Source organism: Oncorhynchus tshawytscha, linkage group LG21 (genome assembly GCF_018296145.1).
Source record: "Oncorhynchus tshawytscha isolate Ot180627B linkage group LG21, Otsh_v2.0, whole genome shotgun sequence".
Classification (NCBI taxonomy): domain Eukaryota; kingdom Metazoa; phylum Chordata; class Actinopteri; order Salmoniformes; family Salmonidae; genus Oncorhynchus; species Oncorhynchus tshawytscha.
This window is the reverse complement of record NC_056449.1, coordinates 30,201,790-30,273,878: the sequence shown is the minus strand read 5'-3', so window position 1 is coordinate 30,273,878 and position 72,089 is coordinate 30,201,790. Positions and strand designations below refer to the sequence as shown.

The 72,089-nt window shown below is 46.1% G+C and overlaps 1 protein-coding gene and 1 long non-coding RNA gene across 2 annotated transcripts in view; one reads left to right on the top strand and one right to left on the bottom strand.

Moving 5' to 3' along the window:
* The window catches only part of LOC121840377, a 6,119-nt gene extending 1,533 nt beyond the window's left edge, over positions 1 to 4,586 (top strand). The window contains exons 2-3 of the long non-coding RNA XR_006079580.1: positions 4,031 to 4,271; positions 4,517 to 4,586. This is a non-coding gene — a long non-coding RNA (uncharacterized LOC121840377). The remainder of the gene's footprint in view (positions 1 to 4,030; positions 4,272 to 4,516) is intronic.
* A 12,821-nt stretch (positions 4,587 to 17,407) lies between these two features.
* LOC112264204 (teneurin-2) lies at positions 17,408 to 63,018 on the bottom strand. The gene is made up of 22 exons (XM_042303007.1): positions 62,807 to 63,018; positions 62,332 to 62,451; positions 58,372 to 58,633; positions 56,652 to 56,919; positions 54,808 to 54,951; positions 54,078 to 54,327; positions 50,645 to 50,665; positions 50,224 to 50,453; positions 45,255 to 45,409; positions 43,313 to 43,414; positions 42,139 to 42,312; positions 41,254 to 41,894; positions 40,509 to 40,684; positions 31,178 to 31,413; positions 30,622 to 30,918; positions 28,447 to 29,004; positions 26,656 to 26,925; positions 25,266 to 25,676; positions 20,617 to 20,727; positions 20,091 to 20,358; positions 19,639 to 19,769; positions 17,408 to 19,326 (listed from the first exon to the last, which is right to left on the bottom strand). Exons 1-22 carry the CDS (start codon positions 63,004 to 63,006, stop codon positions 18,589 to 18,591), a joined length of 5,763 nt encoding a protein of 1,920 aa, XP_042158941.1. The 5' UTR covers positions 63,007 to 63,018; the 3' UTR covers positions 17,408 to 18,588.
* Between the last annotated feature and the right edge of the window lie 9,071 nt (positions 63,019 to 72,089).

Sequence of the window (72,089 nt, the reverse complement as noted above, 5' to 3'; positions counted from 1 at the left end):
TTGCACAACAATCAGTATCCATCGTGATATTTTAAACAGTCCATAAAGCACTCAGGACGGCCCTGACAGAGAGAGGGCCGTAGTAGGGTGCTTCCATATCGGGCATTAATATGAGAATGACCCTTAAATGCATTTAGGACCATATTTTAATTTTTGGGTTCCCAGGTGCACCCACTTGTTTTGGGTTACCAGTTGCACAACAATCAGTATCCAAATCGTAATTTTTAAAAAGTCCATTAAAAATAGGACTTGACAGAGAGGGGCTAGAGGTCCCAAATCGGGCTCGTCTCATAAATGGGCAACAAGTAGAGCATGTAAAAAACAAATTGCCCTGACAGGCACCTATGTTTCCAGTAACATGCATTTTTTCCAAAATTTAAAACACGATTTCCCATTAAACGTTTTATACAAAAACCAGTTTTAATGAAATGACAATATCTTAAACGTCTATGAGTGCCCTATCGTTTAAAAAATGACCCCATAAAGATTGGATATTTACTTTTTGATTTAGGTCACGTTTTGGTCACCAGTTGCACGGTATCCATATAGTCCAAGATGGCGGCCCTGACAGAGAGAGGGCCAGTAGTATACCGGCATTAATAACTGAGAATGACCCTTAAATGCATTTAGGACCATATTTTTTTTGGGTTCCCAGGTGCACGTTTTCAATCACCAGGTGCACGGATGTATAGGGTCCCCCATGGATAAAAGGTCCGTATTAGGGTGCTCCCATAGCGGGCATGACTTTTTGGAACACCGCTCATGTAATTTTAGGTTCCCAGGTGCACGTTTTCAATCACCAGTTGCACGAAAAAAATAAAATATTAAACCTTCCATAAATCACTCAGGGCGGGCCCCCATTGATAGAGGGCCGTAGTAGGGTGCTTCCATAGCGGGCATGGGTATCTGGAACACCGTTAAGTCATTTAGAACCGTATTTTAACTTTTGGGTTACCAGGTGCCTATTTTCAATCACCAGGTGCACGGCTGTGAAAAGTGGGGACTCTGTCATTTTTTCGACCGATTTCTGAAATTTTCAAAAAATGATTAAAAATACTTCCCGAAGGGCCAGAGGTCCCAAATTTCGTGTCATACCCTCTCTCGTGATGGGCAACAATTCCAGCATATAAAAAAGATTTCGCATCCACAGGCACCTATGTTTCTGGTAGAATTCACTTTTTCCCAAAAACGTAAATCACGATTTTCTATTAAAATGTTTTATACAAAAACGTTTTTAATTAAATGGAAATGCTCGTCTATTTGTGCCCTTTCGTGCAAAAAACGCCCCAGATTGGAGGTGTACTTTTTGATTTATTCACGTTTTGGCAAAAACGGAATTTGACCCCCAATGGCTGGGCGCACATAAACCCTATGCGGTTCCGGGATTATATCGATAAATTGGCCTGCTCGTCAATGACACACTCAGGGGCGGGTCGACCAGACAGGTACCGGCGCGAAATCAGAAACCTGGTTTTTGACAACAAGACTTCCATGTCCTAGAGAGACGGGGGTGGTGTCAAACTGATCAGCCCGAATAGAAAATGAGTACTGGGTACTTTTGAGGGATGTGAGCCCCTCGGAACCATGGTACTTTGGACATTTACCGCCAGTGTCCGATTTGTCCTAACTTTTGATCCACGTTTCCCAGCTTGGTGATGGGAGGATATTGAGCTCTGTCCTGGGCAGTGGCTCTATCCCAGCTATTACCTTGTGGGTTTGGTTCATTAATGACCATGGTTCTGGTCCAATGAAGGTGCCCGTCCCTTCTGCGACCGTTGCTTAGTCCCGGTGAGGGCTAGCTCTCCAGTCCAGTCCCATACTTGTTTCACGGTACGTCTCCATGGTTCTCCTCTGTTGTCCAGCCAATTTAATTTCCTCTGACTGATTTGCATTCGTCTTCCACCTGGGAGGGACTCTATCGGCCGGTCTTTGGCTGGTGTTCTGATGGATGTTCCCTCCCGACCCAAGTGGATTTGCCTCTATCGGGGAGCCCCTTTCGGAAACGTTTGAAGGATATATGAATGAGTGATGGTACAGAGCAGCATAGGCAAGATACAGTAGATGATATCGAGTACAGTATATACATATGAGATAAGTATGTAAACCAAGTGGCATAGTTAAAGTGGCTAGTGATACATGTATTACATAAGGATGCAGTCGATGATATAGAGTACAGTATCAACGTATGCATATGAGATGAACAATGTAGGGTAAGTAACATTATATAAGGTAGCATTGTTTAAAGTGGCTAGTGATATATTTACATCATTTCCCATCAATTCCCATGATTAAAGTGGCTGGAGTAGAGTCAGTGTCATTGACAGTGTGTTGGCAGTAGCCACTCAATGTTAGTGGTGGCTGTTTAACAGTCTGATGGCCTTGAGATAGAAGCTGTTTTTCAGTCTCTCGGTCCCAGCTTTGATGCACCTGTACTGACCTCGCCTTCTGGATGGCAGCGGGGTGAACAGGCAGTGGCTCGGGTGGTTGATGTCCTTGATGATCTTTATGGCCTTCCTGTAGCATCGGGTGGTGTAGGTGTCCTGGAGGGCAGGTAGTTTGCCCCCGGTGATGCGTTGTGCAGACCTCACTACCCTCTGGAGAGCCTTACGGTTGAGGGCGGTGCAGTTGCCATACCAGGCGGTGATACAGCCCGCCAGGATGCTCTCGATTGTGCATCTGTAGAAGTTTGTGAGTGCTTTTGGTGACAAGCCGAATTTCTTCAGCCTCCTGAGGTTGAAGAGGCGCTGCTGCGCCTTCCTCACGATGCTGTCTGTGTGAGTGGACCAATTCAGTTTGTCTGTGATGTGTATGCCGAGGAACTTAAAACTTGCTACCCTCTCCACTACTGTTCCATCGATGTGGATGGGGGTGTTCCCTCTGCTGTTTCCTGAAGTCCACAATCATCTCCTTAGTTTTGTTGACGTTGAGTGTGAGGTTATTTTCCTGACACCACACTCCGAGGGCCCTCACCTCCTCCCTGTAGGCCGTCTCGTCGTTGTTGGTAATCAAGCCTACCACTGTTGTGTCGTCCGCAAACTTGATGATTGAGTTGGAGGCGTGCATGGCCACGCAGTCGTGGGTGAACAGGGAGTACAGGAGAGGGCTCAGAACGCACCCTTGTGGGGCCCCAGTGTTGAGGATCAGCGGGGAGGAGATGTTGTTGCCTACCCTCCATTGGTGGCCCTCCATTGGTGTTCCGGTGCGGGGAGTGGCACACTCAGGCTGCGAAGCATGTGGTGATGGTCATCCCGTAACGCATCGGCGCCAGAAACACGTATTCTCAAACCCTGTCTTTAAACGTGGACCTACCCGGTTGACCCAAGCGGTCTGTCTGAGGTTGTGGTTCCTTTTGCCCAGTTGATGGCGTTCCGAATAGGCGCTCCAGCTAGACAAGAGACCTCTCGAGCGGCGCCCCGGCACCTGTGGCTCCGGCCATGGGCAGTTCAGGGCCTCCCGCTGGGCGCTTGGTGGATAGCGCCAGGGCCTCCTCCCCTGACGGGATAGGATCGGTCCCTGGTTGTTGTTTGCTTCGAGCGCCCAGGTACAAACATCTAAGTTGTGAGTGGCTACCTGGTTGATCCTGCCAGTAGCATATGCTTGTCTCAAAGATTAAGCCATGCAAGTCTAAGTACACACGGCCGGTACAGTGAAACTGCGAATGGCTCATTAAATCAGTTATGGTTCTTTTGATCGCTCAAACGTCACTTGAATCAGGGTTCGATTCCGGAGAGGGAGACTGAGAAACGGCTACCACATCCAAGGAAGGCAGCAGGCGTGCAAATTTACCCACTCCCGACTTGGTGAGGTAGTGACGAACAATACAGGACTCTTTCGAGGCCCTGTAATTGGAATGAGTACTCTTTAAATCCTTTAACGAGGATCCATTGTAGGGCAAGTCTGGTGTTGAATAAATGGGAGGTCCCGGCCGCCGTGGTGCTTCGGTTGGCCCGGGACGGCCTGCCTCTTTTGGCTGGTTTTCATGGAACGGGATAGGTCTCCTCCACGAGAGTGGGCAATCGGACTAAGGAAGGTGGGTACCAGGTAGAAAAGTACCATCGGTACCTGGTAACCCAAAGACCCAAGAGAGAGTGGGTAACTCAGAGTCCGATAGCCCAAAAAGAGAGTGGGCAATCGGACTAAGGAAGGTGGGTACCAGGTAGAAAAGTACCATCGGTACCTGGTAACCCAAAGACCCAAGAGAGAGTGGGTAACTCAGAGTCCGATAGCCCAAAAAGAGAGAGGGCAATCGGACTAAGGAAGGTGGGTACCAGGTAGAAAAGTACCATCGGTACCTGGTAACCCAAAGACCCAAGAGAGAGTGGGTAGAAAAGTACCATCGGTAGAGTCCGATCAGAGTCCGAAAAAAGAGAGGGCAATCGGACTAAGGAAGGTGGGTACCAGGTAGAAAAGTACCATCGGTACCTGGTAACCCAAAGACCCAAGAGAGAGTGGGTAACTCAGAGTCCGATAGCCCAAAAAGAGAGTGGGCAATCGGACTAAGGAAGGTGGGTACCAGGTAGAAAAGTACCACCGGAAACCCAGTGTGGACTTAGGTACTGGGTGGAAAGCGGCCGGGTGACCAGGTGCACATGGGCCTTTTTTGGGCCTTTTTTGGGTCACCAGGTGCACAAGATCCATTTTGGGTTCCCAGGTGCACAACGTTCATTTTGGGTCACCAGGTGCACATTGACCTTTTTAGGTCACCAGGTGCACGACGTCCTTTTTGGGTCACCAGGTGCACGCGGTTCGTAAGAGCGCGGCTATCTGCTTTATAGCCCGAGGAAGGGTGCTTAAGTGTGGGTGCCCTGGTTCACCTGGTGTGCGAGGTTGTGGAGGTGGGGGGGTCCCCTGCTGGAATCATCCCCGGAAATAGAGTGGTGTTACCCGGGTGGTGAGTGAGGGCCTAACTGCCTGAAGGTCCATATTTCCACTGTCCTTAAGGGGGGCAGAGCAGTCAGCCTCTGGTGAGCTGCTCTGTCCCCCTTTTTTTAGGCCCATTTCCCCAATCACCAGGCCCAGAGTTGGACATAGTGCAATTTCTGTGATTTATTTACCATACATTTTGGGTTACCAGTTGCACGTTTTCAATCACCAGTTGCACAACAATCAGTATCCATCGTGATATTTTAAACAGTCCATAAAGCACTCAGGACGGCCCTGACAGAGAGAGGGCCGTAGTAGGGTGCTTCCATATCGGGCATTAATATGAGAATGACCCTTAAATGCATTTAGGACCATATTTTAATTTTTGGGTTCCCAGGTGCACGTTTTCAATCACCAGTTGCACAACAATGAGTATCCATCAGAACATGTTAAAGTGTCCATAAATCCCTCAGGACGGCCCCTATGGAAAGAGGGCCGTAGTAGGGTACTCCTATAACAGGGCATTAATATCAGAATGACCGGTAAATGCATTTTGGAGCTTATTTTAATTTTTGGGTTCCCAGGTGCACATTTCAAATCACCAGTTGCACAACAATGAGTATCCATCAGAACATGTTAAAGTTCCATAAATCCCTCAGGACGGCCCCTATGGAAAGGGGCCGTAGTAGGGTACTCCTATAACAGGGCATTAATATCAGAATGACCGGTAAATGCATTTTGGAGCTTATTTTAATTTTTGGGTTCCCAGGTGCACATTTCAGATCACCAGTTGCACAACAATGAGTATCCATCAGAACATGTTAAAGTGTCCATAAAAGAGGGCCGTCAGGACGGCCCCTATGGAAAGAGGGCCGCATTTAGGAGTAGGGTTCCATTAATATCAGAATGACCCCCAACCTGGAGTCTATATGGGTTATGAATGCCGTATGAACCTGTCTTCGGTAACAGTCCATCAGGCCACTATGAGGTCTACCTCTGTTGATTCTAAGCTTCCTAGACCAACCGGAAGTGGTTCAAATCCCCTAAAAGTGTATATCCATACCCTGCCTGCAGTTTGATAGACATAGTGCATTCAACCCTGTGTAAATCAGTCAATTCTTAACGTAAAGACTTAAAACTCAGGATTCTGTAACAGCATACCCCAATGAGGATATGTGTTGACTTATAGCTTCCTGTGCCAACCGGAAGTGTCATAATTGGTGTCTCAGGGGCTGTTTCGAGGGGTTAAAAAAGTCAGATCTTTCCAAAACTTCATATATGTGATTAGGCAACCCCCATGAACTGTAAATCAGTCATTTTTCCCATAAAATTTCAAAGGAAAAATAAATCACACTAAAACACAACTTGGAAGGAGGGACATATTGGGGTGCGTAGAGACAGACAGTGACTGCAATAGTTAGCTTTGTTCGAGCTAAAAAAGAACCGTCAGACCTAGAGTTCCGAAACTTTAGAAACCTGTTCTAGACCTCAGGTCGATGGTGCGTGGTGAGTTAGGTGGCTCTAGAAGGTTCTCGGACCGAGAAACAGCCTCATACATTTGCAATGATTTCAATTCATTTTGACCATTACGAAAATGACGACATTTAGAAAAGTCTCAGAGACGCAAGGCTAGGTGCATTGAAACCGGCTCGGCCCATAGAGACAGACCCCAACGTTTCTGTCCGATAGCTCATTCAAGGACCCCGTAGCAAGGCATGGAAAAAAGTGGATTTTCAGCACCAATTAGGGTTTTACTCGGGCACCGAAGGACCTATCGAGCCGAAACTCGGGATTCGGGTCGCCTCACATAGGCCTTCACATAATGTCCGACCTGGACCCGCAGCTAGAACGTAACTATGTGTTTTACGTTTTTATTATGTTTTAAACCGAAGGCGCTGTGAATTATGGGCCTGCTCTGACATATGTGATAGTTGGCTTCTAAATGAGTAGGAAAAAGTGGGTTTGGTGTTAATTGATATCAGTTTGGTGTCATAATGACATCTAATTGACTGATGGACACTGACTTGCTAGTTGACTTTTGTACATTTGCAATGTGTTTAAACGGAGAGGGACCATCACCAAAATGGCATTCTGAAATCAACACAAAAATGGCATAACCATAGTCTCCAGACTGTGCCGAGTTCAACGAGACGCCCGCTTGAACGTAGCTCGTTCTGAGTGCAGCGACCTTGAAAAAAAGAAGGCCCAAAATGAAGCCTGCCCCACAATGTCATTTGATTTTGGGTGGCAGTGAGAGAACCGTTAGGGTGAGAAGCACAATTCGACCTCAGGTACGTTCCTAAGGTCCTCCCGATCCGTGCAAGCCTAACCTTGACCCTGTGGCATTAACCCTTAACAGTTAAAAGAAGGTGTTTACATCAAAAGTTTGCATTGACTTCTCTCCCATAGGAATACATTGCCTGCACTCCTAAATTCAACCTGAAGCCTATGTGGGTTATGAATGCCTTATGAACCTGTCTTCAGTAACAGTCCATCAGACCACTATGAGGTCTACCTGTGTCGATTCTAAGCTTCCTGGAGCAAACGGAAGTGGTTAAATTGACCCAAAAGGTGTTTTGATGTACATCACCTTCAGAGGTGAAAATGACCCCATTCAACACTGTGTATATCGTAGATAGGTCAATTCTTAACTTAAAGACTTAAAACTCAGGATTCTGTAGGTTTCTATGTCAGTCAAGACATGTGTTGACTTATAGCTTCCTGTGCCAACCGGAAGTGCCTTTAATTGGGTCACACTGTCTGTTTTGAAGGGTTAGAAAAGTCACATCTCTCCAAAACGTCATATGTGTGACTAGGTAACCCTCCTAAACTGTAAATCAGTCATTTCCCCCAGGAGATGTCAAAGAAAAGCTCTCATACACACACACAGCAAGGATGGAGTGACAAAGTGCGGTGCTTAAAGACACAGAGAGCAGGCAATGGCATTACCATAATCCCTAGGCCGTGCCGAGTTCAACGAGATATCCCGCTTGACCGTAGCTCGCTTGCATTTTACAACCATATTTTTATTTTTGGGTTACCAGGTGCCTATTTTAAACAGTCCATAAAGCACTCAGGGCGGCCCCCATGGATAGAGGGTCGTAGTAGGGTACTCCCATAGCGGGCATGGACAATAGGAGTCCCGGTAAATGCATTTACAACCATATTTTTATTTTTGGGTTACCAGTTGCACAACAACGCACGTGCATTTGCAATATGATTCTATAGTGAAAAACACCACCAAATGGACATGATGAAATCAACACAACGAGTGATGGAAAGGAACAACTATCACTGCTCGGCCATCCTGTGTTCATCAGGCCAGTCAATTTTGCATTTTTGAGCATGTCAAATTTCATATGGTAAATGCCCATTGAACCATATTGCAAATGCACGTGCACTTGCAATATGATTGTATGTGAAAAGACATCACAAAATGGACAGGATGAAGTCAACACAACGAGCGATGGAAAGGAGCAACTATCACTGCCAGGCCATCCCGAGTTCATCTGGCCAGTCAATTTTGCATTTCTGCAGGATTTTTGAGCATGTCAAATTTCATATGGTAAATGCCCATTGAACCATATTGCAAATGCACGTGCACTTGCAATATGATTGTATGTGAAAAGACATCACCAAATGGACATGATGAAATCAACACAACGAGTGATGGAAAGGAACAACTATCACTGCTCGGCCATCCTGTGTTCATCAGGCCAGTCAATTTTGCATTTTTGAGCATGTCAAATTTCATATGGTAGAATACAACTAAAGTATGTTGATACAGTTCTTATACGTGTGTAATTGACACAAAATTACAAAAAACGGTCCAGAAAGCACTGTGTGACTGTGTGCACTGTGTGAAGTTTTTTACAAAATTTTGACATTTTTGACTTTTGACTTTTGACTTCCTATGAAATCATATTGAAAATGGACAAAACATATTACTTATGCCCATGTAAAAAAAAAAAAAATATATGATGATAAAATTGGACAAAAGTATATTCATACAGTTCTTACACATGTGTAATTGACAAAAAAATCGAAGGAATTTCGAAAAACGGTCCAGAAAGCACTTTTTTAAGGGGTGATAAGTTTTTGACAATTTTTTCAAAATTTTGCTTTTGGATGTTGACTTGGGTGCCATTTCCCAATATGAAAAACCATGGTGGAGCGAATTCGCCACCTGTTGAATTTTTAAAGTGTTACAATAGGCAATCGCCATATGGCAGTTGCAATACACTTTGCACGAATCAACGCCGAATTGGGTGGTATTGGCCAATGTGTATATGGTTTGTCCGATGCCAATGACTTCCCATCCATTTTTGTCCACTTCAGGGGGGTATTCCCTTACATTGATGAATACGCTGACTCTGTGAGTGAGTTTATTAGCAAGTGCATCGTCGATGTTGTGACTATTAAAACCCTCCCTAACCAGAAACTGTGGATTGATGGCAGCATTCACGTAAAACTGAAAGCGTGAACAACTGCTTTTAATCATGGCAGGACGACTGGAAACATGACCAAATAATAACAGTGTAGCTATTCCATCCGCAAGGCAATCAAACAAGCAAAGCGTCAGTATAGAGACAAAGTAGAGTCGCAATTCAACGGCTCAAACACGAGACGTATGTGACAGGGTCTACAGTCAATCACGGATTACAAAAGGAAAACCAGCCCCGTCGCGGACATCGACGTCTTGCTCCCAGACAAATTAAACAACTTCTTTGCTTGTTTTGACGACAATACAGTGCCACTGACATGGCCCACTACCAAAGCCTGTGGGCTCTCCTTCACTGTGGCCAGTGTGATTAAAACATATAAAGGTGTTAACCCTCGCAAGGCTGCCGGCCTAGACAGCATCCCCAGCTGCTTCCTCAGAGCATGCGCAGACCAGCTGACTGGTGTGTTTACGCACATATTCAGTCAATCCCTATCCCAGTCTGCTGTGCCCACATGCCTTGCAGATGGCCACCATTGTTCCTGTTCCCAAGAAAGGTAACTGAACTAAATTACTATCGCCCCGTAGCACTCACTTCTGTCATCATGAAGCGCTTTGAGAGGCTAGTCAAGGACCATATCACCTCCACTCTACCTGACACCCTAGACCCACTCCAATTTGCTTACCGCCCCAATAGGTCCACAGACGACACAATTGCTATCACACTGCACACTTCCCTATCCCATCTGGACAAGAGGAATACCTATGTAAGTATGCTGTTCATTGACTACAGCTCAGCATTTAACAACATAGTACCCTCCAAACTCGTCATTAAGCTCGAGACCCTGGGTCCTGGGTCATTAAGCTCGAGAACCCCGCCCTGTGCAACTGGGTCCTGGACTTTCTGATCGGCCAGCCCCAGGTGGTGAGGGTAGGAAACAACATCTCCACCTCGCTGATCCTCAACACTGGGGCCCCACAAGGGTGCGTTCTCAGCCCTCTCCTGTACTCCCTGCTCACCCATGACTGCATGGCCATGCAGGCCTCCAACTCGATCATCAAGTTTGTAGATAACACTACAGTGGTAGGCTTTATTACCAACAACGACGAGACGGCCTACAGGGAGGAGGTGAGGGCCCTCAGAGTGTGGTGTCAGGAAAACATCATTTCACTCAACGTCAACAAAACAAAGGAGATGATCGTGGACTTCAGGAAACAGCAGAGTGAGCATCCCCCTATCCACATCAACGGGACGGTAGTGGAGAAGGTGGAAAGTTTTAAGTTCCTTGGTGTACACATCACAGACAAACTGAAATATTCCACCCACACAGACAGCCAGGTGAAGAAGACGCAACAGAGCCTCTTCAACCTCAGGAGGCTAAAGAAATTTGGCTTGTCACCTAAAACATTTTTACAGATGTACAATTGAAAGCATCCTGTCGGGCTGTATCACCGCCTGGTACGGCAACTGCACCACCCGCAACCACAACCCTCTCCAGAGGGTGGCCAACGCATTACTGGGGGCACACTACCCTCCCTTCAGGACACCTAGAGCACCCGATGTCACAGGAAGGCCAAAAAGATCATCAAGGACATCAACTACCCGAGTCACTGCCTATTCACCCCGCCATCATCCAGAAGGCGAGGTCAGTACAGGTGCATCAAAGCTGGAACCGAGAGACTGAAAAACAGCTTATATCTCAAGGCCATCAGACTGTTAAACAGCCATCAAGAGCACATTAGAGGCTGCTGCCTATAGGCATAGACTAGGAATCACTGACCACTTTAAGGAATGGAATACTAGTCACTTTAATAATGTTTACATATCTGTCATTACTCATCTCATATGTATATACTGTATTCTATACTATTCTACTGTATCTTAGTCACTTAATAATGTTTACATACTTTGCATTACTCATCTCATATGTATACACTGTATTCTATACTATTCTATGGTATCTTAGTCACTTAATGTTTACATCTGGCATTACTCATCTCATGTGTATATACTGTTTTCTATACTATTCTACGGTCTCTCATTCACTTAATAATATTTACATATCTGGCATTACTCATCTCATATGTTTATACCTTATTCTATACTATTCTACTGTATTCTATAATATTCTACTGTTCTCTATAATATTCTACTGTATTCTATACTATTATACTGTAAATCAAATCAAATCAAATCAAATCAAATTTTATTTGTCACATACACATGGTTAGCAGATGTTAATGCGAGTGTAGCGAAATGCTTGTGCTTCTAGTTCCGACAATGCAGTAATAACGAGCAAGTAATCTAACTAACAATTCCAAAAAAAAACTACTGTCTTATACACAGTGTAAGGGGATAAAGAATATGTACATAAGGATATATGAATGAGTGATGGTACAGAGCAGCATAGGCAAGATACAGTAGATGATATCGAGTACAGTATATACATATGAGATAAGTATGTAAACCAAGTGGCATAGTTAAAGTGGCTAGTGATACATGTATTACATAAGGATGCAGTCGATGATATAGAGTACAGTATCAACGTATGCATATGAGATGAACAATGTAGGGTAAGTAACATTATATAAGGTAGCATTGTTTAAAGTGGCTAGTGATATATTTACATAATTTCCCATCAATTCCCATGATTAAAGTGGCTGGAGTAGAGTCAGTGTCATTGACAGTGTGTTGGCAGTAGCCACTCAATGTTAGTGGTGGCTGTTTAACAGTCTGATGGCCTTGAGATAGAAGCTGTTTTTCAGTCTCTCGGTCCCAGCTTTGATGCACCTGTACTGACCTCGCCTTCTGGATGACAGCGGGCTGAACAGGCAGTGGCTCGGGTGGTTGATGTCCTTGATGATCTTTATGGCCTTCCTGTAGCATCGGGTGGTGTAGGTGTCCTGGAGGGCAGGTAGTTTGCCCCCGGTGATGCGTTGTGCAGACCTCACTACCCTCTGGAGAGCCTTACGGTTGAGGGCGGTGCAGTTGCCATACCAGGCGGTGATACAGCCCGCCAGGATGCTCTCGATTGTGCATCTGTAGAAGTTTGTGAGTGCTTTTGGTGACAAGCCGAATTTCTTCAGCCTCCTGAGGTTGAAGAGGCGCTGCTGCGCCTTCCTCACGATGCTGTCTGTGTGAGTGGACCAATTCAGTTTGTCTGTGATGTGTATGCCGAGGAACTTAAAACTTGCTACCCTCTCCACTACTGTTCCATCGATGTGGATGGGGGTGTTCCCTCTGCTGTTTCCTGAAGTCCACAATCATCTCCTTAGTTTTGTTGACGTTGAGTGTGAGGTTATTTTCCTGACACCACACTCCGAGGGCCCTCACCTCCTCCCTGTAGGCCGTCTCGTCGTTGTTGGTGATCAAGCCTACCACTGTTGTGTCGTCCGCAAACTTGATGATTGAGTTGGAGGCGTGCATGGCCACGCAGTCGTGGGTGAACAGGGAGTACAGGAGGGGGCTCAGAACGCACCCTTGTGGGGCCCCAGTGTTGAGGATCAGCGGGGAGGAGATGTTGTTGCCTACCCTCACCACCTGGGGCGGCCCGTCAGGAAGTCCAGTACCCAGTTGCACAGGGCGGGGTCGAGACCCAGGGTCTCGAGCTTGATGACGAGCTTGGAGGGTACTATGGTGTTGAATGCCGAGCTGTAGTCGATGAACAGCATTCTCACATAGGTATTCCTCTTGTCCAGATGGGTTAGGGCAGTGTGCAGTGTGGTTGAGATTGCATCGTCTGTGGACCTATTTGGGCGGTAAGCAAATTGGAGTGGGTCAAGGGTGTCAGGTAGGGTGGAGGTGATATGGTCCTTGACTAGACTCTCAAAGCACTTCATGATGACGGATGTGAGTGCTACGGGCGGTAGTCGTTTAGCTCAGTTACCTTAGCTTTCTTGGGAACAGGAACAATGGTGGCCCTCTTGAAGCATGTGGGAACAGCAGACTGGTATAGGGATTGGTTGAATATGTCCGTAAACACACCGGCCAGCTGGTCTGCGCATGCTCTGAGGGCGCGGCTGGGGATGCCGTCTGGGCCTGCAGCCTTGCGAGGGTTAACACGTTTAAATGTCTTACTCACTTCGGCTGCAGTGAAGGAGAGACCGCATGATTCCGTTGCAGGCCGTGTCAGTGGCACTGTATTGTCCTCAAAGCGGGCAAAAAGTTATTTAGTCTGCCTGGGAGCAAGACATCCTGGTCCGTGACTGGGCTGGGTTTCTTCCTGTAGTCCGTGATTGACTGTAGACCCTGCCACATACCTCTTGTGTCTGAGCCGTTGAATTGAGATTCTACTTTGTCTCTGTACTGGCGCTTAGCTTGTTTGATAGCCTTGCGGAGGGAATAGCTGCACTGTTTGTATTCAGTCATGTTACCAGACACCTTGCCCTGATTAAAAGCAGTGGTTCGTGCCTTCAGTTTCACACGAATGCTGCCATCAATCCATGGTTTCTGGTTAGGGAATGTTTTAATCGTTGCTATGGGAACGACATCTTCAACGCACGTTCTAATGAACTCGCACACCGTATCAGCGTATTCGTCAATGTTGTTGTCTGACGCAATACGAAACATCTCCCAGTCCACGTGATGGAAGCAGTCTTGGAGTGTGGAGTCAGCTTGGTCGGACCAGCGTTGGACAGACCTCAGCGTGGGAGCTTCTTGTTTTAGTTTCTGTCTGTAGGCAGGGATCAACAAAATGGAGTCGTGGTCAGCTTTTCCGAAAGGGGGCGGGGCAGGGCCTTATATGCGTCGCGGAAGTTAGAGTAACAATGATCCAGGGTCTTTCCACCCCTGGTTGCGCAATCAATATGCTGATAAAATTTAGGGAGTCTTGTTTTCAGATTAGCCTTGTTAAAATCCCCAGCTACAATGAATGCAGCCTCCGGATAAATCGTTTCCAGTTTGCAGAGAGTTAAATAAAGTTCGTTCAGAGCCATCGATGTGTCTGCTTGGGGGATATATACAGCTGTGATTATAATCGAAGAGAATTCTCTTGGTAGATAATGCGGTCTACATTTGATTGTGAGGAATTCTAAATCAGGTGAACAGAAGGATTTGAGTTCCTGTATGTTTCCTTCATCACACCATGTCACGTTGGCCATAAGGCATACGCCCCCGCCCGTCTTCTTACCAGAGAGATGTTTGTTTCTGTCGGCGCGATGCGTGGAGAAACCCGCTGGCTGCACCGCTTCGGATTGCGTCTCTCCAGTGAGCCATGTTTCCGTGAAGCAAAGAACGTTACAGTCTCTGATGTCCCTCTGGAATGCTACCCTTGCTCGGATTTCATCAACCTTGTTGTCAAGAGACTGGACATTGGCAAGAAGAATGCTGGGGAGTGGTGCACGATGTGCCCGTCTCCGGAGTCTGACCAGAAGACCGCTTCGTTTCCCTCTTTTTCTGAGTCGTTTTTTTTTTGGTCGCTGCATGTGATCCACTCGGTTACACTGGTTGTAAGGCAGAACTCAGGATCCACATCGCGAAAAACATATTCTTGGTCGTACTGATGGTGAGTTGACGCTGATCTTATATTCAGTAGTTCTTGTCGGCTGTATGTAAAGAAACCTAAGATGACCTGGGGTACTAGTGTAAGAAATAACACGTAAAAAAACAAAAAACTGCATAGTTTCCTAGGAACGCGAAGCGAGGCGGCCATCTCTGTCGGCGCCGGAAGTACACTGTATTCTATACTATTCTACTGTTCTCTATACTATTCTACTGTATTCTATACTATTCTACTGTATTTTATACTATTCTACTGTATTCTATACTATTCTACTGTTCTCTATACTATCCTACTGTATTCTATACTATTCTACTGTTCTCTATAATATTCTACTGTATTCTATACTATTATACTGTATTCTATACTATTCTACTGTTCTCTATAATATCCTACTGTATTCTATACTATTCTACTGTATTCTATACTATTCTACTGTTCTCTATAATATCCTACTGTATTCTATACTATTCTACTGTTCTCTATAATATCCTACTGTATTCTATACTATTCTACTGTATTCTATACTATTCTACTGTATTCTATACTATTCTACTGTATCTTAGTCCGTTCCGCTCTGACATCACTCGTCCATATGTATATAGTCTCAATTCATTCCTACTTAGATTTGTGTGTATTGGGTATATGTTGTGCAATTTGTTAGCTATTACTGCACTGCCGGAGCTAGAAGCACAAGCATTTCGCTACACCCGTAATAACATCTGCTAATCAAGTGTATGTGACCAATGACATGTTATTTGATAATGTTTGCAAGTATGGGCCCCCAGTAAAGAGGAAAATAAAACGATGCCAATGAGTGAAGTAAACAATTACTTTTTATTGATAAGTTTCTCAGAAGAGTCTCTTTTCAGTGTGTAAGAATCATTGTTATTCCTTCCTTGTTGTTGTTATTATTATTAAATCAATAATAGTGATTTGGTACATTATGACATCCAGTACTGAACGAGCCTCTTCACAGTGACATGAATCAATCCGCTTCTACACTTTTTGGGATCTAGAACAGCAATATCTCTGCATCAAAACAAAAGCAATAACAGTGGAAAACAACAAACTGGGGATTGATATTGTAGATATTGGGATAATAGATATGATTAGAGTCACACAACTCTAGAGTAGGTAATACCAGCTAAAGGTTAGCACATTACAAGCCACTTCCTCAATAGAAATGTAAAACGGGATATTCTGAACAATATTCTACTGTGCTGCTGCTGCATTAAGGTAAGTCTATACACTGTACATCCAGATATATTTCCAAAAAACAGGTTTCACAGTTTTAAAGACTTCATTTAAATTAGAAATTGTTTTAAAAAAAAACCACTTTCTTACATAAAGTATTATTTTGGAGTGTGACTATTATTTGCTCTGGGAGCAAATGTTTAAATGAATACAAAAAAAACATATTGAACATTTCTTACATATTTTACAAAATAAAATAAACGTAAAGTCCTCTTCGATAAACTAGTGACTCCCTTCATGATTGTCATTTAGTACTACGAATAATAAATACATGTACAAATAATAAAATAATATAAATAGCTTTTGATAATACTAGTTCTGTATGTATTCTGGACTAAGTGTATGGTAGGTGTTTTTACATTGTTCCTGTACAGAAGTGCCTTGGTGAAAGTTTCACAATTCTACTGCGACTGAAACATACACAACTACTGCTTCTACCGCTACTATACGTAACACCCTGAACTGTAGTATAGTAGTCTGAACTGTAGTATAGTAGTCTGAGCTGTAGTATAGTAGTCTGAACTGTAGTATAGTAGTCTGAACTGTAGTATAGTAGTCTGAGCTGTAGTATAGTAGTCTGAGCTGTAGTATAGTAGTCTGAGCTGTAGTATAGTAGTCTGAACTGTAGTATAGTAGTCTGAACTGTAGTATAGTAGTCTGAACTGTAGTATAGTAGTCTGAACTGTAGTATAGTATCTGAACTGTAGTATAGTAGTCTGAACTGTAGTATAGTAGTCTGAGCTGTAGTATAGTAGTCTGAACTGTACTATAGTAGTCTGAACTGTACTATAGTAGTCTGAACTGTACTATAGTAGTCTGAACTGTACTATAGTAGTCTGAACTGTACTATAGTAGTCTGAACTGTAGTGTAGTAGTCTGAACTGTAGTATAGTAGTCTGAGCTGTAGTATAGTAGTCTGAACTGTAGTATAGTAGTCTGAACTGTAGTATAGTAGTCTGAGCTGTAGTATAGTAGTCTGAACTGTAGTATAGTAGTCTGAACTGTACTATAGTAGTCTGAACTGTACTATAGTAGTCTGAACTGTACTATAGTAGTCTGAACTGTACTATAGTAGTCTGAACTGTACTATAGTAGTCTGAACTGTACTATAGTAGTCTGAACTGTAGTATAGTAGTCTGAGCTGTAGTATAGTAGTCTGAGCTGTAGTATAGTAGTCTGAGCTGTAGTATAGTAGTCTGAGCTGTAGTATAGTAGTCTGAACTGTAGTATAGTAGTCTGAGCTGTAGTATAGTAGTCTGAACGGTAGTGTAGTAGTCTGAACTGTAGTGTAGTAGTCTGAACTGTAGTGTAGTTGTCTGAACTGTAGTATAGTAGTCTGAACTGTAGTATAGTAGTCTGAACTGTAGTGTAGTAGTCTGAACTGTAGTATAGTAGTCTGAACTGTAGTATAGTAGTCTGAACCAATGAATGAAGTAAACAATTGTATCGTAGTCTGAACTGGAGTATAGTAGTCTGAACTGTAGTATAGTAGTCTGAACCAATGAATGAAGTAAACAATTGTATCGTAGTCTGAACTGGAGTATAGTAGTCTGAACTGTAGTATAGTAGTCTGAACCAATGAATGAAGTAAACAATTGTATCGTAGTCTGAACTGGAGTATAGTAGTCTGAACTGTAGTGTAGTAGTCTGAACGGTAATATAGTAGTCTGAACTGTAGTATAGTAGTCTGAACTGTAGTATAGTAGTCTGACACATATGGACACATTCTGATACATTTTCACAATATTTTTTTCCCCTCCATCTTTGTGTCTTTAAAGTTGTAGTTTTCTTTTGTTTGAAGTCTTTATGAGTTAAAGGATCTCAGTGGTGTGAGTATTGGTTGCTAGGATATGTTGCTGCAATAGCTGAGAACAGTTTTGTGGTGGAGAATGGGAGGCCTGAGACTGATGACAAGTAGTTTTACTCCGTGTAAGTGACGCTGCGGTGCTTGTTGCTGATCTTCTCTTCTGATCAGTGTTGTGATTCGCTGGGCCCTGTGGTGGCTCTGCCTCCCTATTGGTCCCTTTGATCTACAAGTTAATTTCAGGTGCAGGCCTTACCAGAGCACCCAGCACAACACAGCGCCACCATCAGTTCAGAGTCTGTCATTACGCCCTCAAAGTCCCCAAAAATATTGGTGAAAATATCGATTTCTTTTTTAAAAACGGGAATCTTAGTTATTAAGCAACAGTTTGTTTTTCAAGGTTCATGAGTGCCTTTCTCCACAGTTTGTTTTCAACAACAAATAAAATAAACTTCTGTCTAAATGTTAGATGTTTTGCCCTTGGCAATAAAAGTAACAACAAAAAAAGTTTAGTATATTCTTCTTTTCAAAAGTCCCTGCAGCGTTCAGTGAGAAACCCCATTTGTTGGTTTATTTTCTGCGGGGTTGGAGAGGAAAGGGGGAGCGAAGAGAGGAAGGAACTAGTAACTAGGGTGAGAAAATGAAAGGGATGAGGAGGAGAAGGGGAGGAGAGTCGGTGAGAGAGAAAGAGTCAGCCAGTCCTCCATCCCAGTCCAGGTGGGCTGTTACCTCTTGCCCATCTCGTTCTGTCTCAGGAACTGGATGTTGGTGCTGCTGTCAGCCAGTTCTGGGTACTGTTCCACGGGTAAAACATAATACCCATCATACCCCTGTACCCTCCCCGCGGTCAGCAGCTGCTGCTTCTCTCCCTCCGTCCACAGCCGGCTCCCCTCCTTCCCATCCTTGGCCCTCTGCCGCTCCCTCAGCCAGGCCCCAGCCAGGGCCCTCTGCCGGGCTAGTTCCAGCAGCCTCACCCTCTCCTCATCCACCACATCCAGCGCTAGCCCATACCGCACGCTGAGGGCTAACGACGGCACCGCAAACTCCACCGTGGCGCCGCGCCGCGACCTCCCGCTCACAGTCACGTTGATCCCGCTCTCCAGCGCCTTGCGTCCGTTGGTCAGCCCCAGCGCCAATAAATCACTATCAGCCGAACCGACTTTAACGAAGAAGTGACAGTCATGTCCGGCCTGCGTGTAGTGCGTTCCATCCAGGTAGATGGCGCCATTGAGGACTAAGGACACTTTCCGGCTGTCGTCGGTTGCCATGGAGCTAACTGCCGCCACCACACGTCCTTCCTTCAGCGCTAGCATCACTCCCCGGCCGATGATGGGCGTTGATGTGCCGAACCAGTGTCCGGGCTTGTCGCGGCGGTCGCGGGGGTCCTTGTTAAGGAGCCGTCCCTCCAGGGCCATGAAGGCCTGGTTGTGGCGCTCCGCTGCCTGCTGCACCCCCGTTATCAGCTACAGGAGAGACAGGGGTAGAAGAGAGGTTAAAGGTCACTGGTCAACCAGAAGAATGCAGACGAGGATACACTTATACTGTTTGGTTTACAGCTATTCTCATCTATTAATGTCAAGATTTCATTGTAATCATTGAAGGTTCATATTAGTGATCCCACAGTATCTTCAATGTCTCATCCGGCTCTGAGAGCAAGAGAGAGGGCCATTTCTCTGTAATAGCAGGCCTCATTTAGCTCGCAGACAGTATGTTTCAGATTCTGGTTAACATAGAATCAGTACAATGGAACTGTAGGCTGTCCCAGGCCTTCTCACCTGTCCGTTTTCACAGTCCTTGCTGGCCTGCAGCTCGTAGGGAGGCTCCACGAAGTAGAGGGTGTGACGGGGGAATCCTGGAATGATGTTACTGAGCTGGAAACCAAACATCACCAGCCAACTCTTCACGTCTGTGGAACAAAGACAACACAGTAAAAAAATAGTTTTAATACAGCTAGCAAGTCATAGAAATATTAGAAAATGTTAAGAAGTTTGAAAATGCTATAATAATCTGCGTAGTATTAGGGAACATATTTTAAGTGTAGTAAAATATTGTATGAATTTTTTGGGATGTTCTTTGAATCTAAGTGACAAAAAAACAAAGAGAACTACAGTACACAGTGACGATGATAACACAACACCCCCACTCAGCTCTCTCTCCTTTACCTGTAATAACAATAACAATGCATGTGTTTTATAAAGCGCTTTTCAAGGATCCAAAGACGCTCTACCTGTGACGTAGTTCTTGATGTCCAACACCTCGCTGAGGGGGTTGTTGTTCTTGAACATATACAGGTTGAAGGGTGCAGGGTCCTTGCCGATCTTGGGCCAGCTGGCATAGTCTGGCGAGGTCCAGCGGCCTGCCAGGACGTCATAGTCCCTCTGGGTGAAGTGGACCAGATTGGTCAGGGTGTCATAGAGACCACCATGGAACCCAACCACCAGCTGGAACTCTGGGTTAGAGTCCAGGTACACCTCCCCGTACGCTGTGTACTGTACCTGGAGGTCACAACAAACACAGACGCATGTTTCACTTCAATTCACAACAACTTTATCCCCTCTGGGGCAATTAGGAAAGACAAAGTTGGTTTATTTGATCCGTTTTTGTATTTTGAATTTGAACAATCAAATTCTCTGGACATCAAGTACCAATTGATCTTTTCTTAACATGTGGATAACGGGCCTTGAGATATTTAACAATCATGCAGCAAAAAGAATGATCATTAATAGTATTATTATTACTGTCATCATGATTACCTGTTTGATCATCTGTCCGTTGCTGCTGAAGACAGCCAGTGGTGTTCCGGTGTTGTCTGAGGCGATGTAATACTCCTCTCCACTACTCACCTCCATAGCAAACAGATGACCCTGAGGGAAGCAGTACGGGCTTTACATCATAACTCACAGACAGTCACGTCACCATAACTCACAGACAGTCACGTCACCATAACTCACAGACAGTCACGTCACCATAACTCACAGACAGTCAAGTCACCATAACTCACAGACAGTCACGTCACCATAACTCACAGACAGTCACGTCACCATAACTCACAGACAATCAAGTCACCATAACTCACAGTCAATCAAGTCACCATAACTCACAGACAGTCACGTCACCCATAACTCACAGACAGTCAAGTCACCATAACTCACAGACAGTCAAGTCACCATAACTCACAGACAGTCAAGTCACCATAACTCAGACAGTCACGTCACCATAACTCACAGACAGTCACGTCACCATAACTCACAGACAGTCACGTCACCATAACTCACAGACAGTCACGTCACCATAACTCACAGACAGTCAAGTCACCATAACTCACAGACAGTCACGTCACCATAACTCACAGACAGTCACGTCACCATAACTCACAGACAATCAAGTCACCATAACTCACAGTCAATCAAGTCACCATAACTCACAGACAGTCACGTCACCCATAACTCACAGACAGTCAAGTCACCATAACTCACAGACAGTCAAGTCACCATAACTCACAGACAGTCACGTCACCATAACTCACAGACAGTCACGTCACCATAACTCACAGACAGTCACGTCACCATAACTCACAGACAGTCACGTCACCATAACTCACAGACAGTCACGTCCAGTGCTTAATCCTGCCAGAACAGGATCCAGCACCTTTTCATTTTGGATTGTTTTGTTCCGGAATCTATTTGGCCTGGCATGAAAAATAATTTTAACTTTTTGCATGTAAACATTCTAATAAAAGTGATCAAAGTTTATTCGAGTTGCATCTTTATTAATTATCCTGCCCCCACAAAACAAATGTAATGTGAAACAGTTGATTTTGAGCCCGGGCCTAATATTCTAAGAGTTGATTTGGGTTGGGCCGGTATTTATGGTTTGCGCAACATTGAAACCTGTTTCAGACGAACGCGTGGCCTTGGCTGTGTGAGAAGTGCGCCAGTATCTCTCACATAAGTAGTGTGCTGTACCACGGACAAGCCACCAGGGGAGACTCTTCGAGGCCTGGTGACAGACAGAGTCTACATTACGCGTCTGTGGCTCCCTCTGCTGGATGTGCCAGGTCTCGACGGGTCCTCCGGCCAGAACTAATTCAGGCTGATTTGAGGCTGGTGAGTAATCAAGGTGCTGATTGATCACCAGCCGTACGGGTCCCATAAAGCTGCCAGGAGGGCAGCACACGGGAGGGTTGGAGGTAGTAAGAGGTTGCTACTGGATAGATGTCCTCACGGTCTACTAGAACCAAGAGGCTCAGTGTTTAACCCCAGAGGAGACAGCTTTACCCGGAGCCCAGAATGCGGTAATCCAGAAGAGGTCTCCTGGAGGAGACCGGTTTCTTTCGTTTTTCTTTAATGTTTTAAATAAATACCCTTGAATCCGAGGTATCACACTTGTGTCTGATCTGTGTAAACGTTTAGATCAAACACCCTGGTCTGCCACAATTGGTGGAGAATGAGGGCAAATCTGACAACGTGGTCAGACCAGGGTTGACGTTTAGGTAGTATCAGCATTGATGAGTTGATAGCTCAGTTCGTTCGGGCCCAACAAGCGCCACAGGACATTCAGGAACGAACGCTGGAAGAACAGTGTCTACAGAATGTCTGCATGATTGAGGAAATCAGGAAGTTGTGAGGAGAAACACAGACGGAATCACAACCCAATCAGTTTTTATAATCAAGCTAATGGAGGATGACGACGTCGAGACCTACCTCTGCATGTTAGAATGGACAGCACTATGGTAAGGATTGTCCAAGGCGAAGTGGACAAGGCTGCTGGCCCCGTTCCTGTCCAGAGACGCCCAAAAGGTGTATTATTACCTCAACACCGAACAGGCGGCTAACTACGCTGTATCGAGAGGGAGGCACTCAGCCGACACCGGTACAGCCTAGCCCGTCGGGCCCAACTTGTCCACAACTGGAGGTTCATGGCCGAATATTCCTCCTGAGCACAGATGAGCGACCTACTGCGCATCACCTGGGCTCCTAACCGACGTAGCCACCCTCCCCGGGTCATGGATCACTTCTTACAGGCGCTACCTCACGACATGAAGAGGGCGGCGAGCCTGCACGCACCCCTGACCTTGGAGGATCTCCTGGGAGCAGCACCAGAATACCGAGGCCCTGCTGAAGGGGATGCAGGCCAAGTCCAGGAGCTGTCGGAGGACATAGAAGGACGACCCCACCACCGTACAATCCGACAGTCAGCTGGGCTAAAGGACTGCAGACCCACGGAGAGACAGCCAGGGGAGAAGACTAAAGCGCCAGGGGACACCTTGCATGACATTTCCGGGTCGAGAGGAGTTGAGGCCCTGGAGACGAGTCGGGCAATGCAGTAAACTACTTCACCTCCTGGACCCACAGCGAACCACCAGCACCCATGGTCCCTGTGAAAGTCGACAGTCGTGACACCCAGGCTCTGTTGGATTCCGGGAGTGTGGTAACACTCGTAAAAGCACACCTGCTGGCCCATCCGACTGTCCGTGGTGAGGAGATGTCCGTCTCCTGTGTCCATGGTGAAACCAAGAGGTATTCGACCAGGCAGGCCACCATCGTAATGCCACAAGGGAGCTGCCAGATGGTGGTGCCGTAGTGCTGAGTTGCCGGTACCCCTCCTTGTGGGACGAGATTGTCCGATGTTCACAGCACTGTGGAGGCATGAGCTGGGAAAAAAAGTCAGAGCCAGCGACCGACGAGAGCAGGGATGGACCGTCGCCTGCGTGGCCCGGGAGCATGCAGTTGCCAACCGTGTGTCTACGGACCCAGAGTCAGGGTCCGAGGGGGCGCCAGAACCATCCATACCTGGTGAACAACCGGAGGTTGAGCCCCTGCCCCTCCTCGATTTTGAGGGACCCGGTGAGACAACTGCCCTGAGTCCTCTGAGGGGACAGTTTGGACTGCCCAGTGGGACCGTTTAGTGGGAAGTGATAGCAGTGGATGGCCAGCTTCTTCCGGCGATACCCCCGTTTCCAAATCAAAAATAACCTGTTGTATCAGGAGTCGCACAAAAAGGGGGAAGTCCGAGAGGTTCTGTTGCTGCCCCGTCGGTACTTCGGAACCATTATTCAGCTGGCCCATACCCATTTGTTGGGGGTGCACCTGGGAATGGAGAAGACCTGGGAAAGGATCCCCGCCCGGTTTCGCTGTTCCGGGATGAGGCACGCCATGGAAGTCTATTGAAGCAGCCGCCCGGAGTGTCAAATCACCGCCCCAAAAGCAGACTTCCGGAACCTGCTGGTTCCCCTACTGATCATTGGAGTGCTGTTTGAACGCATCAACATGGACAGTGGGCCCCCTGGTAAAAACATCCCGGTATATCCTGGTTATAATAGATTATGCCACCCGATATCCCGAAGCAATTCCCGCTTCTCTTTTTCTGTTGTGCACAGGTCAGGGGCGAAGCATGGGAAAGCGGATACCCTATCGAGAAGGGAGACGTACATCGCACTGACGACCGCCCCCTCTCCGACAGGGCTAACGTCTTGATCAAACCCTCTGGTCTGCCACACTAGAATGAGGAACTGCAACATCCCTGATAAATTGAAATACAAAAAACACCACGCAAACAAAACAAGCCTTTCGCAATATTTCAAATACAATGGAGGGAAAACAGGTTGGAAAGCAGATGGCTCCTGATGAAAAGACTGCTTTAGACCACCAAAATATTTGATCAACTTCCAAATACTGTTTTACAAAAGAGAGAGAAAGAAAGAGTGCATCGACAATCACCCGTGAGTGAGCTGCACATCATTGGGTGAGTTAGTGAAACTGGAAAGCATTTTTAGGACTATAATTTTCATCCTATAATTTCATCCTCATATTGTAGCCTACAATATGTGTCTCCACACACCTAGGACTAGGCTATTGATGGATTCAAGACAAGGTGGTTTTTGCCAGTGTCAAAGTAGCCTGCCATTTTGATCATTTGTTAGGTATTAAAAAAGATTCTGCTACAGTCTCCAGTCATCTAAAATGAAGTAGATTTGTATGAAATGTGTTTATAAAAGGCCAACATTTTTCTGGACCGTAAGCTACTAAAAATGTCTCCCATGTGTGCAACTTCTGTAAGTGCCTCTATTCTACTGATCTATGCCACTACGCAAATGTGATGATATGCATTTATCCTTTAATATGAAGGTGATTTTTTTTCTCATGCGTTCTGGTACCTCAGAACTCCCCAGGGCACCCCCCTCTAGTGCTCACTTTTTGTTTCCGGCACCTCATGATTGACAAATTAAGCCCTGGTCACGTCACCATAACTCACAGTCACGTCACCATAACGTAATGATAGCATCACAAAAACGTGGTTATATCACAACAATAACAAAGTCATAACACAATCACGATGAACAGTATTTATCACATGTAGTCTGTAGATGAACACACTTTTCTCTAATAATCCGGTAGCCTACCTGCAAGTCATAGTACAGTGAAGCGATGTCTGAGCTGGAGTGGTTAAATATATGTGTGACTCTTGCCGGGTGGTTCAGATCAGCGTAGAAGAACTGGAGGTGTTGTCCCAGACTGGTCCTAGTGGACACTCTCCTTCCCAGTCCGTCATAGCGGTACTGGACGCTCCAGCCTCCCGGGAGCTTGCTATATGCTCTGAGGAGCTGGCCCTTGGAGTTGTAGTCAAAGACATCCGAGCCGCGCTGGCTCAGGAAGCCATCCTCATCCAGATGGTACTGCACGTCGCCCAGGCGCGTGATGCGGTCTCGGAGGTCGTAGCGGAGTGGCGTGAGGCGGGCGCTGTTTCCGGGGTTGAGGAGGTGCAGGTTACCGTTCAGGTCGTAGCTGTAGCGCCACGTGGACCAGTCATTCACCTGGAGGCAGAGACAATGAAAAGAACTCTTTAATACCACACCTGAAGTCAACTGTTTAATATGTCAACTCTTTAATACCACACCTGAAGTCAACTGTTTAATATGTCAACTCTTTAATAACACACCTGAAGTCAACTGTTTAATATGTCAACTCTTTAATACCACACCTGAAGTCAACTGTTTAATATGTCAACTCTTTAATACCACACCTGAAGTCAACTGTTTAATATGTCAACTCTTTAATACCACACCTGAAGTCAACTGTTTAATATGTCAACTCTTTAATAACACACCTGAAGTCAACTGTTTAATATGTCAACTCTTTAATAACACACCTGAAGTCAACTGTTTAATATGTCAACTCTTTAATACCACACCTGAAGTCAACTGTTTAATATGTCAACTCTTTAATACCACACCTGAAGTCAACTGTTTAATATGTCAACTCTTTAATAACACACCTGAAGTCAACTGTTTAATATGTCAACTCTTTAATACCACACCTGAAGTCAACTGTTTAATATGTCAACTCTTTAATAACACACCTGAAGTCAACTGTTTAATATGTCAACTCTTTAATACCACACCTGAAGTCAACTGTTTAATATGTCAACTCTTTAATAACACACCTGAAGTCAACTGTTTAATATGTCAACTCTTTAATACCACACCTGAAGTCAACTGTTTAATATGTCAACTCTTTAATAACACACCTGAAGTCAACTCTTTAATAGCACAGGTGCGTAGCAGAATCAATGGCCTATGCTCCTTATAGAAGCCAAGGGCTTAAGTCAGGTAAGTCAACATAGGAAAGTCAAAAACAGAAGTGAAAAGGAATACCATACTGTGTGTATTTGCAAAGAACAACAACATTTAATCAAGTATTTCAGGAAGTGGTCTGTAGTAATCTTCTAGGATTGTGATTTGGTGCTCAACTACTGCAGGACTAGTATCTCACTGGTTAGGTCAAATCTCCTACCTTCACCCCGCTGAGCTGTCCGTCCCCGTCATACTCATAGCGGTACTGTGTTGTGTTGGCGTATGGTCCTATCTTCAGCTCTCTCTTCACCACGCGTCCCATACTGTCGTACTGCACCGTCATCCAGTACATCAGGGACCTGAAGATCTCGTACTGCACCTCCTTGATGCGCCCGTGGGTGTCGAAGTGCTTGCTGAGGGTCATCACAGCCGTGGTTATGATCTGGTTGATGTCATAGTAGATCACGCCAAACTTCCCAAAGTGTTCCACCTGTAGCCAAGATAAGATTTAAGAGTTAAGTCAAATATTGTACAGAGGGTCTAGGTCCCACTTTAATCCAGTATAGGTGATTTATGCTCTATCAACTGTAACTGCCATCCTGCAAGGGGTTTGGTTTTGGCTGGAGTTAGTGTTAGGGTTTGAGGCTGGAGGTTGATGCTAGTGTTAGGGTTGAGGCTGGAGGTTGATGCTAGTGTTAGGTTTGAGGCTGGAGGTTGATGCTAGTGTTAGGCTGGAGGTTGATGCTAGTGTTAGGGTTGAGGCTGGAGGTTGATGCTAGTGTTAGGCTGGAGGTTGATGCTAGTGTTAGGTTTGAGGCTGGAGCTAGTGTTAGGTTTGAGGCTGGAGCTAGTGTTAGGGTTGAGGCTGGAGCTAGTGTTAGGGTTGAGGCTGGAGCTAGTGTTAGGGTTGAGGCTGGAGCTAGTGTTAGGGTTGAGGCTGGAGCTAGTGTTAGGGTTGAGGATGGAGCTAGTGTTAGGTTTGAGGCTGGAGCTAGTGTTAGGGTTGAGGCTGGAGCTAGTGTTAGGGTTGAGGATGGAGCTAGTGTTAGGTTTGAGGCTGGAGCTAGTGTTAGGGTTGAGGCTGGAGCTAGTGTTAGGGTTGAGGATGGAGCTAGTGTTAGGGTTGAGGATGGAGCTAGTGTTAGGGTTGAGGCTGGAGCTAGTGTTAGGTTTGAGGCTGGAGCTAGTGTTAGGTTTGAGGCTGGAGCTAGGGTTAGGTTTGAGGCTGGAGCTAGTGTTAGGGTTGAGGCTGGAGCTAGTGTTAGGTTTGAGGCTGGAGCTAGTGTTAGGGTTGAGGCTGGAGCTAGTGTTAGGGTTGAGGATGGAGCTAGTGTTAGGGTTGAGGATGGAGCTAGTGTTAGGGTTGAGGCTGGAGCTAGTGTTAGGGTTGAGGCTGGAGCTAGTGTTAGGGTTGAGTCTGGAGCTAGTGTTAGGGTTGAGGCTGGAGCTAGTGTTAGGGTTGAGGCTGGAGCTAGTGTTAGGGTTGAGGATGGAGCTAGTGTTAGGGTTGAGGCTGGAGCTAGTGTTAGGGTTGAGGCTGGAGCTAGTGTTAGAGTTGAGGCTGGAGCTAGTGTTAGGGTTGAGGCTGGAGCTAGTGTTAGGGTTGAGGCTGGAGCTAGTGTTAGGGTTGAGGCTGGAGCTAGTGTTAGGGTTGAGGCTGGAGCTAGGGTTAGGGTTGAGGCTGGAGCTAGGGTTAGGGTTGAGGCTGGAGCTAGGGTTAGGGTTGAGGCTGGAGCTAGTGTTAGGGTTGAGGCTGGAGCTAGTGTTAGGGTTGAGGCTGGAGCTAGTGTTAGGGTTGAGGCTGGAGCTAGGGTTAGGGTTGAGGCTGGAGCTAGGGTTAGGGTTGAGGCTGGAGCTAGGGTTAGGGTTGAGGGTGGAGCTAGGGTTAGGGTTGAGGGTGGAGCTAGTGTTAGGGTTGAGTCTGGAGCTAGGGTTAGGGTTGAGGCTGGAGCCAGGGTTAGGGTTGAGGCTGGAGCCAGGGTTAGGGTTAGTAGTGTAGTCATCTACCCACCTTTCCAGAGATCTCATCATAGCGGTAGAGGTCCACAGGCAGAGGAGTCTCACTGATGACTGGCTTCATACTAGCGATACGGAAGCTGTTGTCGTGGTACGTGTAGTCAAACCTAGCATTCACCATCCCCTCCTCACTGAACCGGTAGATCTGCTTGTCGATCAGCGGACCCATCTTACGGTAACGTATCGTACAGGAGAACCCGCCGCTCTGTAAGTTCACCATCTTCAGAACCCCAGCTGTCTCGTCATAACCGAACGTCACCGTGGTGCTGTCGTAGAGGATCTCAGCTAGCTTGGCCAGCTTGCCATACTTGTAGAGGACACGTCGACCGGTGCCGAGGTAGTGGGTAGCCTTAGGGCGGCCGTCTTCGGTGAAGTCGTGGATGATGGAGGCGTTGCTCTCCGGAGGGTTGTAGGTGTTGCGGATGTAACCGATAGAGACGTGGGTGAACATGGTGTGGCGGGCTACACTAGGCATGGTGACGGCTGTGATGCGCCCCGAGGTGTCAAACTCAAATATGTACTGTCTCTGGCTCTGTAGGAGAAGGACCATGGACTGGAGAGAGAGAAGGAGGGAAAGAAGTGGAGAAGGAACATAAGTCATCATCACTAGCACTTTTCACTTCTCTCAATCAGCTTGTCATTGCTATTCCTGCTGCCTGTACAGTAGGTAATGTCTTACAGGTGCAATGATGCCTTCACTTTATCTAGGTAGCTATAGCTCCACACAGATAAGATCAACAGTACAAGTACCAGTAACAATAGCAGTACCAGTAGCAGTACCAGTAGCAGTAACAGTACCAGTAACACTACTATGTCCTCACCTTATCCTGGTAGCTGTAGCTCCACACAGATCATAACAGTAACAGTACTAGTACCAGTACCAGTAGCAGTAACAGTAGCAGTAACAGTAACAGTACCAGTACCAGTAGCAGTACAGTACCAGACAGTACTATGTCCTCACCTTATCCTGGTAGCTGTAGCTCCACACAGATCATAACAACAGTACCAGTAACAGTAGCAGTAACAGTAGTAGTACCAGTAACAGTAGCAGTAACAGTACCATTAGCAGTACAGTACCAGACAGTACTATGTCCTCACCTTATCCTGGTAGCTGTAGCTCCACACAGATCATAACAACAGTACCAGTAACAGTAGCAGTAACAGTAGTAGTACCAGTAACAGTAGCAGTAACAGTACCATTAGCAGTATAGTACCAGACAGTACTATGTCCTCACCTTATCCAGATAACTATAGCTCCACACAGATCATAACAGTAGCAGTAGGAGTACAGTACCATTAGCAGACAGTACTATGTCCTCACCTTATCCTGGTAGCTGTAGCTCCACAGTGTTCATAACAGTAGCAGTACAGTACCATTAGCAGACAGTACTATGTCCTCACCTTATCCTGGTAGCTGTAGCTCCACAGTGTTCATAACAGTAGCAGTAGCAGTACAGTACCATTAGCAGACAGTACTATGTCCTCATCTTATCCAGATAACTATAGCTCCACACAGTTCATAACAGTAGCAGTACAGTACCATTAGCAGACAGTACTATGTCCTCACCTTATCCAGATAACTATAGCTCCACACAGTTCATAACAGTAGCAGTACAGTACCATTAGCAGACAGTGCTATGTCCTCACCTTATCCTGGTAGCTGTAGCTCCACACAGATCATAACAACAGTAACAGTAACAGTACCATTAGCAGTACAGTACCAGACAGTACTATGTCCTCACCTTATCCAGATAACTATAGCTCCACACAGATCATAACAGTAGCAGTAGCAGTACAGTACCATTAGCAGACAGTACTATGTCCTCACCTTATCCAGATAACTATAGCTCCACACAGATCATAACAACAGTAACAGTACCATTAGCAGTACAGTACCAGACAGTACTATGTCCTCACCTTATCCTGGTAGCTGTAGCTCCACACAGTTCATAACAGTAGCAGTAGCAGTACAGTACCATTAGCAGACAGTACTATGTCCTCACCTTATCCTGGTAGCTGTAGCTCCACACAGTTCATAACAGTAGCAGTAGCAGTACAGTACCATTAGCAGACAGTGCTAGGTCCTCACCTTATCCAGATAACTATAGCTCCACACAGTTCATAACAGTAACAGTAACAGTACCATTAGCAGACAGTGCTAGGTCCTCACCTTATCCAGATAACTATAGCTCCACACCTTGCCGTCTATGAACGACCGTGACAGAATACGTCCCTGAGGGTCAAACTCTGTCTTCTCGCTCATACTGCCCCTCTGCAGCCCCACCAGCTGACCCGTGGTCGAATACGACACGTTCACCACTGCCAGGCTGCTGCTAGGCAACCACATGGCGGGCCGGCCCTGCGAGTCGTACATGATGCGGAGCGTGAACTTGCGGTGGTCGTCATAGATCTTCTCCGTCCGAGTGTTGCGGTCGAAGTCGATGGAGAGGAGATTACGGCCATGTGCCTGGAAGAAGATAGAGAGTGATGTCATCTTTACACATAGTCAGTGATGTCATCTCTGTAGGCAGAGTCAGTGATGTCATCTCTACACACAGAGTAAGTGATGTCATCTCTGTAGGCAGAGTGAGTGACGTCATCTTTACACATAGTCAGCGATGTAATCTCTGTAGACTGAGTAAGTGATGTCATCTTTTCACAGAGTAAGTGATGTCATCTCTAATGACTAAATGACACACAGAAAGGAAGTGAGGTTCTCAGCTCACCCTCAGCTTCCTGCCAAAAACAGTGACCTTCCCCTTGGTCTGTTCCTTGCGGAGCCGCCACTCGATGGAGTTGAGTCCGTTGTCTGTGGGTAGTGTGATGTTCCTACGGCCGATTGTAGGACTGACCGACCCGGCCAGGATGTGGGGCTCAGTGTGGAAGCTGATGCCCATCCCATTGGCATACATCACCCGCAGGGTGCCGTTGTTACACAGTTGGTAGCTGTTCCTCACCTGGTCTGTAGGGGGCGATATGGACAAGGAGAGAGAAGGGAGTCATATGAGCTGGCTCCTCTGCTGGCATCTTCCTGTGTTATGCTTATATGCTGAAAAAAGATCAAATCGCAGAGTAAATTGAAATGGATTTCTGTTGCCTTTCACAAACAGAATTCCTTCACTGAACAAAAAAAACTCTGTAAATTCAGCGTTTCTATCCCCCACTCAAACACCCACACACATATACACAAAACAGTGTCTGATGTGGCGTAGCCTCTGGAAAGACTGTGTCTGATGTGGCGTAGCCTCTGGAAAGACTGTGTCTGATGTGGCGTAGCCTCTGGAAAGACTGTGTCTGATGTGGCGTAGCCTCTGGAAAGACTGTGTCTGATGTGGCGTAGCCTCTGGAAAGACTGTGTCTGATGTGGCGTAGCCTCTGGAAAGACTGTGTCTGATGTGGCGTAGCCTCTGGAAAGACTGTGTCTGATGCGGCGTAGCCTCTGGAAAGTGACAGGGGGATTGAGGGCCCATTCTTCTTCTCTATCGGAGGCATAAAGAACAGCAGCCTGATAACAACAACGTGATTGAAGATAAGATAACAGTGATTGTCTGGCCGACGCAGCGGAAGAGTCTTTTATTTAATTTTTAAAAGGCAGGGGATCATGCACACACACATGCGCATGTGGAAATTCAAACGCACACACACACACACACACACTTGCATGCACGCAAACACACAGACACACATACACAGCCTTTGAGCCTCCACCACCATAAACGGCAGTAATCCATGAAGCCAATTTGCTATAAACCTCCAGGCAGCGTTTTACCAACACTTCAAACACACAGAGATGGCTTTCTGTCAACTCTGCAGTAGACTACCCCTCTCTCTATCTGAAAAATGTATTTGTGATGAAAATGGAGAGAGGGAGAGAGAGAGAGATGAGGAAGACCATACAGAAATACACTACAGAAAACCTGAGCCTACTCCTTCACTATGGTGAATCACTAAAACACAGAATTACACTACAGAAAACCTGAGCCTACTCCTTCACTATGGTGAATCACTAAAATAATACAGAATTACACTACAGAAAACCTGAGTCTACTCCTTCACTATGGTGAATCACTAAAACACAGAATTACACTACAGAAAACCTGAGCCTACTCCTTCACTATGGTGAATCACTAAAATAATACAGAATTACACTACAGAAAACCTGAGTCTACTCCTTCACTATGGTGAATCACTAAAATAATACAGAATTACACTACAGAAAACCTGAGTCTACTCCTTCACTATGGTGAATCACTAAAACAATACAGAATTACACTACAGAAAACCTGAGTCTACTCCTTCACTATGGTGAATCACTAAAACAATACAGAATTACACTACAGAAAACCTGAGTCTACTCCTTCACTATGGTGAATCACTAAAACAATACAGAAATACACTACAGAAAACCTGAGCCTACTCCTTCACTATGGTGAATCACTAAAACAATACAGAAATACACTACAGAAAACCTGAGCCTACTCCTTCACTATGGTGAATCACTAAAACAATACAGAAATACACTACAGAAAACCTGAGCCTACTCCTTCACTATGGTGAATCACTAAAACAATACAGAAATACACTACAGAAAACCTGAGCCTACTCCTTCACTATGGTGAATCACTAAAACAATACAGAATTACACTACAGGAAAAGAAGGAACAGCAGGTCAGAAATCAGCTCAAATGTAATTAAAGAATCCATAGACTAACCACTTCTGGTGGTTAACAACAACACGAAGAATTATCTATCCAAAACTGAGATGTATGGGTTCTTACTTTTCCAATATTTTTGGCTCTATAACAAAGAACAAACAGCAAAAACATATACATGATCAAATACAAATCTTAGAATCAACTATTAAAGACTACCAGAACCCACTGGATTCTCCAATTACCTGGAATGAACTACAGGACAAAATAAAAACCCTACAACCCAAAAAGGCCTGTGGTGTTGATGGTATCCTCAATGAAATGATCAAATATACAGACAACAAATTCCAATGGGCTATATTAAAACTCTTTAACGTCATCCTTAGATCTGGCATCTTCCCCAATATTTGGAACCAAGGACTTATCACCCCAATCCACAAAAGTGGAGACAAATTTGACACCAAAAACTTCCGTGGGATATGCGTCAACAGCAACCTTGGGAAAATCCTCTGCATTATCATCAACAGCAGACTCATACATTTCCTCAGTGAAAACAATGTGCTGAGCAAATGTCAAATTGGCTTTTTACCAAATGATTGTACAACAGACCACGTATTCACCCTGCACACCCTAATTGACAAACAAACAAACCAAAACAAAGACAAAGTCTTCTCATGCTTTGTTGATTTAAAAAAAGCCTTGGACTCAATTTGGCATGAGGGTCTGCTATACAAATTGATGGAAAATGGTGTTGGATGAAAAACATATGACATTATAATATCCATGTACACAAACAACAAGTGTGTGGTTAAAATTGGCAAAAACACACACATTTCTTCCCACAGGGCCTGGGGTGAGACATGGATGCAGCGTAAGCCCCACCTTCTTCAACATATATATCAATGAATTGGCGAGGGCACTAGAAAAGTCTGCAGCACCCGGCCTCATCCTATAAGAATCTGAACTCAAACATCTACTGTTTGGTGATGATCTGGTGCTTCGGTCACCAACCAAGGAGGACCTACAGCAGCACCTAGATCTACTGCACAGATTCTGCCAGACCTGGGCCCTGACAGTAAATCTCAGTAAGACTAAAATAATGGTGTTCCAAAAAAGGTCCCGTTGCCAGGACCACAAATACAAATTCAATCTAGACACTGTTGCCCTAGAGCACACAACAAACTATACATACCTCAGCCTAAACATCAGCGCCACAGGTAACTTCCACAAAGCTGTGAACGATCGGAAAGACAAGGCAAGAAGGGCCTTCTATGCCATCAAAAGGAACATAAAATTTGACATACCAATTAGGATCTGACTAAAAATACTTGAATCAGTTATAAAACACATTGCCCTTTATAGTTGTGAGGTCTGGGGTCCCCTCAGCAACCAAGGATTCACAAAATGGGACAAACAACAAATTGAGACTCCGCAAAAATATCCTCTGTGTACAATGTAGAACACCAAATAATGCATGCAGGGCAGAATTAGGCCGATACCCACTAATGATCAAAATCCAGAAAAGAGCTGTATAAATTCTACAACCATTTAAAAGGAAGCGATTCCCAAACCTTCCATAACAAAGCCATCACCTACAGAGAGATGAACCTGGAGAAGAGTCCTCTAAGCAAGTTGGTCCAGGGGCTCTGTTCACATACACAAAGACTCCACAGAGCCCCAGGACAGCAACACAATTAGACCCAACCAAATCATGAGAAAACAAAAAGATAATTACTTGACACATGGGAAAGAATTAACAACAAAACAGGAAAACCTAAAATGCTATTTGGCCCTAAACATAGAGTACACAGTGGCAGAATACCTGACCACTGTGACTGAACCAAAATTAAGGAAAGCTTTGACTATGTACAGACTCAGTGAGCATAGCCTTGCTATTGAGAAGGCTGCCGTAGGCAGACCTGGTTCTCAAGAGAAGACAGGCTATGTGCACACTGCCCACAAAATGAGGTGGAAACTGAGCTGCACTTCCTAACCTCCTGCCAAATGTATGACTATATTAGAGACACATATGAAATACAAAAGTGACCTGTTGCCACAAGAAAAGGTCAACCAGGTCAACCAGTGAACAAACACCATTTTAAATACAACCTATATTTATGTTTATTTATTTTCCCTTTTGTACTTTAACCATTTGTACATCGTTACATATATACATAATATGACATTTGTAATGTCTTTATTCGTTTGGAACCTTAATTTTTATTGTTTATTTCACTTTTGAATATTATCTACTTCACTTGCTTTGGCAATGTTAACATGTTTCCCATGCCAATAAAGCCCCTTGAATATATATATATATATATATATATATATCCGTCTGGTTCGCTTATATATATATATATATATATATGTAAATATATATATCTATAGAGAGAGAGAGAGGGTGAGAGCGAGGTAGAGGTGAGAGATAAAGAGAGAGAGAAAGAGAGAGAGAGAGAGGGTGAGAGCGAGGTAGAGGTGAGAGATAAAGAGAGAGAGAGAGAGAGAGAGAGAGAGAGCGAGGTAGAGGTGAGAGATAAAGAGAGAGAGAAAGAAAGAGAGAGAGAGAGAGAGAGAGAGAGATACAGAGAGAGAGAGAGAGAGAGAGAGAGAGCGAGGTAGAGGTGAGAGATAAAGAGAGAGAAAGAGAGAGAGAGAGAGGGGGGAGCAAAGCAAGCTGTTAAAGCCAGTGTCTCGGCACAGCAGACCAGAACACTGTGCTGTAATACATGTAACACACACCGACACAGACAGACACACAGACACGCACAAACATACACACACACGCAGAGATACACGCACGCAAGGAAACACACAGAGACACACAAAGATAGAGACATGGCCAGCCCGCTCACTAAGCAGGATTAGGCTTAGTCTATTGCGGCAGATTGACTGACCAAGTCACCAACAACACATAAAACCTCACATAATTCTGCCCGAAAACAATGACAATTTCTCTCAACCAGTGGCATATGGGCTTTTTAGGTGAGCGCTGATGCCGCCCTGTGATAAGCAGTGCCCACTTTGTCACTTTGCCCACTTTGTCAAAGGCAGGGAGAGACACATAGCTGCGGAGCTCCACCAACGTCCCGTCAAAGAAATGATCTCAAATCGATCAGTGGTGTAAAGTACTTGATTAAAAATACATTAAAGTCATACTTAAGTCGTTTTTTTTGTATCTGTACTTTACTATTTATGATTTTGAATAATTTTACTTCACTACATTCCTAAAGAAAATAATGTACTTTTTACTACATTTTGAATGCTTAGCAGGTCAGGACAAGGGTCCAATTCACAGACTCCCTGGTCATCCCTACTGCCTCTGATCTAGCAGACTCACTACAAATCAAATGCTTAGTTTGTAAATGATGTCTAAGTGTTGGAGTGTGCCACTGGCTGCCTGTAAATTTAAAAATCTAGAAAATGGTGCTGTCTGGTTCGCTTAATATAAGGAATTATAAATTATTTATACTTTTGATACTGAAGTATATTTAAAACGAAATACTTTTAGACTTTTACTCAAGTATTGTACTGGTTGATTATCACTTTTATTTGAGTCATTTTCTATTAAGGTATCTGATAACAGATATAGCATTATGGTACAAAAGAGTATGTGACCTTTACTATAGCCTACAGGCTGGAGATAAAATGTACGATAATGTAATGAGACACTTTTACACCATGCAGGTTTCTCCCATCAAATAACCAAAATGGCGTCCAAATAAAACATGTGCTGACGTGTTAAACAGCATATAATAAAAGCAGGACAGGCTACTGTCCAGGAGTTTCATCTTGTGGTCGAAATGGTCATGATCAGCGAGTTGGAGTTTGTATCTGTACGGAGTTTGTATCACAACTTGATTTCATATTCTAGAAAATATGTACAGTACCAGTCAAACGTTTGGACATGTAACGATATCCCTCGTCATCTGAGGAGTAGGAAGGATCGGGCCAATATGCAGCGTGGTACGTGTCCATGTTAATATTTATTAAAACTGAACACAAAACAAAATAACAAGAGAACGAACGAAAACGAAACAGTTCTGTCTGGTGCAGACACAGAGACAGAAAACAACCACCCACAAACAAGAGTGGGAAAACAGGCTACCTAAGTATGGTTCTCAATCAGAGACAACGATTGACAGCTACCTCTGATTGGGAACCATACCAGGCCAAACACATAGAAATACCAAACATAGAACAAAAACATTGAATGCCCACCCCAACTCATGCCCTGACCAGCCTAAAATAGAAACATACAAAAGGAACTAAGGTCAGGACGTGACAGGACACACCTACTCATTCCAAGGGTTTTCTTTATCTTTGTCTATTTTCTACATTATAGAATAATAGTGAAGACATCACAACTATGAAATAACAAATTTGGAATCATGTAGTAACCAAAAAAGATTTAATTAAACAAATAATCAAAATATATTTTATATTTGAGATTCTTCAAAGTAGCCATCCTTTGCCTTGATGACAGCTTTGCACAATCTTGGCATTCTCTCAACCAGCTTTATGAGGTAGTCACCTGGAATGCATTTCAATTAACAGGTGTACCTTGTTAAAAGTTATTTGTGGAATTCCTTTCCTTCTTAATGCGTTTGAGCCAATCAGTTGTGTTGTGACAAGGTAGGGGTGGTATACAGAAGATTAGTAAAACACCAAGTCCATATTATGGCAAGACCAGCTCAAATAAGCAAAGAGAAAGGACAGTCCATCATTACAAGACATGAAGGTCAGTCAATCTGGAAAATGTCAAGAACTTGGAGAGTTTCTTCAAGTGCAGTCACAAAAACCATCAAGCTCTATGATAAAACTGGCTCTCACGAGGACAGCCACAGGAAAGGAAGACCCAGAGTTACCTCTGCTGCAGAGGATAAGTTCATTAGAGTTTACCAGCCTCAGATTGCAGCCCAAATAAATGCTTCACGGAGTCCAAGTAACAGACACATCTCAACATCAACTGTTCAGAGACTGTGTGAATCAGGCCTTCATGGTCAAATTTCTGCAAACAAACCACTACTAAAGGACACCAATAAGAAGAAGAGACTTGCTTGGGCCAAGAAACAGGAACATTGGACATTAGACCGGTGGAAATCTGTCCTTTGGTCTGATGAGTCAACATTTGAGTTTTTTGGTTTAAACTGCCCGTGTCTTTGTGAGACACAGAGTTGGTGAATGGATGATCTCTGCATGTGTGGTTCCCACCGTGAAGAATGGAGGAGGAGGTGTGATGGTGCTTTGCTGGGGATACTGTCAGTCATTTATTTAGAATTCAAGGCACACGTTTAACCAGCATGGCTAGCACAGCATTCTGCAGCGATACTCCATCCCATCTGGTTTGCGCTTAGTGGCACTATCATTTGTTTTCAACAGGACAATGACCCAAAACACACCTCCAGGCTGTGTAAGGGCTATTTGACCATGGAGAGTGATGTAGAGCTGCATCAGATGACCTGGCCTCCACCATCACCTGACCTCAACTCAATTGAGATTTTTTTGGGATGACTTGGACTGCAGAGTGAAGGAAAAGCAGCCAAGCAGCCTACAAGACTGTTGTAAAAGCATTCCTCATGAAGCTGTTTGAGAGAATGCCAAGAGTGTGCAAAGCTGTCATTAAGGCACAAAGTGTGACTTTTGGTTACTATATGATTCCATATGTGTTATTTCATAGTTTTGACATCTTCACTATTATTCTACAATGTAGAAAACAGTACAAATAAAGAAAAACCCTTGAATGAGTAGATGTATCCAAACTTTTGACTGGTACTGTATTTTCAATGCCTGAAAAATACGTATTTTCAACTTTCCTTCAGAACCAAACATTTGGCTGCCTGGCTGGCTGGCTGACGCACGCACGCACGCACGCACGCACGCACGCACGCACGCACGCACGCACGCACACCTTAGATAACTCTTGCTGTTCCCACTAGATGAATACCTTCTCTTCCATTACTACCCCTTGGGTGGAGCTCTGTATAGATAGACAACCATTAATACTCTGAGACATTGCTGACTTAACACATCAGTCTGTAATCTAGTTGGAACGTAGTTCCAGCTTGACCGTGGTTTTGACTATCATGGTCCAAAAACACCAAGACAGTCGTGAAGATGGCACAACAAAACATTTTCCCTCTCAGGAGACTGAACTGATTGCATCACCTGCTGGTATGGCAACTGCACGGCATCTGACCGTAAGGCGCTACAGAGGGTAGTGCGTACAGCCCAGAACATCACTGGGGCCAAGCTTCCAGCCTTCCAGGACCTATATTATAGGCTGTGTCAGAGGAAAGCCCATAAAATAGTCAGAGACTCCAGTCACCCCAGTCATAGACTGTTCTCTCTGCTACTGCACGGCAAGCAGTACCGGAGCACCAAGTCTAGGACCAAAAGGCTCCTCAACAGATTACCACCCCCAAGCCATAAGACCGCTGAACAATTAATAAAATGGCCACCGAACTGTTTACATTGACCCCCACCTCCCTTTTGTACTCATTGTTTATTATCTATGCAGTCACCACCACCACCTACCTCAACTAACCTGTACCCCCGCACACTGACTCGGTACTGGTACCCCTGTATAAAACCTCATTACTAACCTAACCTGTACCCCCTGCAAACACTGACCCCTCACACTGGTACTGGTACCCCTGTATAAAACCTCATTACTAACCTGTACCCCTGCACACTGACTCGGTACTGGTACCCCTGTATAAAACCTCATTACTAACCTGTACCCCTGCACACTGACTCGGTACTGGTACCCCTGTATAAAACCTCATTACTAACCTGTACCCCTGCACACTGACTCGGTACTGGTACCCCTGTATAAAACCTCATTATTGTTATTCTTATTGTGTTACTTTTTATTTACATTTTTTACTTTAGTCTATTTTGTAAATATTTTCTTAACTCTTCTTGAACTGCAATGTTGGTAAAGGGCTTGTAAGTCAGCATTTCACGGTAAGGTCTACACTTGTTGTATTCAGCGCATGTGACAAATAAAGTTTGATTTGATTTGATACTAATATGCTGTATCTCACTTTGAACCATGGTGTGTGTGTATATGTGTGTGTGTGTATATGTGTGTGTGTGTATATGTGTGTGTGTGTATATGTGTGTGTGTATATGTGTGTGTGTATATGTGTGTGTGTATATGTGTGTGTGTGCCTTGCACTGTGGGGTGTGTGTATATGTGCGTGTGTCCCTTGCACTGTGGGGTGTGTGTATATGTGCGTGTGTCCCTTGCACTGTGGGGTGTGTGTATATGTGCGTGTGTCCCTTGCACTGTGGGGTGTGTGTATATGTGCATGTGTGCCTTGCACTGTGGGGTGTGTGTATATGTGCGTGTGTGCCTTGCACTGTGGGGTGTGTGTATGCATGTGTGTGTATGTCCCACCTTGCACCACGGTGTACGAGGCCTCCACAGAGGACAGGTTGGTGATAACGGTGACGTCATCGTCTCTGCTGGAGCTCTCTATGTCAATGTTGATGGAACGTTCTATCTCCCGGTGCAGACTGGTCACCATGCCAGTAGGATAGCTTACATTGGTCAGACGACCCTCACTGTCATACCTGGAGGAGAGAGACATATAGAGGTTACTACTCACTGTCCCACCTGGGAAGATAGGGACAACTAGTGACAAAATAGTCCTTAATCAATGTGAGTTGTCATTTTCAGTCCTCTCCTCTCCTCTCCTCTCCTCTCCTCTCCTCTCCTCTCCTCTCCTCTCCTCCTCTCCTCTCCTCTCCTCTCCTCTCCTCTCCTCTCCTCTCCTCTCCTCTCCTCCTCTCCTCTCCTCTCCTCTCCTCTCCTCTCCTCTCACAGCTTACTTGTACCGAGGAGCAGGGAATAGCTGGTCTCTGTGGATTTCTCATAATATGGCAGTTCTCAGCAGAAAGTGTGTGTGTGTGTGTGTGTGTGTGCAGTGACAAAAGCAAACCTCTATGGACCTCTAACACCTGTCCGTTCTGTTAGCTCTGACTGAAGCACACACTTGTGTGACAGAAGTGAACTCCAGGGGGCAGCAGTGGACTGTAAACAAATCCTAGCTCGATGTCTGCCAGGCAATGCAGCTAATATGTCACCCTGAGTGCTGCTGAAGTGTCCGTTTTTGACAAATGCATAAAAACATCCCACTCACTGGTAGAAGGTGGTCCATCCGGTCTCGTCAGCCTTGGTGGCCAGTAGTCCTGTACTCCCAGAGTACCCCAGTAGGGCCACCTCCTGTCCCTGGGCCGAGACACTCCTCAACCCCCCAGCAGGGTCCAAACCCAGGGTCACCACCTGGTTCTCCGGCAGTAACACCAGTCTGAGGAGGCCAGAACTCCCCCCCTGGCCCAGACCCTCCCTTCTCACCCTGACAGTGTTGTTGCAGTTGTCCACCACCGTGGCTAGCTCTCTGTCCGTCCCGTAGGTGAAGTTATATAATGGTTCTCCAGTGACCAGACTCACGGTCTGTAGATGTTGACCGTCACCGTTGAACACATAGAGCTCCTGTTCCCGTGGAGACGCAACTTCGTATTGTCCCATCATCGATCCGGATCCCGCCCCCGAGGCTGACGGGCCGGGTCGATTGGCTCGTACGGCTCTGATGCGTATGTTGTTAAGATCGGCGATGAAAAGCGTTCCGTCGGGTGAGACGGCGAGCGAGGCGGGGGAGTTGAGGCCGGAGTCGGGCGCGTAGCCGTCGTCGCCATAGAAACAGTTGCAGTTGACATCATTCTTGCAGTCGCAGTCTGATGTGGCGCCGGCCAGCAGAGACATCTCGCCATTAGTGGAGACCTGAGAGAGAGGGAAGGGGAGAAAGACAACAAACGAGAGAGAGAGAGAGAGAGAGAGAGAACGACAGAGATGAGACAAGGAAGACAGGAAAGACAGAATGTTTTAGAAACAGAAAAGTGCAGTTTCAAGTTGTAATGTCACGTGCACAAGTACAGTGAAATGCCTTTCTTGCAAACTCCAAACCCCACAATGCAGTAAGGTAAAGCTACTTTTTTTATGTTTCAAGACAAAGGTGCTGTTGTACCTGTCTGACGCGGTTGATCTTCTTCTCGTCTGTCTCAGCGATGTAGAGAACTCCGGTGTAAGACAGGGCGATGGCTGTCGCGCTCTCCAACGCAGCATGGATGGCAAGCTTACTCAGGCTGTAGTCTACACCTGGAACCTGACAATGCATGGGCCGCCCTGCTATGACGCTCACCTGGGGCGATAATGTTATTTAATGTACAGATAATATAACAAGACATATATCATAATAGCATCATGATTTTGTTGAAGTCACGATAACCTCTTGCATCGCAATAACTGATTATATCGTGATAATTGATTATATTATGATTATTAATTATATCGTGATAACTGATTATATCATAATTATTGATTATATCATGATAACTGATTATATCGTGATAATTGATTATATCGTGATTATTGGTTATATCGTGATTATTGATTATATCGTGATAACTGATTATATCATGATAATTGATTATATCGTGATAACTGATTGTATCGTGATAACTGATTATATCGTGATAACTGATTATATCATGATTATTGATTATATCGTGATAATTGATTATATCATGACAATTGATTATATCGTGATAACTGATTATATCATGATAATTGATTATATCGTGATAATGGATTATATCATGATAATTGATTATATCGGGATAACTGATTATATCATGATAATTGATTATATCGTGATAACTGATTATATCATGATAATTGATTATATCATGATAACTGATTATATCATGATTATTGATTGTATCGTGATAACTGATTATATCGAGATAATTGATTATATCATGATGATTGATTATATCGTGATAATTGATTATATCGTGATAACTGATTATATCATGATAATTGATTATATCGTGATAATTGATTATATCGTGATAACTGATTATATCATGATTATTGATTATATCATGATTATTGATTATATCATGATAACTGATTATATCATGATTATTGATTATATCATGATTATTGATTATATCGTGATAACTGATTATATCATGGTTATTGATTATATCATGATTATTGATTATATCATGATAACTGATTATATCATGATTATTGATTATATCATGATTATTGATTATATCGTGATAACTGATTATATTACGACAGTAGTTTAAAACGGCCTATATGACGATAATTGATAAGGAAGCAAAACTCACTTGGTGGTTCTCAGTGATGCGCAGCACAACGTTGTTCTCCAGGACGTACAGAGAGTTATCCATGGGGTTTACTGCCAGGTCTGTAGGCCACTCCAGACGCACCTGATAAACAAAATAACAAACAAATTCAGGGTTTATCACAAAAGCCACATAACAAAAAGTATGTGGACATCACTTCAAATTAGTGGATTTGGCTATTTCACTCACACTAACTGCTGACAGGTGTATAAAATCAACCGTACAGCCATGCAATCTCCATAGACAAACATTTGCAGTAGAAGGGCCTTACTGAAGAGCTCCGTGACTTTCAACGTGGCAATGTCATAGGATGCCACCTTTCCAACAAGTCAGTTCATAATTTCTGCCCTGCTAGAGCTTTCCCGGTCAACTGTAAGTGCTGTTATTGTGAAGTGGAAACGTCTAGGAGCAACAACGGCCAGCTGTGAAGTGGTAGGCCACACAAGCTTACAGAACGGGACCTCCGAGTACTGAAGTGTGTAGAGAGTAAAAATAATTTGTCCTCGGTTGCAACATCACTACTGAGTCCCAAACTGCCTCTGGAAGCAACTTCAGCACAATAACTATTCATCTGGAGCTTCATGAAATGGGTTGATATGGCCGACCAGATGCACACAAGCCTAAATTCACCATGCACAATGCCAAGCATTGGCTGGAGTGGTGTAAAGCTTGCCGCCATTGAACTCTGGAACAGTGGAAGCACATACTCTGGCGTGAGGAATCACGCTTCACCACCTGGCAGTCCGATGGACTAATCTGGGTCTGGCTAATGCCAGGAGAACGCTACCTGCCCGAATGCATAGCAACAACTGTAAAGTTTGGTGGAGGAGGAATAATGGTCTGGGGCTGTTTTTCATGGTTTGGGCCCCTTAGTTCCAGTGAAGGGAAATCTTAATGATACAGCATACAATGACATTCTAGATGATTCTGTGCTTCCAACTTTGTGGTAACAGTTTGGGGAAGGCCCTTTCCTGGTTCAGCATGACAATGCTCCCAGACACAAAGTGAGGTCAATACAGAAATGGTTTGTCGAGATCAGTGTGGAAGAACTTGACTGGCCTGCACCGAGCCCTGACCTCAACTCCATCGAACACCTTTGGGATGAATTGGAACGCCGACTGTGAGTCAGGTCTAACCACCCAACATCAGTGCCCGACCTCACTAATTGTCACGTTCTGACCTTTATTTCCTTTGTTTTGTATTTATTTAGTATGGTCAGGGCGTGAGTTGGGTGGGCAGTCTATGTTTGTTTTTCTATGATTTGGGTATTTCTATGTTTCGGCCTAGTATGGTTCTCAATCAGAGGCAGGTGTCATTAGTTGTCTCTGATTGAGAATCATACTTAGGTAGCCTGGGTTGCACTGTTTGTTTGTGGGTGATTGTCTATGTTGATTGCTTGTTTCAGCGCAGTTTGCATTTAGCTTCACGGTTGTTCTTTCGTTTATTGTTTTTGTATAGGGTTTCAGTGTTCAGTGTTTTCTGTATTAAAATGAATGATGAACACATACCACGCCGCATTTTGGTCCTCCGATCCATCTCGCCTCTCCTCTTCAGAAGAAGAGGAGGACGACCGTGACACTAATACTCTTGTGGCTGAATGAAAGTCCCTGCAGCAATGTTCCAACAACTAGTGGAAAGCCTTCCCAGAAGAATGGAGGCTGTTATAGCAGCAAAGGGGGGACTGACTCCATATTAATGCCCATGATTTTGTTAGGAGATGTTCGACAAGCAGGTGTCCACATACTTTTGAACATGTAGTGTATTTTCAGAATTTTACAGGAGACCAAAAAGAAAGTGTTGATTGTTTTCAACCTGTTTGAAATGTTCATAACTGATTTAAATGGACACTTACATATTTTTGGCTCCAACTAAATCAAGTTCCTCCCTCCCCCCTCTCTCCTCATGTAATGAACTCTCTCCCTACCTGGCTGACGTCCATGCTAGCGTCACAGCTGAGTGGTCGTACTGCGGTCAGGTCGTTGGCGCCCAGTAGAGTGGAGATGATGCCGTTTTGGTCAACCTTACGGATCATAGTGGCGTCCACAAAATACATCAGACCATTCTGATCCACAGCAATACCTGGAGAAACACACACACACTGCATCAGACCATTCTGATCCACAGCAATACCTGGAGAAACACACACACACACTGCATCAGACCATTCTGATCCACAGCAATACCTGGAGAGAAACACACACACACACTGCATCAGACCATTCTGATCCAAAGCAATACCTGGAGAGAAACACACACACACACTGCATCAGACCATTCTGATCCACAGCAATACCTGGAGAAACACACACACACACACTGCATCAGACCATTCTGATCCACAGCAATACCTGGAGAGAAACACACACACACACTGCATCAGACCATTCTGATCCAAAGCAATACCTGGAGAGAAACACACACACACACTGCATCAGACCATTCTGATCCACAGCAATACCTGGAGAAACACACACACACACTGCATCAGACCATTCTGATCCAAAGCAATACCTGGAGAGAAACACACACACACACTGCATCAGACCATTCTGATCCACAGCAATACCTGGAGAAACACACACACACACTGCATCAGAACATTCTGATCCAAAGCAATACCTGGAGAGAAACACACACACACACTGCATCAGACCATTCTGATCCACAGCAATACCTGGAGAAACACACACACACACTGCATCAGACCATTCTGATCCACAGCAATATCTGGAGAGAAACACACACACTGCATCAGACCATTCTGATCCACAGCAATACCTGGGAGGGGGAAGGAGGACGTTTTAATTCACCTTCATACGTAAGTGGGTACAAAATAAATATATTAGGCCAATAAATGTTATTTTATAAGATGCAACAACTTGGTAATTAGTAAGTTATTTAATGATGATGAGTATTGTAGCATTGCTTTCCAGGGTCCCCCAGGGTATCACTGTGTCCTTGCAGTTTCTACTTTCTGTTCGCCAGCAAGTTGATCAAATGTCTTTGGAAAGTAAAGACTGATATGATGCATTTATCGCCTGCTCCCATTTCACCTGTCAGTGATGTCACTCTGTCCATAGCAGACAGACAGACAGACAGACAGACAGACAGACAGACAGACAGACGGACAGACAGATAGACAGCTGTGCTGTGTGTCAGTGGTGTCACTCTGTCTATAGTAGGCAGACAGACAGACAGACAGATAGACAGCTGTGCTGTGTGTCAGTGGTGTCACTCTGTCCATAGTAGGCAGACAGACAGACAGATAGACAGCTGTGCTGTGTGTCAGTGGTGTCACTCTGTCCATAGTAGGCAGACAGACAGATAAATAGACAGTTGTGTGTGTGTCAGTGGTGTCACTCTGTCTATAGTAGGCAGACAGACAGACAGACAGACAGATAGACAGCTGTGCTGTGTGTCAGTGGTGTCACTCTGTCCATAGTAGGCAGACAGACAGATAAATAGACAGTTGTGCTGTGTGTCAGTGGTGTCACTCTGTCCATAGTAGGCAGACAGACAGATAAATAGACAGCTGTGCGTGTGTCAGTGGTGTCACTCAGTCTATAGTAGGCAGACAGACAGACAGATAGACAGCTGTGCTGTGTGTCAGTGGTGTCACTCTGTCTATAGTAGGCAGACAGACAGACAGACAGACAGATAGACAGTTGTGCTGTGTGTCAGTGGTGTCACTCTGTCTATAGTAGGCAGACAGACAGACAGATAGACAGTTGTGCTGTGTGTCAGTGGTGTCACTCTGTCTATAGTAGGCAGACAGACAGACAGATAGACAGTTGTGCTGTGTGTCAGTGGTGTCACTCTGTCCATAGTAGGCAGACAGACAGGGAGGAGAGGAGGAGAGGAGGGAGAGGGGTAGCAGACAGACAGACAGACAGACAGACAGACAGACAGATAGACAGCTGTGCTGTGTGTCAGTGGTGTCACTCTGTCCATAGTAGGCAGACAGACAGACAGACAGTTGTGTATTCTCTTGAAAACACACCACCCTAAATGTAACTATGATGTACACACAGACAGACAGACAGACACACAGACAGACCAATATACAGACTGATATGCAGATTAGATTGAGGTCTGGGCTTTGACAAGGTCATTCCAAGACATTTAAATGTTTCCCCTTGCACCACTCGAGTGTCGCTATAGCAGTATGCTAGGTCATTGTTCTGCTGGAAGGTGAACCTCCATCCCAGTCTCAAATCTTTGGAAGACTGAAACAGGTTTCCCTCAAGAATTTCCCTGTATTTAGCGCCATCCATCATTCCTTCAATTCTGACCAGTTTCCCAGTCCCTGCCGATGAAAAACATCCCCACAGCATGATGCTGCTACCACCATGTTTCACTTTGGGGATGGTGTTCTCGGGGTGATGAGAGGCGTTGGGTTTGCGCCAGACATAGCGTTGTCCTTGATGGCCAAAAAGCTAAATTTTAGTCTCATCTGACGAGAGTACCTTGTTTCATATTTTTTTCTTTAAGAAATTGCTTTTTTTCTGGCCACTCTTCCATAAAGCCCAGCTCTGTGGAGTGTACGGCTTAAAGTGGTCCTATGGACAGATACTCCAATCTCTGCTGTGGAGCTTTGCATCTCCTTCAGGGTTATCTTTGGTCTCCTTGTTGCCTCTCTGATTAATACCCTCCTTGCCTGCTCCATGAGTTTTGGTGGGTGGCCCTCTCTTGGCAGGTTTGTTGTGGTGCCATATTCTTTCCATTTTTTAATAATGGATTTAATGGTGCTCTGTGGGATGTTCAAAGTTTCAGATATTTTTTTTTAACCCAACCCTGATCTGTACTTCTCCACAACTTTGTCCCTGACCTGTTTGGAGATCTCCTTGGTCTTCATGGTGCCGCTTGCTTGGTGGTGCCCCTTGCTTAGTGGTGTTGCAGACTCTGGGGCCTTTCAGAACAGAATATACTGAGATCATGTGACAGATCATGTGACACTTAGATTGCACACAGGTGAACTTTATTTAACTAGTTATGTGACTTCTGAAGGTAATTGTTTGCACCAGATCTTATTTAGGGGCTTCATAGCAAAGGGGTGAACATATGCACGCACCACTTTTCCGTTTTACATTTTGGGGATTTTTTTTCATTTCACTTCACCAATTTGGACTATTTTGTGTTTGTCCATTAGATGAAATACAAATAAAAATCTATTTAAATTACAGGTTGTAATGGAACAAAATAGGAAAAACACCAAGGGGATGAATAATTTTGCAAGGCACTGTACAGACAGACAGACAGACAGGCAGACAGACAGACAGACAGGCAGGCGGACAGACAGACAGACAGACAGACTTCTGGGGGAAAGAGAGAAAGGAATAGCAGTGATGGATCGAAGCAATGCCATGGAACGGATGGAGAAGAGAGGGAGAAGAGAGGGAGAAGAGAGGGAGAGGGGTAACAGGGTGCCTTTGAACAGAGAAGTACTAGCACACAGGGAGGAGAGGAGGGAGAGGGGTAACAGGGTGCCTTTGAACAGAGAAGAACTAGCACACAGGGAGGAGAGGAGGGAGAGGGGTAACAGGGTGCCTTTGAACAGAGAAGTACTAGCACACAGGGAGGAGAGGAGGGAGAGGGGTAACAGGGTGCCTTTGAACAGAGAAGTACTAGCACACAGGGAGGAGAGGAGGGAGAGGGGTAACAGGGTGCCTTTGAACAGAGAAGTACTAGCACACAGGGAGGAGAGGAGGGAGAGGGGTAACAGGGTGCCTTTGAACAGAGAAGTACTAGCACACAGGGAGGAGAGGAGGGAGAGGGGTAACAGGGTGCCTTTGAACAGAGAAGTACTAGCACACAGGGAGGAGAGGAGGGAGAGGGGTAACTGGGTGCCTTTGAACAGAGAAGTACTAGCACACAGGGAGGAGAGGAGGGAGAGGGGTAACAGGGTGCCTTTGAACAGAGAAGTACTAGCACACAGGGAGGAGAGGAGGGAGAGGGGTAACTGGGTGCCTTTGAACAGAGAAGTACTAGCACACAGGGAGGAGAGGAGGGAGAGGGGTAACAGGGTGCCTTTGAACAGAGAAGTACTAGCACACAGGGAGAAGAGGAGGGAGAGGGGTAACAGGGTGCCTTTGAACAGAGAAGTACTAGCACACAGGGAGGAGAGGAGGGAGAGGGGTAACTTGGTGCCTTTGAACAGAGAAGTACTAGCACACAGGGAGGAGAGGAGGGAGAGGGGTAACAGGGTGCCTTTGAACAGAGAAGTACTAGCACACAGGGAGGAGAGGAGGGAGAGGGGTAACAGGGTGCCTTTGAACAGAGAAGTACTAGCACACAGGGAGGAGAGGAGGGAAAGAGAAAGAGAGAGGCCAGTGACAGAAGAGCTGGAGGGCTGAGAGAGATAGAAATAGACAGACAGAGAGAGGGAGAGAGAAAGAGGACTGACAGGGCAGGCTGATAAGTGCTGGCTGGCTTTGTATCCTTCTGACAGGAAGGATACACACACACACACACACACACACACACACACACACACACACACACACACACACACACACACACACACACACACTGAGGACATGTGACAGGGTGACATCTTTGACAGTTTGGTGTCAGTGTTCTTCTTTTTGATGCAGGCTTCATCACGTCATCCTACCTTCAGCTGTAATCTGGTTTATAACCTCCTTCTGATTCTGCCCTGCTTTACTTTCACTACTAGACGGACAATTCGTTTCATCATCAGTGTTCTGATATAGAAAAGGACAGATATCACTACTACTTTCACTACTAGATCATGAATACCAGCACCTCAGTAACACAGACGTCTCTTCCTTTCCTATCCTAGTTACACTTGGGAACTTATGAGGGTACTGTCCATGGCTTATCCCTCATTTTGTGGAGATCTCTTTGTGTGTGTATGTTCCTCTACTCCTCACCTTTGGGGCTCATCAGTGTCGCCTCAGTAGCTTTGCCTCCATCCCCACAGCGCTCGTCGAAGGGCAGACACTGCTCTCCTGTCCCAGCTACCACCTCTGCGTTGTCCGACAGAAGCCGCCCGCCCGTCAGAGAGCGCACACGGTAGATACGCCGCGAATTGGTATCCGAGATAAACAACGCTCCTGTTACCGGGTCAATGGCCAGGAAGTACTTATGAGTGGGGTTGTTACTGTGGGACAGAGAGAGAACAATAAAGTTATTGGAATTTGAATTGAATTGGAGAAAAATAACTTAGATTAAAACAATATTTCCCAGGGGGCAATTTAACAATCTTTGTGATTAAAGTAACTCTAAATTACGGCTTCAATTTCACTTTTAAGCTTGGAATTTCTGATTTAAGCGAGGAGCGAAGCATCTTACCTGTGTCTGAAATCTTTGTTCCTATAAAGGATAAGACAGACAAAAACAACCCAAAACAAATGTTAATGTAGTATCATTGAGAGATAGCTGTAATGTTTCTGAGGGGACAACAGAACAACACACAGAGAGAGAGAGAGAGAGAGATAGCTGTAGTGTTTCTGAGGGGACAACAGAACAACACAGAGAGAGAGAGATAGCTGTACTGTTTCTGAGGGGACAACAGAACAACAGAGAGAGAGAGAGATAGCTGTAGTGTTTCTGAGGGGACAACAGAACAACAGAGAGAGAGAGAGATAGCTGTAGTGTTTCTGAGGGGACAACAGAACAACAGAGAGAGAGAGAGAGAGAGATAGCTGTAGTGTTTCTGAGGGGACAACATAATGACAGAGAGAGAGAGATAGCTGTAGTGTTTCTGAGGGGACAACAGAACAACAGAGAGAGAGAGAGATAGCTGTAGTGTTTCTGAGGGGACAACAGAACGACAGAGAGAGAGATAGCTGTAGTGTTTCTGAGGGGACAACAGAACAACAGAGAGAGAGAGATAGCTGTAGTGTTTCTGAGGGGACAACAGAACAACACAGAGAGAGAGAGAGATAGCTGTAGTGTTTCTGAGGGGACAACAGAACAACAGAGAGAGAGAGATAGCTGTAGTGTTTCTGAGGGGACAACAGAACAACAGAGAGAGAGAGATAGCTGTAGTGTTTCTGAGGGGACAACAGAACGACAGAGAGAGAGAGAGATAGCTGTAGTGTTTCTGAGGGGACAACAGAACGACAGAGAGAGAGAGAGATAGCTGTAGTGTTTCTGAGGGGACAACAGAACAACAGAGAGAGAGAGAGCTGTAGTGTTTCTGAGGGGACAACAGAACAACAGAGAGAGATAGCAATAGTGTTTCTGAGGGGACAACAGAACAACAGAGAGAGAGAGAGAGATAGCTGTAGTGTTTCTGAGGGGACAACAGAACAACAGAGAGAGAGAGATAGCTGTAGTGTTTCTGAGGGGACAACAGAACAACAGAGAGAGAGAGATAGCTGTAGTGTTTCTGAGGGGACAACAGAACAACAGAGAGAGATAGCAATAGTGTTTCTGAGGGGACAACAGAATGACAGAGAGAGAGAGATAGCTGTAGTGTTTCTGAGGGGACAACAGAACAACAGAGAGAGAGAGATAGCTGTACTGTTTCTGAGGGGACAACAGAACGACATAGAGAGAGAGATAGCTGTACAGTTTCTGAGGGGACAACAGAACAACAGAGAGAGAGAGATAGCTGTCGTGTTTCTGAGGGGACAACAGAACAACAGAGAGAGAGAGAGATAGCTGTAGTGTTTCTGAGGGGACAACAGAACAACAGAGAGAGAGAGAGATAGCTGTAGTGTTTCTGAGGGGACAACAGAACAACAGAGAGAGAGAGATAGCTGTAGTGTTTCTGAGGGGACAACAGAACAACAGAGAGAGAGAGAGATAGCTGTAGTGTTTCTGAGGGGACAACAGAACAACAGAGAGAGAGAGAGAGAGATAGCTGTAGTGTTTCTGAGGGGACAACAGAACAACAGAGAGAGAGAGAGATAGCTGTAGTGTTTCTGAGGGGACAACAGAACAACAGAGAGAGATAGCAATAGTGTTTCTGAGGGGACAACAGCACAACAGAGAGAGAGAGAGATAGCTGTAGTGTTTCTGAGGGGACAACAGAACAACAGAGAGAGAGAGATAGCTGTAGTGTTTCTGAGGGGACAACAGAACAACAGAGAGAGATAGCAATAGTGTTTCTGAGGGGACAACAGAACGACAGAGAGAGAGAGATAGCTGTAGTGTTTCTGAGGGGACAACAGAACAACAGAGAGAGAGAGATAGCTGTACTGTTTCTGAGGGGACAACAGAACGACAGAGAGAGAGAGATAGCTGTACTGTTTCTGAGGGGACAACAGAACGACAGAGAGAGAGAGATAGCTGTGGAGCGGTGGAGGGAAGAGCATAGTTAAATATGGATAAAAACACCCAGGAGATATACGATCTAGTGCAGTGTATAATTCTACTTCAATCACTCTGTCCCCCGAGCCCTCCCTGCTTTCATTACAACCTCACTGATCTCATCCAACATGTTCTATATCCTACACACTACTCCACTCCTCTGTCCTCTCCCCCTCCTCTCAGTTTCTCCCCTCCCTTCCCCTCCCCTCCCCTCCTCTGACCACTCCTGTCCTCTCCTTTTCTCCTTCACTCCTCTTCTCTCCCTCTCCTCGTCCCATTCCCTCCATCACTCCTGCTCTCCTCTCCTCCTTCACCCTTCCTCCCACCAGTCCCTCTCTCTTCTACCCATCTCTTCCCACCCCAGCCCATCCCCTTCCTCCAACCAGTCCCTCTCTCTTCTATCCATCTCCTCCCACCCCAGCCCATCCCCTTCCTCCAACCAGTCCCTCTCTCTTCTACCCATCTCCTCCCACCCCAGCCCATCCCCTTCCTCCAACCAGTCCCTCTCTCTTCTACCCATCTCCTCCCACCCCAGCCCATCCCCTTCCTCCCACCAGTCCCTCTCTCTTCTACCCATCTCCTCCCACCCCAGCCCATCCCCTTCCTCCAACCAGTCCCTCTCTCTTCTATCCATCTCCTCCCACCCCAGCCCATCCCCTTCCTCCCACCAGTCCCTCTCTCTTCTACCCATCTCCTCCCACCCCAGCCCATCCCCTTCCTCCCACCAGTCCCTCTCTCTTCTACCCATCTCCTCCCACCCCAGCCCATCCCCTTCCTCCCACCAGTCCCTCTCTCTTCTACCCATCTCCTCCCACCCCAGCCCATCCCCTTCCTCCCACCAGTCCCTCTCTCTTCTACCCATCTCCTCCCACCCCAGCCCATCCCCTTCCTCCAACCAGTCCCTCTCTCTTCTATCCATCTCCTCCCACCCCAGCCCATCCCCTTCCTCCCACCAGTCCCTCTCTCTTCTATCCATCTCCTCCCACCCCAGCCCATCCCCTTCCTCCAACCAGTCCCTCTCTCTTCTATCCATCTCCTCCCACCCCAGCCCATCCCCTTCCTCCAACCAGTCCCTCTCTCTTCTATCCATCTCCTCCCACCCCAGCCCATCCCCTTCCTCCAACCAGTCCCTCTCTCTTCTATCCATCTCCTCCCACCCCAGCCCATCCCCTTCCTCCCACCAGTCCCTCTCTCTTCTATCCATCTCCTCCCACCCCAGCCCATCCCCTTCCTCCAACCAGTCCCTCTCTCTTCTATCCATCTCCTCCCACCCCAGCCCATCCCCTTCCTCCAACCAGTCCCTCTCTCTTCTATCCATCTCCTCCCACCCCAGCCCATCCCCTTCCTCCCACCAGTCCCTCTCTCTTCTATCCATCTCCTCCCACCCCAGCCCAGCCCAACCCCCTCCTCCTCCCTCTCCTCTCCTCTCCCAAATCTTCTCCTCTCCTCATCCCTGCATCTGTACCTCAGTTCCAGTATGCCCGTGGTATTGAGCGAGGGGTAGACCCTGCGTATGAAGTTCAGGTCTCCCACGTAGAGGCTCCCGTCGATGCCTGTTGCCAGGGCTACGGGCGCCAGTAGCTTGTTGCTGTCGGCGAGGCCGTTACAGCTGGGGCAGGAGATAGAGCGTCGACGGCCGTTCCCCATTACACTGCTGATCACAGGGGGCTGCTGTGACACAAACACGTTCTCACCACTACCCTTATGGAGGATACCTAGACAGGATGGAGGGAGGGAGACAGGGAGGGAGGGAGGGAGGGAAGGAAGGAAGGAGGGAGGGAGGGAGGGATCAATGAATTCATTCATTTTATTTAAGAAAAAACCCCACATACTATTGATTCAGTATGTGGGTGTGTATGTGTATGTACATACAGTGCCTTGCGAAAGTATTCGGCCCCCTTGAACTTTGCGACCTTTTGCCACATTTCAGGCTTCAAACATAAAGATATAAAACTGTATTTTTTTGTGAAGAATCAACAACAAGTGGGACACAATCATGAAGTGGAACGACATTTATTGGATATTTCAAACTTTTTTAACAAATCAAAAACTGAAAAATTGGGCGTGCAAAATTATTCAGCCCCTTTACTTTTAGTGCAGCAAACTCTCTCCAGAAGTTCAGTGAGGATCTCTGAATGATCCAATGTTGACCTAAATGACTAATGATGATAAATACAATACAAATACAAACATACTGCTGCGTGTGTTGAGTATATGGTGTTTATCCAGAGACCAGCCTCCCAGATTAGAAGGGTCCAGTTCAAAGCCCTGTAGTACTGCTGTCCTCTTCTCCCATAGGATCAGACTGGCACACGACTCATATTCATACCCCACTGACACTAGAGAGAGAAAGAGAGAGAGAGAGACATAGACAGAGACAGACAGACAGAGAGAGAGAGAGAGAGAGAGAGAGAGAGAGAGAGAGAGAGAGAGACAGAGAGAGAAGTGGGAGTGAGAGAGAGAGAAAATATACTTCATAAACAAAGCAGTATGGGGACAAGCAACTTTTCAAACACCAGACAGATATTCAGTCAGACAAACAGATACAGACAGACAACTCCAGACAGACAGACAGGCAGACAGACAGACAACCCCAGACAGACAGACCCAGACAGACAGACAGACAGCCAGACAGACAGACAGACAGACAGACAGACCCAGACAGACAGACAGCAAGACAACCCCAGACAGACAGACCCAGACAGACCCAGACAGACAGACAGACAGACAGACAGACAGACAGACAACCCCCAGACAGACAGACAGACAGACAGACAGACAGACAGACAGACAGCAAGACAACCCCAGACAGACAGACCCAGACAGACAGACAGACAGACAGACAGACAGACAGACAGACAGACAGACAGACAGACAGACAGACAACCCCAGACAGACAGACCGACAGACAGACAACCCCAGACAGACAGACCCAGACAGACAGCCAGACAGACAGACAGCAAGACAACCCCAGACAGACAGACCCAGACAGACAGACAACCCCAGATAGACAGACAGACAGACAGACAGACAGACAGACAGACAGACAGACAGACAGACAGACAACCCCCCCAGACAGACAGACCCAGAGAGACAGACAGACAGACAACCCCAGACAGACAGACAGACAGACAACCCCAGACAGACAGACAGACAGACCACCCCAGACAAACTGACAGACAGACAGACAGACAACCCCAGACAGACAGACAGACAGACAGACAGACAGACAGACAGACAGACAGACAACCCCAGACAGGCAGACAAACCCAGACAGACAGACAGACAGACCCAGACAGACAGACAGACAGACAGACCACAGTACTAATAAAGTAAAGTGAGATGCAGTTAGCACAGCTTGTGCTCTTTAGCACTTGTGTCCAGACCAGACCCTTCCTCCTCTCACCCCACTAACACCTCGTTAAGGCCATAACCCAATTAACATCCTTGTCATGGTGTCAAATCAATTAAAAACATGTTAATTAGAAAGAGCGAGAGAGGGTGTGGGGTTCACTGTCCCTGCAGGCAGTTCTGTGACAACTAGAAAGTGTTGTCATGGTGACAGATCCATTTCTCTCCTATCATTCAACAGTGTTGACATGTTGTCATATCGACCATCGCTTGATTGACATAAACACACATTTACAGAAATATTAATTAATGTGCTTTGTCCCCTTCAGAAAAAACCTATTGAAAGTAAAGTAACGTTGGTTATCTAATCAATCATCTACATTGGAGCAATAGAGTGTGTGTGGACGTTACACTCTTTTCTGCTCTATGAGATGACAGACTTGACGCTCTAAGCCCTGGGTGGCAGTTAAACTCTCCTCTCCTCCTGTCACTCAGACGTAACCACGGCAGCTGTAACCGTGGTGAAGGGTTATTAGCTGTCAAGCAGAGTTAGCAGTCAGTGAAGCGAGCTGGGGGCCTCGGCACCCTCAGTGCTATTACTGCTCACAGACAGACAGACACACACGCTCATAAACACACACACAAACCCTACCCACTGCACTCACATACTCTATCTACACACACTCACCGACAGCTTCCGACAGCCCGTAGACTCTCTGTCCATAGGCATCTGTTTTATCCCAAATGTACGTGTAGGCCAGGTTGGGCGAGGCGTGGAACCACTTCTGGAAGAGATGTCCCTCCACAGCCACCATCAGGTGGACTTTGAGCAGGCCCAGAGACACCATGGCTGGGGTCATGGTCACCTTCAGCAGGCTGCGGTAGCCAGACGTCCTGGAGCTCAGGTAGCACAGCTTCAGACTGGTCCCTGGAACATCTATCATCTCGTGGAGCACCTGGAGAGAAGGAGAGAGAGAGAGAGAGATGAAGGAGGAAAGATAGAGAAGAGAGATGAAGGAGGGAGATGGAGGAGAGAGATGGAGGTGGAGGAGAGAGATGGAAGAGAGATGTAAGAGAGATGGAGGAGAGAGATGGAAGAGAGATGGAGGAGAGAGTTGGAGGAGAGAGGTGGAGGTGGAAAGATAGAGAAGAGAGATGAAGGAGAGAGATAGAGGAGAGAGATGGAGGAGAGAGGTAGAGGTGAGAGGTGGAGGTGGAAAGATAGAGAAGAGAGATGGAGGAGAGAGATGGAGGAGAGAGATGGAAGAGAGATGGAGGTGGAAAGATAGAGAAGAGAGATGAAGGAGAGAGATGGAAAAGACATGGAGGTGGAAAGATAGAGAAGAGAGATGAAGGAGAGTGATGGAGGAGAGATGGAGGAGAGAGATGGAAGAGAGATGGGGGAGAGAGATGGAGGAGAAATGTGGAGGAGAGAGATGGAGGAGAGAGATGAAGGAAAAAGATGAAGGAGAGAGATAGAGGAGAGAGATAGAAGAGAGATGGAGGAGAGATGAAGGAGAGAGATGGAGGAGAGAGATGGAGGAGAGAGATGGAGGGGAGAGATGAAGGGGAGAGATGGAGGAGAGAGATGAAGGGGAGAGATGGAAGAGAGATGGAAGAGAGATGGAGGAGGAAAGATAGAGAAGGAGGAGAGATGGAGGAGAGATGGAGCAGAGAGATGGAGGAGGAAAGGTGGGGAGATGGATGTAGGAGAGAGATGTAGGAGAGATGGAGGAAAAAGATGGAGGAGAGATGGAGGAGAAATATGAAGGAGGAGAGAGATGGAGGAGAGATGGAGGAAAGAGGGAGAGATGGATGTAGGAGAGAGATGTAGGAGAGATGGAGGAGAAATATGAAGGAGGAGAGAGATGGAGGAGGAATATGAAGGAGGAGAGAGATGGAGGAGGAATATGAAGGAGAGAGATGGAGGAGAGAGATGGAGGAGAGATGGAGGAGGAAAGATAGAGAAGGAGGAGAGATGGAGGAGAGATGGAGGAGGAAAGATAGAGATGGAGGAAAAAGATGGAGGAGAGATGGAGGAGAAATATGAAGGAGGAGAGAGGGAGGGGAAATATGAAGGAGGAGAGAGGGAGGGGAAATATGAAGGAGGAGAGAGGGAGGGGAAATATGAAGGAGGAGAGAGGGAGGAGAAATATGAAGGAGGAGAGAGGGAGGAGAAATATGAAGGAGGAGAGAGGGAGGGGAAATATGAAGGAGGAGAGAGGGAGGAGAAATATGAAGGAGGAGAGAGGGAGGGGAAATATGAAGGAGGAGAGAGATGGACAACACAGACAACACAGGAAAGATGAGTGTGAGAGGCTGGATACCTGACAGCACCTGGAGAGACAGAGGAGAGACAGAGGGATGAGAGGAAGGAGAGGAAGGAGATGGAAAGAGAGTCTGGTTACCTGTGTCTCAGGTATGATGGGCTTGTCCCTGGGTCTAGAGGAGAAGAGTGATGACAGAGGTGAGGTGATGACCACAGGTTCAGGTCGGAGGAAACCGCTGAGGTCACATCCTGGGATGGTGTTCTCCTCAGTCTTCATCACCAGCGTATCCATGACGTAGAAACGACTCCATGGTAACCAGACCGTGCGGTCCTGCGTGATGAACGGAGCGCGCTCAAACCTCAAGGTCAACGAGGCACCGCCGTTCGCTAGAAGGTCAAACCTGGAGACAGAATCAGAATTGGATTAGTTACTATGTACATTACCGTTCAAAAGTTTGGGGTCACTTAGAAGTACTTCCGGTGCCGACAGAGATGGCCGCCTCGCTTCGCGTTCCTAGGAAACTATGCAGTGTTTTTTTTTTTTTACGTGTTATTTCTTACATTAGTACCCCAGGTCATCTTAGGTTTCATTACATACAGTCGAGAAGAACTACTGAATATAAGATCAGCGTCAACTCACCATCAGTACGACCAAGAATATGTTTTTCGCGACGCGGATCCTGTGTTCTGCCTTTCAACCAGGACAACGGAATGGATCCTATGCGGCGACCCAAAAAAACGACTCTGAAAAAGAGGGAAACGAGGCGGTCTTCTGGTCAGACTCCGGAGACGGGCACATCGTGCACCACTCCCTAGCATTCTTCTTGCCAATGTCCAGTCTCTTGACAACAAGGGTGATGAAATCCGAGCAAGGGTAGCATTCCAGAGGGACATCAGAGACTGTAACGTTCTTTGCTTCACGGAAACATGGCTCACTGGAGAGACGCTATCGGAGGCGGTGCAGCCAGCGGGTTTCTCCACGCAACGCGCCGACAGAAACAAACATCTTTCTGGTAAGAAGAGGGGCGGGGGCGTATGCCTTATGGCCAACGTGACATGGTGTGATGAAAGAAACATACAGGAACTCAAATCCTTCTGTTCACCTGATTTAGAATTCCTCACAATCAAATGTAGACCGCATTATCTACCAAGAGAATTCTCTTCGATTATAATCACAGCCGTATATATCCCCCCAAGCAGACACATCGATGGCTCTGAACGAACTTTATTTGACTCTTTGCAAACTGGAATCCATTTATCCGGAGGCTGCATTCATTGTAGCTGGGGATTTTAACAAGGCTAATCTGAAAACAAGACTCCCTAAATTTTATCAGCATATCGATTGCGCAACCAGGGGTGGAAAAACCTTGGATCATTGTTACTCTAACTTCCGCAACGCATATAAGGCCCTGTCCCGCCCTCCTTTCGGAAAAGCTGACCACGACTCCATTTTGTTGATCCCTGCCTACAGACAGAAACTAAAACAAGAGGCTCCCACGCTGAGGTCTGTCCAACGCTGGTCCGACCAAGCTGACTCCACACTCCAAGACTGCTTCCATCACGTGGACTGGGATATGTTTCATATTGCGTCAGATAACAGTATTGACGAATACGCTGATTCGGTGTGCGAGTTCATTAGAACGTGCGTTGAAGATATCGTTCCCATAGCAACGATTAAAACAATCCCTAACCAGAAACCGTGGATTGATGGCAGCATTCGCCTGAAACTGAAAGTGCGAACCACTGCTTTTAATCAGGGCAAGGTGACTGGTAACATGACCGAACACAAACAGTGCAGCTATTCCTCCGCAAGGCTATCAAACAAGCTAAGTGTCAGTACAGAGACAAAGTAGAATCTCAATTCAACGGCTCAGACACAGGAGGCATGTGGCAGGGTCTACAGTCAATCACGGACTACAAGAAGAAATCCAGCCCAGTCACGGACCAGGATGTCTTGCTCCCAGGCAGACTAAATAACTTTTTTGCCCGCTTTGAGGACATTACAGTGCCACTGACACGGCCTGCAACGAAAACATGCGGACTCTCCTTCACTGCAGCCGAGGTGAGTAAGACATTTAAACGTGTTAACCCTCGCAAGGCTGCAGGCCCAGACGGCATCCCCAGCCACGCCCTCAGAGCATGCGCAGACCAGCTGGCCGGTGTGTTTACGGACATATTCAATCAATCCCTATACCAGTCTGCTGTTCCCACATGCTTCAAGAGGGCCACCATTGTTCCTGTTCCCAAGAAAGCTAAGGTAACTGAGCTAAACGACTACCGCCCCGTAGCACTCACTTCCGTCATCATGAAGTGCTTTGAGAGACTAGTCAAGGACCATATCACCTCCACCCTACCTGACACCCTAGACCCACTCCAATTTGCTTACCGCAAATAACCTCACACTCAACGTCAACAAAACTAAGGAGATGATTGTGGACTTCAGGAAACAGCAGAGGGAACACCCCCCTATCCACATCGATGGAACAGTAGTGGAGAGGGTAGCAAGTTTTAAGTTCATCGGCATACACATCACAGACAAACTGAATTGGTCCACTCACACAGACAGCATCGTGAAGAAGGCGCAGCAGCGCCTCTTCAACCTCAGGAGGCTGAAGAAATTCGGCTTGTCACCAAAAGCACTCACAAACTTCTACAGATGCACAATCGAGAGCACAATGCACAATCCTGGCGGGCTGTATCACCGCCTGGTACGGCAACTGCTCCACCCACAACCGTAAGGCTCTCCAGAGGGTAGTGAGGTCTGCACAACGCATCACCGGGGGCAAACTACCTGCCCTCCAGGACACCTACACCACCCGATGTTACAGGAAGGCCATAAAGATCATCAAGGACATCAACCACCCGAGCCACTGCCTGTTCACCCCGCTATCATCCAGAAGGCGAGGTCAGTACAGGTGCATCAAAGCTGGGACCGAGAGACTGAAAAACAGCTTCTATCTCAAGGCCATCAGACTGTTAAACAGCCACCACTAACATTGAGTGGCTGCTGCCAACACACTGACACTGACACTGACTCAACTCCAGCCACTTTAATAATGGGAATTGATGGGAAATGATGTAAATATATCACTAGCCACTTTAAACAATGCTACCTTATATAATGTTACTTACCCTACATTATTCATCTCATATGCATACGTATATACTGTACTCTATATCATCGACTGCATCCTTAGGTAATACATGTATCACTAGCCACTTTAACTATGCCACTTTGTTTACATACTCATCTCATATGTATATACTGTACTCGATACCATCTACTGTATCTTGCCTATGCTGCTCTGTACCATCACTCATTCATATATCCTTGTGTACATATTCTTTATCCCCTTACACTGTGTATAAGACAGTAGTTTTGGAATTGTTAGTTAGATTACTTGTTGGTTATTACTGCATTGTCGGAACTAGAAGCACAAGCATTTCACTACCCTCGCATTAACATCTGCTAACCATGTGTATGTGACAAATACAATTTGATTTGATTTGATTTGAAGTTTCCTTGTGTTTGAAAGAAAAGTTCTGTGAAGGGAGTAGTACACAGCGTTGTACAAAATCTTACATTTCTTGGCAATTTCTCGCACTGAATAACCTTCATTTCTCAGAACAAGAATAGACTGACGAGTTTCAGAAGAAAGTTCTTTGTCTGTAATCGAACCAACAAATGCTGATGCTCCAGATACTCAACTAGTCTAAAGAAGGCCAGTTGTATTGCTTCTTTAATGAGGACAACAGTTTTCAGAAGTGCTAACATAATTGCAAAGGGTTTTCTAATGATCAATTAGCCTTTTAAAATTATAAACTTGGATTAGCTAACACAACGTGCCGTTGGAACACAGGAGTGATGATTGTTGATAATGGGTCTCTGTACACCTATGTAGATATTCCATAAAAAAATCAGCCGTTTCCAGCTACTATAGTCATTTACAACATTAACAATGTCTACACTGTATTTCTGATCAATTTGATGTTATTTTAATGGACAAAAAAATGTACTTTTATTTCAAAAACAAGGACATTTCTAAGTGAGCCCAAACTTTTGAACGGTAGTGTGTGTGTATTTGTTTGTGGTACTTACGTTCCGTCCTGGCGTGTGAGAGTATATCCATAGTGTGGGTATCTGACAAAGGAAACATTGACTCCCACCAGGGGAGTACCATCTGTAGTTAACACCTGACCTCGGATCAGAGACGCCAAGCTGAGAGACAGAGCGACAGAGAGAGACAGAGAGAGACAGAGAGAGAGAGAGAGAGAGAGACAAAGATAGAGAGACAGAGACAGAGAGAGAGAGAGAGAGAGAGAGAAAGATAGAGAGTGAGAGTAAAGTTTACTGTTCATTTTTATTGTTAATTTCACTCTTGTATATTATCTACTTCACTTGCTTTGGCAATGTTAACATATGTTTCCTTTGCCAATAACGCTCCTTGAATTGAATTGAGAGAGAGATACTGTATATAATACATCAACAAAAATAATAGATTGTGTGTTAGTATTCACATGTGTGTGTGGTGTGTGTTGCAGTATGCGTCATGTGTATGTAATCTAAAGCTCACCTGGCATTGAATGGGTTTTCCCCAGGTATGATGTGTGTGCTGTCCTGTCCCACCAGCATCATGACCCTGTCATAGAAGGATCCTACCCGGGGTTGGGACAGAGACAGGGGGCTCTGCTGGATCACCTGGAGGGGGTCTCTGGAGCCCCGACACAGAGGGCTGTTCTGACACGGGCTCTGGATACAACAGTCTGGATCCATACAGTCCGTCAGACCATCTAGAGAGAGGAGGGAGAAAGAGAGGAGGAAAAAGGAGAGGAGGGAGAAAGAGAGAAGGGAGGAAGAAAGGAGTGAGAAAGAAAGGAGGGAGATAGAGAGGAGGGAGAAAGAGAGGAGGGAGAAAGAGAGAAGGGGGAAAGAGAGGAGGGAGAAAGAGAGTAGGGGGAAAGAGATCAGAGAGAAAGAGAGGAGTCGAGGGAGAGAGAAGGGAGAAAGAAAGGAGTGAGAAAGAGAGCAGGGAGAAAGAGAGGAGTGGAGAGAGAGAGGAGGGAGAAAGAGAGGAGGGAGAAAGAGAGCATGGAGAGAGAGAGGAGGGAGAAAGAGAGGAGGGAGAAAGAGAGCATGGAGAGAGAGGAGGGAGAAAGAGAGCAGGGAGAGAGAGAGGAGGGAGAGAGAGAGGAGGGAGAAAGAGAGGAGGGAGAAAGAGAGGAGGGATGAAAGAGAGGAGTGGAGAGAGAGCAGGGAGAGAGAGGAGGGAGAGAGAGATCAGGGAGAAAGAGAGGAGGGAGAAAGAGATCAGGGAGAGAGAGAGGAGGGAGAACGAGAGGAGTGGAGGGAGAGAGGAGGGAGAAAGAGAGCAGGGAGAGAGAGAGGAGGGAGAACGAGAGAAGGGAGAAAGAGAGGAGGGAGAAAGAGAGGAGTGGAGGGAGAGAGGGAGGGAGAGAGAGCAGGGAGAGAGAGAGGAGGGAGAAAGAGAGGAGGGAGAAAGAGATCAGGGAGAAAGAGAGGAGTGGAGAGAGAGAGGAGGGAGAAAGAGAGCAGGGAGAAAGAGAGGATTGGAGAGAGAGAGCAGGGGGAGAGAGCGGTGGGAGAGAGAGGAGGGAGAGAGAGAAGAGGGAGAAAGAGAGGAGGGAGGAAGAGAGCAGGGAGAGAGAGAGGAGGGAGAAAGTGAGGAGGGAGAAAGCGAGGAGGGAGAAAGAGAGGAGTGGAGAGAGAGAGGAGGGAGAAAGAGAGGAGTGGAGAAAGAGAGGAGGGAGAAAGAGAGGAGGGAGAGAGAGTGGAGAGAGAGAGGAGGGAGAAAGAGAGGAGGGAGAAAGTGAGGAGGGAGAAAGCGAGGAGGGAGAAAGAGAGGAGTGGAGAGAGAGCAGGAGGAGAGAGAGGTGGGAGAGAGAGGAGGGAGCGAGAGAAGAGGGAGAAAGAGAGGAGGGAGGAAGAGAGCAGGGAGAGAGAGAGGAGGGAGAAAGTGAGGAGGGAGAAAGCGAGGAGGGAGAAAGAGAGGAGTGGAGAGAGAGAGGAGGGAGAAAGAGAGGAGTGGAGAAAGAGAGGAGGGAGAAAGAGAGGAGGGAGGAAGAGAGGAGGGAGAAAGCGAGGAGGGAGAAAGAGAGGAGTGGAGAGAGAGAGCAGGAGGAGAGAGAGGTGGGAGAGAGAGGAGGGAGAGAGAGAAGAGGGAGAAAGAGAGGAGGGAGGAAGAGAGCAGGGAGAGAGAGAGGAGGGAGAAAGTGAGGAGGGAGAAAAGCGAGGAGGGAGAAAGAGAGCAGGGAGAGAGAGCAGGGAGAGAGAGAGGATGGAGAAAGAGAGGAGTGGATGGAGAGAGGAGGGAGAGAGAGAGAAGGGGAGAGAGAGAGGAGGGAGAAATAGAGGAGGGAGAAAGAGAGCAGGGAGAGAGAGCAGGGAGAGAGAGAGGATGGAGAAAGAGAGGAGTGAGAAAGAGAGGAGGGAGAAAGAGAGGAGTGGAGAGAGAGAGGAGGGAGAAAGAGAGGAGGGAGAAAGAGAGCAGGGAGAGAGAGAGGAGGTAGAAAGAGAGGAGTGGAGAGAGAGAGGAGGGAGAAAGAGAGGAGGGAGAAAGAGAGGAGGAAGAAAGAGAGGAGGGAGAGAGAGAGGAGTGGAGAGATAGAGGAGTGGAGAGAGAGAGGAGTGGAGGGAGAGAGGAGGGAGAAAGAGAGGAGGGAGAAAGAGAGGAGTGGAGAGAGAGAGGAGGGAGAAAGAGAGGAGGGAGAAAGAGAGCAGGGAGAGAGAGAGGAGGTAGAAAGAGAGGAGTGGAGAGAGAGAGGAGGGAGAAAGAGAGGAGGGAGAAAGAGAGGAGGAAGAAAGAGAGGAGGGAGAGAGAGAGGAGTGGAGAGATAGAGGAGTGGAGAGAGAGAGGGAGTGGAGGGAGAGAGGAGGGAGAAAGAGAGGAGGGAGAAAGAGAGGAGGGATAAAGAGAAGGGGGAAAAAGAGAGGAGGGAGAGAGAGAGGAGTGGAGAAAGAGAGGAGGGAGAGAGAGAGGAGTGGAGAGCTGAGATAGTTTCAGTGTCTCAAACACACACATATTACAATGAAAGGTTACTTCATTCTCCTTACAATTTATTTCATCTTAAGATGAAAAGTTTGCACTGCTGAACTACCAGTTGTCTAACCCCTTAATTTCCCACACATACCCCCTTCATTGTCCGTGTTGTCGGCACAGGAGGTCTCCATGGCAACGCTGCATCCGGCACCCCTCCAGCCTGTCTGGCATTCACAGTGCCAGCTCTGCTCCCCTATGGTACACTGACCATTACCATTACACAGGTTAGGACAGCCATCTGAGGAGAGGGAGGGGGGGAGAGGAACGTGGGATGTAGAGAGAGAGATAAAGATATATAGGGGGAAGGAGAGAGAGAGAGGGGGAGAGATAGAGAGGGGGAGAAAAAGTGAGAGAGTGGGGAGAGAGAAAGGGGGTAGGGAGAGAGAGAGGGGGGAGGGAGAGATAGAGAAGGGGGAGAAAAGTGAGAGAGTGGGGAGAGAGAGCGGGGAGAGGGAGAGAGAGAGAGGGGGGAGGGAGAGGGAGAGGGGGGAGGGAGATATGGGGGAGGGAGAGAGAGAGGGATGGAGAGAAAGCAAGGGGGAGAGAGGGGGAGAGAGAGAGCAAGAGAGAGAGAGAGGGGGAAGATAGGGAGAGAAAGGGGTAAGAGAGAGTGAGGGGGAGGGAGAGAGGGGGAGAGATGGAGGGACGGGAGGGAGGGAGAGAGAGGGGAAGGGCAGAGAGAGAGTGAGAGAGGAGGGGGGGGGGGGGGAGGGAGAGAGGGAGGGGGAGAGAGAGTGGGAGGATGAGGGAGAGTGAGGGGTGAGGTAGAGAGGGGTAAAGAGAGAGAGAGAGCGGGGTAGAGAGTAAGGGATAGGCAGAGAGAGAGTGGGGGTAGAGAGAGAACAAATGGGTGGAAGAGAGAGATAGAAGGGAGAGAGAGAGTGATAGATGAGGAGGGAGAGAGAAAGAGAGACATACTTTATTGTGTTTTAATGCATTAAAGGTCTCAGTCAATCCAATGATTATGGTAAAGCATTCCTGAAAGTCACATTGATTGACCACACAACACATCAATTAGATATCTGCAGGGCAATTTAATTTCCATTCTCCATACTGTGTACCCAACCAGCTCTCACAGTCTCACGTCAGAATGAGACGTTCATCCATGTTTCTCATACGTCAAATTTCAAAGTTGTTCCAAACGTCAAATTTGAAAGTGTGTAAGGTTAAGTCCAGGCATCAGCTCCTAAATCATAAGGTTAGGCATTAACTCTGAGTGGTTAAGGTTGGGCATTAACTCTGAGTGGTTAAGGTTAGGCATTAACTCTGAGTGGTTAAGGTTGGGCATTAACTCTGAGTGGTTAAATCTTCTACGGGATCGGTGTCCCACCCACGGGGCGGTTCGCCTAACGTGCGCTAATGTGATTAGCATGACGTTTTAAGTAACAAGAACATTTCCCAGGACATAGACATCTCTGATATTGGCAGAATGCTTAAATTCTTGTTAAATCCAATTTACAGTAGCTTTAACAGTGAAAGAATTGCAATGCTATTGTTTGAGGAGAGTGCAGTTATGAACATGAAAATGTATTAATAAACCAATTAGGCACATTTGGGCAGTCTTGATACAACATTTTGAACAGAAATGGAATGGATCATTGGATCGGTCTAAAACTTTGCACATACACTGATGCCGTCTAGTGGCCAAAGTCAAAAGTGCGCCTAACCTGGAATAATACATTGTGACCTTTCTCTTGCATTTCAAATATGGTGTAAAAAAAAACAAAAAAAACAACGCATGTTTTTTTCTTTGTATTTTCTTTTACCAGATATATTGTGTTATATTCTCCTCCATTCATTTCACATTTCCACAAACTTCAACGTTTTTCCTTTCAAGTGGTATCAAGAACATGCATATCCTTGCTTCAGGTCCTGAGCCACAGGCAGTTAGATTTGGGTATGTCATTTTAGGCAAAAATTGGAAAAAAAGGTCCGGCCCTCAGACCAGCCATGTACTGTTCTGCCTAACTGAGTGTTGAGTGTGTATGTGTGTGTATGTGTGCGTTGGCCCAGGACCATAGAGCACAACAGAGTGTTAGCCATGATTGTCTGTAAAATGGATCCATTTTAAGCAAACCGACCGTTATGCAGAGCAAGGACAGCAGAATCTATATGGGGCATTGATCGGCTAGCCAGGCAGGCAGGCAGGCAGGCAGGCAGGCAGGCAGGCAGGCAGGCCCTCTCCTTAATGCTAGAGGACGATTAAATTCCCCTCATACTAACCAGAATAAAGTGGGATTTCAGAAACTATTAAGTCCATTCCCCTCACTAATGTAGTTGGATATGATGAAATCCCCCTTAAAAAGCCTTGGGTTATGGGTCAGCACACACAGAGAGGGAAGGAGAGAGTGTGTTTGTGAGAGAGAGAGAGAGAGAGAGAGAGAGAGAGAGAGAACAGAAAAGAACAGAGGAGTAGATAGAAGACGTGGTGTCCTACAGACAGTTGGTCCCATTCCCCAGCAGCAGTAGCAGCAGTTGTGTCATCCAGCTGTCTCCTCCTTAAAGGTCAGTTAGTGAAGGTTAGAGACATAAATCCTAAAACCATGGATAGACTTGATGACAACACACTATGAAACACCCTGGCACATAAAACTCTCTTTCCAATCTGAACTCTCTCTCTCTCTTTTCTCTTTATTCTCAATCTACATATGAGCACTTCCTCTCTTTCCATTCTCTCTCCATTTCTCCCTCTATCTCTGTCACTCTCTCTTCTTCCTCGTCCCACATCTCGGCTCTCTCTCTCTCCTCCCCCTCCTCCTCCTCTCTTTCTCTCCCCCTCTCTCCCTCCTGCTCCCCCTCTCTCTCCTCTTCCTCATCCCCCATCTATCCCTCTCTCTTCTTCCTCGTCCCACATCTCGCCTCTCTCTCTCTCTCTCTCCTCTCTTTCTCTCCCCCTCTCTCCCTCCTGCTCCCCCTCTCTCTCCTCCCCCTCCTCCTCCTCTCTTTCTCTCTCCCCTCTCTCCCTCCTGCTCCCCCTCTCTCTCCTCTTCCTCGTCTCCCATCTCTCCCGCCTCTCTTCTTCCTCCTCCCCTCTCCCCTGGGTACTACTCTGTACAACAGTGAAAGCCATCTTATTAACTTTAGTAGGGCAGAGGACACTCCAAACCATCCACAGGGGATCTATAGCCTTCTGTTCAATTCAGTTTGGTTGGGGGACATTGGATCCTGTCACAGGACCACAACTCCTAACTCCTAACTCCTAACCTTTGGGTGTGTGTGGTGTGTGGTGTGGTGTGGTGTGGTGTGTGGTGTGTGGTGTGTGTGTGGTGTGGTGTGGTGTGTGGTTTGTGTGTGTGTGTGGTATGGTGTGTGGTGTGGTGTGGTGTGTGTGTGGTGTGGTGTGTGGTGTGGTGTGTGTGTGTGTGTGGTGTGGTGTGTGGTGTGTGGTGTGTGGTGTGGTGTGTGTGTGTGTGGTGTGGTGTGGTGTGTGTGTGTGGTGTGGTGTGTGGTGTGGTGTGTGTGTGTGGTGTGGTGTGTGGTGTGTGTGTAGTGTGGTGTGTGGTGTGGTGTGTGGTGTGGTGTGTGGTGTGTGTGTAAACAAACACTCCACCCTGTCATGTGTATGTACGGTAGGTTTCGCTGTGATCTCTGTCAAGTGGAAACGTTTGTGGTTCAGAACTGGATCAATTCATAGTTCCAATAATGGTGGACATACCTGCTGGTGTCTTTATAAGAAGACAGAGAGACTGGGGTTAGTATTCCTTATATGTCTCTCTCTACACACACACACACACACACACACACACACACACACACACACACACACACACACACACACACACACACACACACACACACACACACACACACACACACCTGTTCTGTTAAATTCCCTCATATGAGAGAGTGGCTGAGGGGAACTGTTATGCTATATAGAGTGCTTCATTTGAGCCGGATACTGAAACCTTCCGGTTACTAGTCCAACGTTCTAACCACTAGGCTACCCTGCCGGATACTGAAACCTTCCGGTTACTAGTCCAACGCTCTAACCACTAGGCTACCCTGCCGGATACTGAAACCTTCCGGTTACTAGTCCAACGCTCTAACCACTAGGCTACCCTGCCGGATACTGAAACCTTCCGGTTACTAGTCCAACGCTCTAACCACTAGGCTACCCTGCCGGATACTGAAACCTTCCGGTTACTAGTCCAACGCTCTAACCACTAGGCTACCCTGCCGGATACTGAAACCTTCCGGTTACTAGTCCAACGCTCTAACCACTAGGCTACCCTGCCGGATACTGAAACCTTCCGGTTACTAGTCCAACGCTCTAACCACTAGGCTACCCTGCCGGATACTGAAACCTTCCGGTTCCTAGTCCAACGCTCTAACCACTAGGCTACCCTGCCGGATACTGAAACCTTCCGGTTACTAGTCCAACGCTCTAACCACTAGGCTACCCTGCCGGATACTGAAACCTTCCGGTTACTAGTCCAACGCTCTAACCACTAGGCTACCCTGCCGGATACTGAAACCTTCCGGTTACTAGTCCAACGCTCTAACCACTAGGCTACCCTGCCGGATACTGCCGGAACAGGATCAGGCACCTCTCCGTTTTGGACTGTTTTGTTCCCTATTTGTTCCTGTTCCTAACCTATTTGGCCAGATCCGTGGCATGAAAAATTATTTTTATTTATTATTTTTACATTTTTTTTTAATACAAGCGTTCAAAGATCATTCGAGTTGCTTTCGTGAATTCTCCCGCCCACACAAAACAACGTAATGGGAAAAAATAGATTTTGAGCACCGGCCAAATATTCTAAGAGTTGATTTGGGTTGGACCGGTCCGGATTTATGGGTTGCGCAACATTTTAAACTATGTTTGAGACCAACGCATGTGTGAGAAGCACTAGTGGTTCTTGGGGGGGCAACAATTTTGGAAATAATTTTTACAGAACAAGAGTCACTTTCTATGATCTATGCCCCTCTCCGCTCTGATAGACATGAGCCTGCAACTCTCATATCTCCACCGTTGCACTTCATCATTTATTTCCATATACTGTAGAATCAAAGGGTTCTGGAGGAAGGGCAGCATCCTCATAAACCTAAATACATGTCACAAAGTTATATGATTACTGCTGCCTGTTCAGAAATAAATGAAATCATTCAGAATATCCTACTACACCATTAGAAGGACTATAATTTAGCCACAGGATCAATAGTTTATTTATTTTTAATAGTCTAGCTGTGGATTGTAGCCCAATAACAAGGAAAAGCCTATACTCGGGAACGCGTGGCAAATCTGTCAGTGAAAAAACACCAAGCAGACAAACCAAGCCTTTCTGTCACGTTCTGACCTTAGTTCTTTTATTATGTCTTTGTTTTAGTATGGTCAGGGCGTGAGTTGGGTGGGTTGTCTACGTTAGTTTTTCTATGATTTGCTATTTCTATGTTTGGCCTGGTATGGTTCTCAATCAGAGGCAGCTGTCAATCATTGTCCCTGATTGAGAACCATATTTAGGTAGCCGGTTTTCTATTGTGTTTTGTGGGTGATTATTTTCTGTTTTCTGTTGTGTGTCTGCACCAGCCAGAACTGTTTTCTGTTGTGTGTCTGCACCAGCCAGAACTGTTTTCTGTTGTGTGTCTGCACCAGCCAGAACTGTTTTCTGTTGTGTGTCTGCACCAGCCAGAACTGTTTTCTGTTGTGTGTCTGCACCAGCCACAACTGTTTTCTGTTGTGTGTCTGCACCAGCCAGAACTGTTTTCTGTTGTGTGTCTGCACCAGCCAGAACTGTTTTCTGTTGTGTGTCTGCACCAGCCAGAAACTGTTTTCTGTTGTGTGTCTGCACCAGCCAGAACTGTTTTCTGTTGTGTGTCTGCACCAGCCAGAACTGTTTTCTGTTGTGTGTCTGCACCAGCCACAACTGTTTTCTGTTGTGTGTCTGCACCAGCCACAACTGTTTTCTGTTGTGTGTCTGCACCAGCCAGAACTGTTTTCTGTTGTGCCAGAACTGTTTTCTGTGTCTGCACCAGCCAGAACTGTTTTCTGTTGTGTGTCTGCACCAGCCAGAACTGTTTTCTGTTGTGTGTCTGCACCAGCCAGAACTGTTTTCTGTTGTGTGTCTGCACCAGCCAGAACTGTTTTCTGTTGTGTGTCTGCACCAGCCAGAACTGTTTTCTGTTGTGTGTCTGCACCAGCCAGAACTGTTTTCTGTTGTGTGTCTGCACCAGCCAGAACTGTTTTCTGTTGTGTGTCTGCACCAGCCAGAACTGTTTTCTGTTGTGTGTCTGCACCAGCCAGAACTGTTTTCTGTTGTGTGTCTGCACCAGCCAGAACTGTTTTCTGTTGTGAACTGTTTTCTGTCTGTGTCACCAGCCACAACTGTTTTCTGTTGTGTGTCTGCACCAGCCAGAACTGTTTTCTGTTGTTTCTCTTTGTTATTTTGTTATTTCCGTGTTCATTCTAATAAATATGGACACATACCACGCTACAGCTTGGTCCTCACCTTCCACCATCGACGACCGTTACACTTTCTCAATATTTCAAATACAATATGTGTCTCCACACACCTAGGACTAGGCTATTGATGGATTCAAGACAAGGTGGTTTTTGCCAGTGTCAAAGTAGCCTGCCATTTTGATCATTTGGTAGGTATTAAAAAAGATTCTGCTACAGTCTCCAGTCATCTAAAATGAAGTAGATTTGCATGAAATGCGTTTATAAAAGGCCAGCATTTTTCTGGACCGTAAGCTACTAAAAATGTCTCCCATGTGTGCGACTTCTGTAAGTGCCTCTATTCTACTGATCTATGCCACTACGCAAATGTGATGATATGCATTTATCCTTTAATATGAAGGT

What these genes read in the sequence shown, in the direction of transcription:
- LOC112264204 (XM_042303007.1), bottom strand. Translation starts at nt 63,006, where the DNA reads ATGGATCCAGACTGTTGTATCCAGAGCCCGTGTCAGAACAGCCCTCTG. An exon ending in CCATCATACCTGAGACACAG is followed by an intron (nt 56,920 to 58,371) that starts GTAACCAGACTC and finishes CCTTCTCTCCAG; the next exon opens with GTGCTCCACGAGATGATAGA. An exon ending in GACAGCTCAGCGGGGTGAAG is followed by an intron (nt 25,677 to 26,655) that starts GTAGGAGATTTG and finishes CTCTGCCTCCAG; the next exon opens with GTGAATGACTGGTCCACGTG.